The following is a 64885-nucleotide window of genomic DNA, read 5'->3' as shown; positions in this document are numbered from 1 at the left end:
AAAAGCAACAGAATTATATATATACAAATACAAAACTTTGAAAACTGCAGAAGAGTAAGAACCCAAAATCCTAGCTTCAGCAGAACCAAATTGGTTTTAGCCAAGTGCTTAAAAGGACTGGGAAAGAAAATAAAAAATATCTTACAGGCAAAAAAAAAAAAGACATAAGAGGAGAAGCCAGGCAAACCTTCATGGGGACAACCTTCCAAAGCCAAAACTAAAAAGGGACCCCTCCTCCCTAGCAGCCATCAACTTGACATCAAAGGACAGGGACAGCTAGAGAGGGGCCTGCAAAGATGATCCCAGTGTGCGGGCAGGTATGTGTAGAAAGAGCCAATCCCTTTGTTGCAAAGCATGCGAGAGCTTTGAAGGTACCATAGTAGCAGTTTGAACTGTGTTTGAAAATGAACCAGGAACCAGCGATAGGGCGGCCATGTGTCCTCTTTTACAGAGGACAGTCTTCTGTTTGATGGTATCCTCTGTTTGAAAGGGCTGGTCTAAGTTCCATTTTGAAGAAGAAAAGGGGGGAACCTTGCCACTGTGCTAGCAGAAGCCCCTTTGTGAGTTAGTATAACTCTGTCTTCAATCCAGAGTGTAGTTTAGAAAATCCCTTCATTTTTCTTAAACTTACTTCCCCCTGTTTCCATCACTCTTCCATATCCAGAGGGATTTATTATACACATCCCTAGGGTTGGGTTCCAAACCTGAGCAAGGGGGTAGAAAGAAATTTTATTTTCTCCTGCCTCCAAGGCAGCTCCCACCCACTTTCCCTGAAATGACCCATCTCGTCTCCACTTCAAATGAAGTGAGATTCAACTACCAGTCCAGTCGTCGTCTTTACAAAGAAGGAAGGGGAACATGTTGTCTTCTGACCTCAGGAAGCAAAATAGCTTTGGCTGGCCCGGTCCATATCCTTAAAAAATCTCAAATGGAAGCAAACATTGGTTAACCCGATAATAATGCTATCTCCACTGCTTGTAGTATGGGCCTCTGAATGCCTATTGATGGGATTCACAGATGGAGAGAATGATGCTGAGCTTAGGTCCTGCTTGCAGGCTTCTTGTGAGCCTCTGCTTGGCCACTTTGAAAAGAGGGTGCTAGACTAGACAACCCATTGGCCTGATCCCACAAGGCTCTTTTTATGATCTTGTTGTTGTTTAGTTGTTTAGTCGTGTCCGACTCTTTGTGACCCCATGGACCAGAGCACGCCAGGCATTCCTGTCTTCCACTGCCTCCTGCAGCTTGGTCAAACTCATGTTTGTAGCTTCGAGAACACTGTCCAACCATCTCTGTCATCCCCTTCTCCTCGTGCCCTCAATCTTCAGGGTCTTTTCCAGGGAGTCTTCTCTTCTCATGAGGTGGCCAAAGTATTGGAGCCTCGGCTTCAGGATCTGTCCTTCCAGTGATCACTCAGGGCCGATTTCCTTCAGAATGGATAGGTTTGATCTTCTTGCAGTCCATGGGACTCTCAAGAGTCTCCTCCAGCACCATAATTCAAAAGCATCAATTCTTCAGCGATCAGCCTCCTTTATGGTTCAGCTCTCACTTCCATACATCACTACTGGGAAAACCATAGCTTTAACTATACAGACTTTTGTCGGCAAGGTGATGTCTCTGCTTTTTAAGATGCTGTCTAGGTTTGTCATTGCTTTTCTCCCAAGAAGCAGGCGTCTTTTAATTTCGTGACTGCTGACACCATCTGCAGTGATCATGGAGCCCAAGAAATTAAAATTTTTATGATCTTATACTTTGCTTTTCTCAAAGTTGGCCACAAGGTGGAAGTATTGTTCAAGAATCAATTAAGCTTAAGGCACTAATTCAGTTTTTCACCAGCATCTTCTTCCCCATGGCAAAGAATTCTCTGGAAAACAACTGGTGGTCTTCTTCAGGGGGTAATACTCAAGACTGCATTTTTTCCCCCTATTACAAAGTATTTCCTGGCTTGCTCAGTGTTCTGAAACTATTTTTCATCTGGACTCACTATTCTGATGCGGTAAAAAGGAATGCGTGTTTGTGTGTGCGGTTGTTTTTGTTCTTTTGCTAAGAGGAATTCAAGGTATCATAATAAGTATTGTTCAAGAGTCATGTTGTGTTGGACAGTCAGCTCTAGCAGCTGTTTCAGTTTTCTCCTCACTGTTCCCTTGTTTTTTTCCTGCCAACTTTCTGTCATCTTCTCGTCAGCATTCTTGAATCTTCTCCCGCAACACCTTCCAGCAACAGCCTTCAACTTTGTCATGCAGAGAGACACTTCTCTTTAGAAGTAATGGGTCTTGGCCTTCTGCCTTCTTTTTAGGTCTCCGCTGCATCTACCACCATCTTATTTCACTTCCCCTTGAGTCACACCCGTTTTGAGAAATTCTCCCAACATGCAAAATCAGTGGCTCTTCTCTCACCACTGAGCCTTCTTCAGAAAGTGCATGCTCACCTCAACCTCACATTCGATCACACACCTTCAGACCTTTCAGATTCTCAGTTTAAATTGTAATACTTTTGCCAACTCGGTGCATTTGTTGGAGGGAAATCATGGCGGAGTTATACTACAACTCATTTATAAGCTGATTTCTTTCGTCAGGGAAACCCGGGGGTGGCAATTTACTGACGTGCTGGGAAAGGGATCGCAAGAGAAAACTATAACTGCTAGGGTTCTTTCAGAGAAGCCATGGCAGTTAAACTGGCGTGAAACTGATAGGAGCTTGTAAGATAAGTATGTTGTCCCCCCCTCCTGCCCCCTCCCAAAGCAAAAGTGACAATAGAGTCTGTGGCACCTTTAAATTCTAAGGCATTTATCATACTATGAGCTTTCACAGGCAACAACCTACTTCATCAGATGCATTTGATTAATGAGTGCAGTTCCCACCCTCATGCTGCTCTCCCGCAGCTCCAATTTGCTTGTGTTAGATATGGAGTTTTTGAAGCAGGAGACTCTGTTGATCGGTTTCATTTGGGTTTATCCTCAGAGCTGTCTGTAGTTTACCAAAACACTGCCGCTAATACTACTACCACCAATAATAATTCTTCCCTGAAATTCTACAAGTTTTGCAACTCAAACAAATTGACATGGTCTCTGCTGTTTCTGCAATTAATGAAGAACAACAACAATGAAGCAACGACACAAAAGCATCGCCCCCTTCCTACTAAATCCTGCACAAGCTGTCCACCTGACTTCTGAGATTTAGTTGGGACAGTTGACCAAAAGCTACCAGAAGGGCTAGAAACTGGATTTAAAAATGAAAACCTGAGATTCTGATAATGCAGAACTCTAGATCCCACACTTACGGAATGTGCACATCCCTGATATGGCTGGGATTTCCACCCGCAAGTTACATTTCAGAACTGGGAAGGGACTGCGTGACGGAGCTTTAAAGACTGGGATGGGCATCTCTTAATACCATATCCCTTTTAAAAAAAAAACTCCGCCCTATTGCATTTCAGTTCCATGGACATTAATCTCATATAGCATTCATTCATAAGTGTCCTTACTGGAAACGAACAGTTTGAAGAGCACAGACAATCTTCTTATATGTAACCTGACACAACTGCCAATAATTAATGGCCCTAATAGCAACATATTGTCCCTTGAGTGACAGAAAGAAGTGTGGTCACTGTGCTTGTGTCTTTCAATCAGAAAGAAAATTAATAATTAGAGATGCTGCAAAGCTGCTCTAGTGTCACAGGCCATTTGCCGGCTCTCAACGTGTATTTTAATATCTGTGTTCCTAAGCGTTTGAGAAAAAGCAAAGCATTTTAGTCCCAATCATTTTCCTGGCATGAAATGTCCAAGGCGGAGGTGATCGTACCTTAACAGGCCAATTCTAGGCTTGTCTATTCAGAAGCAAGTCCCACTGAGTTCATTGGTGCTGAAGGAATTTTTTTATTTTACTCCAAGGTAAGTGAGTAATGAATTTCAGCCTAAGTAGCCTTGGACTAGAATGCAAGTTGTGTCCTTGTAATGGTTCAGCCAAGGAATGGGTATAAGTACGAGGAATAATAAATAATAATAAATAATAATAATAATAATAATTAATAATAATAATTTATTATTTATATCCCGCCCATCTGGCTGGGTTTCCCCAGCCACTCTGGGCGGCTTCCAACAAAATATCAAAATACAATAGTCTATTAAACATTAAAAGCATCCCTAAACAGGGCTGCCTTCAGATGTCTTCTAAAAGTGTGGTGGTTGTTGTTCTCTTTGACATCTGGTGGGAGGGCGTTCCACAGGGCGGGTACCACTACCGAGAAAGCCCTCTGCCTGGTTCCCTGTAACTTTTCTTCTCGCAGCGAGGGAACCACCAGAAGGGCCTCGGCACTGGACCTCAGTATCCGGGCTGAACAATGGGGGTGGAGACGCTCCTTCAGGTATACTGGGCTGAGGCCATTTAGGGCTTTAAAGGTCCACACCAACACTTTGAATTGTGCTCGGAAACGTACATGGTCTTTATGCTGGGGTGAGGCAGAACCAAGTTATCTTCAAGGCAATTGCTCAGTTATTTTTATTGCTCAGGTATTTTTACATTGGTAGGGAAACAAAGGATTGCCACCGTAAGATTGCGTTCCTAAGCATGCTTCTTAGGGAGTAAGTCCTAATGAATTCAGTAAAGTCAGGATTTATTATGTGCTGTTCTTCAGCTAGGCAATTTGCGTGAGGAATAGGGCCTAATCTCCAACAGATTGCCAGAAAAACACTTTCTAACACAAAAAATTGCCGAGCAAGATGTGCTCTGTTTGCAAAGCTCCCTCTTGCGTGTTTAGACCTTTAACCCCCCCCCTTAAATAAATTCACACAAGACTCAAATTTTGGTTTGGTTTTTGGCAGAATTTAGGCCACAACTTTATTGATTACATCAGGTGAGTAGTTTGACTAGCTCCCTGCACTGTTGCAGGTAGCGCTGACCCAGGGCTCTACTATAGGTCAGCCAAGGGTGAACACCTGGAATGGCGGAAAGCTGGGGACATGCTATGTCCACCACCCAGATGTCCCTCTGGACTCAGGCACAAGCACAACACCTCACAGGGTTGACCAAACCATTGAGTCCCTGGATTCCTTTAATGGAATACCCTTCACACAGGGATGGCGAGAGCGTTCCCCCATCCCTATCTCCTGAACCAGAGCCTATCTGCAACCTTACAAGTTGTGACGATTTGCTACGTGGCAGTCGAAACCCAAGTGGCACCAGCCAATCAGCCAAGTGGGGAAAATTCCTGCCGTGCTCTTGTCCCAACAACAGACAACACACGACGGCACAGCAAGGTCAAGTGCAAGCCCTAAATATAGGGAGAGGTGGGCAGGTGTTCCGATGCACTGGCCCCAAAGAGGAAGCTCAGGGTCACATGTGTTGTGTATTGAGTCAAAGGATTTTATCTCTGTATTATTATTGTCTGTATTTGCATTAGGATAAAGTAACTGCCTTTTGGTTCCAGAGGGTACAGCTACTATTGGTTCATTTAAGCTGCTGTATTTGGATCCTCTGTCTTATTGGTTCCCTCCAAAAGGCAGCACTGTGATTGCCTGATATTGTTCCCTCCAAAATGTATCCCCTTCTAGCTAGTTCCCTGTCCCTATAAATGTAGCCTTCCTGCCCTCACAGTCAGTCTTGTTCACTTTAATAAAGAGCTGTTACTAGAGAACTGTCTCCAGCATGTTTTGTCAAGAGAGCTGAAATCACAAACCCCACGTCACAACAACTGGCGACGAGGATGGGATCCGGAATGCTGAGGAGCGGTTAAACACAACCCTGCCTCAGAGTCCGGATTGCAGCTGAGAACAAGACTCACTGGCCAGCTGAGAAGACGACCCTGCCCGCTAGGACAATGGAGAGTCCTAGGGTATTGGAGCCCTTCCAGCCATCAGAGCCCCACACCTGGGAAGACTACGTCGAACGCTTTGAGTTCTTCGCAGTGGCTCAAGGGATCACTGATGCCAGCAAAAGAAGGGCCACATTCCTGAGCTACTGTGGGCCCGAGACCTTCAAGCTAGCCAAGGCATTACTTGCTCCAGCGAAGCTGAGTGAGACATCTCTCCAAGATATTCTTGCCTGCCTAACAAGCCACTTGGCGCCTACTGAGACCAAGATGGCCCGGCGGATGGAGTTCCATAAGAGGCAGCAGCATGCTGGGGAGTCTGTATCCGCATTTCTGGCTGAACTCCGGAAGCTCGCTCAGCACTGCGGCTTCCAAAATCTGGAAGAGACTCTCCTGGATCGGTTTATTGGTGGTCTGAGCAGCAAGAAAGCCAGAAGACGCATCGTGGCTAAAGAAGAGGTTACCCTTGCTTCAGCCTTGAAAGAGGCCACCGCCACGGAGAATTATGAAAGAGAGGAGCTTGATGCCAGTCGCAAGGCCACTAAGCCACAGATAGAAGTTGCGCATGCCATGGACGAGCTAGAGGCTACTCCGAGCCAGAGCCCAGTCCGTGGGGTCGAGTTGGTGCGTCAGGCCTGCACAGTGCACAAAGATCACCGAGGCAGTTGCCCAGGTTGTGGCGGAAACCATGGGCGGAAGAGTTGTCGTTTCAGGGATGCTATGTGCCGGATGTGCGGGAAGACAGGTCACATCGCCAGGGTCTGTAGATCGGCGGCGTCAGGAGCAACAGGAGCACCTAGACTGGAGCATCGCAGACCGCCCACAGCAACTCATTTTCGAAAGGACTGCCACTACACAACGGAGATCAACGGGAGGGCCGTGCAGTTTCCAGCGCAAGGCAAGGCACACGTCAAGGTGAAGATTGAGGGTCAGCAGTGCGACATGGAGGTGGACTCTGGATCTGCATTCACCATCGTGTCGGACCAGACCGCGAAGACATTCTTCCCCAGGGGTAAGTTGCCCCCTCTGGAGCCCTTCCCGGCAACCTTGCAGTCGTACTCAGCAGGCCGCATCCATGTTATGGGAATGTGTGCTGTGAGAGTACAGTTCCGGGACAAACAGGCTGTACTCAAACTGGTGATTGCGAAGGGCAGTCGCCCCAGTCTCCTGGGCACTGACTGGTTCCCCGCCCTGGGACTGAGTATCTCAGGGCTTAATTCAATCCAAACCTGCCCTGAGATGAGCGAGGCATTATGCAAGGAATTTGCTGGTCTATTTAATGGAAAACTGGGTTGTTATAAAGGGCCCCCAGTTGACTTCGAGTTGGACCCCGGGGTGGCCCCAATCCGACTCAAACCAAGGCGAGTGCCATTTGCACTGCAACCCAAGATTGAGGCAGAGCTGGATAAATTGGTCAAGCAGGGAGTTCTCTCACCCGTGGACTCTGCTAAGTGGGAGACTCCAATCGTCACGCCCCTTAAAGCAAATGGGGAAGTCAGGATATGTGCAGATTACAAATGTACTATCAATAAGGCACTCAGGGGAAACTCATACCCCATTCCAGTCGTATCACATCTGTTGGCTAAACTGGCTGGGGGCAAGGTGTTCGCCAAAATTGACCTGGCACAAGCTTACCAACAGCTGCCAGTAACCCCACAATCAGCGGAAGCACAGACTATTGTCACACATAAAGGGGCGTTCAGAGTTAACAGATTACAGTTCGGAGTTTGTGTGGCCCCAGGGATTTTTCAAGGGCTCATGGAACGCCTGTTAAGGGGTCTGCCGGGGGTCTTGCCATTTTTTGATGACGTTTTGATTGCTGGAAAAGACCCACAGGAACTGGTTGCGCGTGTCCGTGCAGTGTTGCTCAAGTTCAAGGAGGTGGGGTTGCAACTGAAAAAAGAAAAATGCAGTTTTGGGGTGCCAACTGTGGATTTCTTGGGGTTTAAAATTGATGCATCAGGCATCCACCCCACAGATGCTAAGATTAAGGCCATCATCGAGGCACCACGACCACAGAACAAGACGGAGTTGCAGTCATTCCTGGGACTTATTAACTTTTATCATTTATTCTTACCCCAGAAAGCTTCGGTAGCTGAACCATTACATAGACTTTTGCAGAAAAAGAATGTGTGGCGATGGGGGCGGGAGCAGCAGAAGGCTTTTGACTCCTTGCGAGAAATGCTGAGTAGCAGGAGCGTCCTTGCTCATTATGATGAGTCGAAGCCGCTGGTCTTGGCATGTGATGCCTCTCAATACGGCCTGGGGGCTGTGCTGAGTCATAGGGAACCGGATGGGTCGGAAAAGCCCATCTCTTTCTATTCCCGTACGTTGTCACCCACGGAGCGCAACTATGCTCAAATTGATAAAGAGGCACTAGCAATTGTGTCAGGAATCAAAAGGTTCTATGATTATTTGTACGGTCGCCATTTCTCCATTGAAACGGACCACAAACCACTGTTAGGGTTGTTCAACCCAAACAAACAAACACCACAAATTCTCTCCCCCAGAATGTTGCGTTGGTCAATATTCCTGAATGGGTTCCAGTACACCTTGACCCATGTGCCGGGGAAACAGTTGTGCCACGCTGATGCGCTGAGTCGATTGCCCCTTCCTGGCGGGAGCAATGAGGATCCTGCTCCGGCGGAGCACATTATGATGCTAGAAACACTTCCGGGGGCTCCTGTAACAGCTACTGATATAGCTGAGAAAACGAGGAAAGATGCTGTTCTCTCCCGTGTGCTCACTTGGGTGGGGAGGGGGTGGCCAGGTGGTCCGCATGAAGAAAAATTCAGGCCTTATGCGACAAGGCAGCACGAATTGTCCATGCATAAGGGTTGTCTCCTATGGGGAGATAGGGTGATCATCCCAGCACCACTGAGAAACAGGGTTCTTGAGACGCTTCACATGGGACACCCGGGAATGGTCAGGATGAAGTCGCTAGCCCGATGTTATGTGTGGTGGCCTGGAATGGACCAGAACATAGAACAATGGGTACGAACATGCAAGGCATGCCAAGAGGTGCGGCCAGAAGTGGCCAGAGCACCAGTCCACTGGTGGGAGCAGTCCAGGACTCCCTGGAGCCGGCTGCACATAGATTTTGCTGGGCCATTCCAAGGGAAGGTCTTTTTGGTTATCGTTGATGCATATTCCAAATGGTTAGAAGTGGCGATGGTCCCTAGCATGGCATCAGCTGCCGTAATCAAGGTGTTGAGGCAGCTGTTTGCAACCCATGGGTTACCTGAGACCATTGTATCAGATAATGGGGCAGCTTTTGTATCCCAAGAATTCAGGGCATTCTTGGCTGATAACTTCATAAGAGGGGTCACATCCGCGCCCTTTCACCCATCTTCCAATGGGCAGGCTGAGCGCATGGTAAGAACAGCCAAAGAATCCATTGCACGCTTAATGGAGGGTAACTGGTCGGCTCGCATTGCGCGAATGTTATTTTTGCAGCATGCGACGCCGTGTACTGCGACGGGCAAGTCGCCAGCTGAGCTGCTCTTAGGTAGAAGACTGGTAACGGTGCTGGATTATGTCCACCCAGATAAAATGCCAAACCGTAATTCAAGAGCAACCCCCCAGGCTGAGACTGACACAACAAGGTATCTCGCCCCTGAAGATCTGGTCTGGGTGAGGAACTATTCACGAGGTCCGCGGTGGGTGGCCGGTGTGATCACCCGGGCTAGTGGACCTGTGTCCTATTATGTGACCTTGGAAAATGGGCAAGTTTGGAAGAGACATATAGATCAGCTGAGGCGCCGGGCGCTCAGCAGGGAGGAGTCAGATAATTCATCCCTGGCTAATGACGCACAGCTGCGAGACCAGAGTGAAGATGGCCCAGAGGTGCAGTCACCAGGGGCTTCCGCAAATGAACCAGGGCCTGCTAGTCCTCAGGATGACGAGGTACAGCTAGGGGACCCTGAGATGTCTGGGACTCCATCTGTTCCTGACGAAACCCCTATAGCAGCCCCTCCACCACAGGTAACACCCAATCCAGAACCTGCAACACCTGTTGTCAGGAGATCAAGTAGAAGTTGTAGGACCCCACAGTACCTGAGGGATTACGTCTGCTGTGCTCACTAGGGGGGGAGGGGTGTTGTGTATTGAGTCAAAGGATTTTATCTCTGTATTATTATTGTCTGTATTTGCATTAGGATAAAGTAACTGCCTTTTGGTTCCAGAGGGTACAGCTACTATTGGTTCATTTAAGCTGCTGTATTTGGATCCTCTGTCTTATTGGTTCCCTCCAAAAGGCAGCACTGTGATTGCCTGATATTGTTCCCTCCAAAATGTATCCCCTTCTAGCTAGTTCCCTGTCCCTATAAATGTAGCCTTCCTGCCCTCACAGTCAGTCTTGTTCACTTTAATAAAGAGCTGTTACTAGAGAACTGTCTCCAGCATGTTTTGTCAAGAGAGCTGAAATCACAAACCCCACGTCACAACAACATGCATAGGCATATATAGGTCCCTTGATCCAATTGGCTAGCGTACCATTGGTCAGATTAAACCCAGCATCAAGGGACCTACCTATAGGGTGTTGTAGCTATCCAATCGTACCCACCCACAACACGGGTTTGGTTGCCAGGTCTCACGTGCCCTCTTTGAGAAAGGACACCATTTATTCCCTTGACTACTTCCCAGCGTCTCAAAAGTCTCCCGGAAAGACACCCCGTGGAAAGCCCCCTCCCCATCCTTTTTTGTGAGTCATCCTGTTCTCCCACTTATGTTCTTATATTTAATAACATAAGGAGCCTTTCCTTTTTGGAAGGATTTGAAATTGGGATGATGTGGCATTACTTGAAAAGATGCTCCATTTAATATTAATTCAGAGGGAGTTTTATAGCATTTTTCCTGATGATTTATTGGTTTTATAACCCCACTGGGGCTATGCGTTTACAGAAAAAGGAGGAAGAAATATACTAAATTTATGCCTCCCATCTCCCCCTTTTCTCCTGAAAGATTCCTTGTACTCACAGAGGTAAGGAGAGAAAGTTGTATTATTCTTAGCCCTTTTTACCTGCATAAGCAACTGGAGAGCAGGATAAGAACTGTGGCATAGCATAGTGGGCCTTAATCCTTTGCCCATACCATCTTCTAAATAAGAATCACTCCATGCCTCCTATTTTCTGTGGGAGTAAAGCTCCGATTGCACCAATGGGAGCTTCCCCCCCCCCCCATTGACAGCAGTTGGCATTGGACAGGCCTGATTCCAGTCAGAACCACATTTGCAGTGGAAGGAAAGCCTCTCAAGTGTTGAAATGACGACAGCATATGTCCCTGATATTTTCCAAGTGGCCAACAATTTGGGACAAGAGAGAACAAAACACCTTAGCAAATTCTCTTATAAGAAACTTCAGTTCACTAAATACTGAATAAAACTATGTTGTTACCGTAGTTGAGACTAATGAAGGAAGGAAGCTAAGAAATAGCTAAAAGAGGAAGGTATGATTCCATTGATTGATTCCATCAACAATTATATTAAAATATGTTCTGCCGGATCCCCATCATGAGGCAGCCTCCTCAGGTGGCATTTACAGTGGGGCAAAGAGTAGACAGAGCTGTGTGTGTCGTACATCGCCTGCCCTGCATCCCCTAACATTCTGCTGCCCTCAGGAGTAGTGGAGGCTGCCGCCCCATCGCCTATGTTAAAATAAGATTCAACTGCTCGTCTGACTTGCTTTGGTACGTGGAATTTTGTACATCTTGCCTGTCGCCTCAGGCAGCAAAATGTCTTGAGCCAGCCCTGCTGTGATTCTTTCTGTCTCTCTGGGTTTTGGAAGGGCATTGCTTCTGAACTTGGCTGTTAATTACATGTATTGATCATGGATAATAGTCACTGGCAGATCACGATTCTCCCTGTATTTGTCTAATCCCCTTTTTTAGAGACATCGAAACCCATAGCCATCTTGTGGCAGGGAATCTCATAATTAATTGCATGCTATCTGAAGTATTTTCTTTTGTCTGTCCTGAATATGCTGCCAATCAGTTCCATTCAGTGCCGCCATATCAGAATACTCATACCAGAATATTTTTTTAAAAGCACTCATACGGTGTTTGTTTTTTGTGTGAAAAATCCCAACTGTTTTCTCCTGCACCATCTCCTCGTCCTCTTTCATAGCAGCTCTAGACGGCAATTCAGCTTTTGTAGAAGTATTTTGGATGAAAGCAGTTGCCACTCACTGCAGAATGTCTCACCACAGACCAAAGTGACCTCCTCAGGGACATCTGCTGTCCCTCAGACCAAACTTGATTCAATAGAGTGCAGCTTCTCCTCTTCCCTTGATGTTTGGCAGAGCCCTCAGCCTCTTCAAGACCATTTTGAAAAGGACAGTGGCCTACTGCTTACCTAGGCAGAAAGAGACAGGTGCCCTCTCTCCTAGAGGAGGCTGATTGATTGGGACAAGTGGGGCACTGCCCCACCAAGCTCAGTCTATCTTCAGATGGTCCCCACCTTTATCTTCTCTCATTACCTCCTTCCTTACAACTATGGACTGGGAGAAGCTTGATTCAGTTCATATTTAAAAGTGAACCTACCTAAATGGCATTTTCCAAAACAGTACAAAAACCAAAATACAGCCACTCTTCACAATTTGCACTTCTCCAAATTTTGCAATGCAGTTTGCCAACCAAGGGATGTATACCAAAAATGCATTTACTAGGGCAAAGCGGGCATTAAGAACATGTATGTTGGTGAAAATGCCGTACAAAAATGCATTGTATTAGGGGAAATCGCTTTGTTTTGAATAACAGCCAATAAACAAGCCTGGACACTAGGATCCAGTGATAAGCATCAGAAAAGGGGTTGTGTGTGTTTTAAGGAGAAAACCATTATTATCTAGAAGGGATAATAAAATTGTGTACCGCCTTCCCTCAACTCCGGAAGCAACCAAGCTAAGCTGCTCTTAGCTGGCTCCCGGGAAATATTTCCAGCTGATGCTCCCCCTCACAAATCAAATCCCATGAAGAGCTTCTTGGTTTGGTCCCCCCACCCAACCCTGTTTTAGATGGCAACAACTTGTCCTGATCAGATTGCTCAAATTGGGGCAAAGTGTCCATGTGGCTGGTCCTCATTCTTCTTCTCTACTGAGCTATTGCTGCTGATCTCTCGAAGCCTTGTTTACAATCATCACATTATTTGTCTTGCGTTCCAGTCAAACTGGAAGATAAGCTGGAAGAAACTAGTCGGACATGTTGTTGAAATCAAAGCCAAAGCAGCAGTCAGGCTTCTTTCTGGCTACACATTTGCAGCTCAGATATGTAGGGATGAGGAAGGCTCACTCAGTTGCAGATCTAACTGCGCCACAGCTACGGTATTGCAGACCTACCTGTTCTGCAGTTCAGTGGCAGAGCTTGTGCATGTGGAAAGACCCAGGTTCAATCCTGGGCATCTCCTTTGTCTGCCCCCACCCCCCATTTTTAAAATTGACTTTCATATAATTTAATAAATTCAATTCAGTTTCAATACAATATTCCCTTCACATTTTGATTTACCGTCCTTCCTACCATGACGTTTCTGTTCCAACCCTTTAAGAGCGGTAGACTCGTAATCTGGTGAACCGGGTTCACGTCTCTGCTCCTCCACATGCAGCTGCAGAGTGTTTGTTGTGGTGGAGGAAGGGAAAGGAGAATGTTAGCCGCTTTGAGACTCCTACGGGTAGTGATAATGTGGGATATCAAATCCAAACTCCCCCTCCTCCTCCTCATTATTATTATTATTACTATGACAGTACATTCCTTGATCATTCTCATTCCTTTGCTTATACTGTATGTCCAGTCCTGCCTGCAGTTTCATTTGACTATAATATTATCTCAGATTGTCTGAAAAGGATCTCCACTCTTCCACAAACATTTTGTCTTTTTGGTCTCTAATTCTTTTGCCATCATTTTCACCATCTCTATGTATAGTCCAATAATTTTAAAGTCCACTCCTCTTTCATTGGAATTTTTTCTTTCCATTTCTGCACATGCAAAATTCTGCCTGTGGTGGTAGCATACCAACCAATTTAACCAACTTTTTCAGGACCTCTGCACCTATTCCCCAAAGAAATGCTTCCGGCTTTTGGGGGATGACTATTTTAAACAGGCACACTATTACACACTCACACACACACTCACACCACCTTTGCTTTCCCCCAGAATGACCCTCACAAAACTACATGAAATAATTGGCTGCACCATTGCATCTCTGGGCTGTAAAGAGGGGTAATTTTATTTAAATGAGTTAGGAGAGAGGCTTGATAAGAGGGTGGTGCCTGGCACATCAGCTGTTCGGAACGAAAATGGGTTGCCAACACAAATAACAGTAGTGAAATGGACATCCTTTACCATCTGTCAGCTGTTCAACCTATGGGGAGTGAATCATTGTCTACATCCAATATTTTTAGAGCAGCCATCACTGTTGTTAGTGTGCAGATGTCTCAAAGTTGTTTTCACTTCCAGGTAGGTAGCATATCCCCATGTTCACCATCTCGGCGTTTACAGTGATGGGAATGAGTCTTTGTTTAGCGTCAAAGCATTCTGTTAATCCCAGTGTAGAGGCACAGCAGAGGTACCCCTCAGACGAGGTTGCCCATTGCAACTCTGCATGAGTATAGTATGGTGATTCACGCAGAACCATAGGCAAAGGCAGTGGTGATATCAGGGCCACACTTCAGAACTGAACTCCAGGACTCTGCTTAGCAGAATGAGCGGGGGGGACGGGACGCTCAGTGCAGCAAGGTTGGCTGATAACACTTTGAAGTGTAAGACTATTAAATCCAGAGTCTAAAATTACACAACTGCATCAGTGGGTGAAGACAAACGTAACTGTGAAGGCTGTGAACAGGAACAAGCAGATTTTCCCCTCCCAGCTGAGTATTGGGTTCTGTCCCTCTTCCACCACCTCTGATCCTATACAGTGGTACCTTGGTTTATGAACTTAATCCATTCCGGAAGTCAGTTCTTAAACCAAAGTGTTCTTAAACCAAGGCGTGCTTTCCCATAGCAGCAGGGGACTCAATTTACAAATGGAACACACTCAGCAGGAAGCGGAACATATTCTTATTCCAAGGCAAAGTTCACAAACCAAAACACCTACAGTACTTCCGGGTTTTCAGCATTCTTAATCCAAGTTCTTCATAAACTAAGCTGTTCTTAAACTAAGGTACCACTGTACATGGAAAGGCTGTGGGTCAAATCCTGATTGTCTTTGTATATACAGTACATACACAGTCATGCTTCTGTCAAGCGGTCTGCTTTGTTTGTTTGTTTGTTTGTTTGTTTGTTTGTTTGTTCTTTGAGTGTCTTGCATGTTTATGTGGTCAAATGTTTGCTCAGTGCTCCATTTCATTCTTTACAGATTTAAAAACTGTTCAAAGGAAAGAAGGTTTGGCATTGTGGTTGATGCAGGGCAATCCAAACTGTGCGCAGCCCAGCTCTAGGGCATCAATATGTCCTGCTTTACAGAGAGCAGATCTCTGTTTGAAGAGATGTCCAGTCCACAAGCATTTCAAAGATTAAAATACTGTAAACTCCTTAGGAGGGAGAACAGGGGCCTTGGAGTTGGCACGTGGACAGCAGACTGAGGAGGCACACAAATCACCCGATCACAGTCTTCCCAGCGAGATGTTCTGCATTTTGATTTAGATTATAATAATTATTTCTATATTTGCATCTGTACGTACAAACTGGCATATTCAAATTTGATGCAAATTGGTCCTCTTTCATCTTCTTTTTCATTGATGCCCTTCATCTTTTTTGGCGATGCAGAAGTGGCTACCCTCGTGAAACAAAAGACTTCAAGAGAAACAGTCCTGCCTCTTCTGTGCTTTCTTTTTTTGTGAGCTCAGCTGCATGTCCATGTGGCATTCAGACTGGCTCCAGTTCAGCCCAACAGAGGGTGAGCATCATAAAGCCTTGCCTGGGGGCCAATATCATGCCATGTGTGTTCAGTAAACAATCAGCAGAAATGTGAGCAAGTGCTGGGTGGGTGGTGAGGCTGGCTTTGGAATGGTGCAAAAAATTAAAAAAATGTCGCCACCTGCCCGCCATCTTGCCACTTGTTTAGTAAATAGACAGGGCTCGACAAGTTGCCCCAGGCAACTGCACCCATACAGAAAGGCAGGGGAAAAGTCATTTTAAAATAGTTTTTAAAATTAAAATAAAATTGAATGTAGGCCTCTAATGGAGTTGTGAAGACAAACTAAAAGGTTTCATTCTGTCATTATAGTTTGTGTGGGACTTCCACTGATCTCTTAAGTATTTAAAAGTGGGGTAGTACGAAAAGCTTTCTGTGTGTAGGTTTGCCTGGTGTCTTCATTATACGCCTTGTGCCAGGCAAAAATGTTCCTCTTTAACCAGGCCTTTGGCTGATTGACATCCAATTCCCTTTTAAAATGTGTTTTAAAGACATTTAAAAGGGGGTGGGTTTTTGGGTTGTTTTTGTTTTTATTATGTATTTTGTATTTTTTTATTGTGTTTTTATCCCGTGAACCACCCTGAAACCTGTGGGTATACAGCAGGTATACAAATTTCAACAACAACAATAATAATAATAACAATAACAATGAAAGTTTTTGATGATCACTGAAGTTATTTACAAGTAACTAACCTATCAACATGCGAAAGGCTGGACTAGATGAATCCCAAGCAGGAATTAAGATTGCCGGAAGAAATATCAACAACCTCAGATATGCAGATGACACAACCTTGATGGCAGAAAGTGAGGAGGAATTAAAGAACCTTTTAATGAGGGTGAAAGAGGAGAGTGCAAAATATGGTCTGAAGCTCAACATCAAAAAAACCAAGATCATGGCCACTGGTCCCATCACCTCCTGGCAAATAGAAGGGGAAGAAATGGAGGCAGTGAGAGATTTTACTTTCTTGGGCTCCTTGATCACTGCAGATGGTGACAGCAGTCACGAAATTAAAAGACGCCCGCTTCTTGGGAGAAAAGCAATGACAAACCTAGACAGCATCTTAAAAAGCAGAGACATCACCTTGCCGACAAAGGTCCGTATAGTTAAAGCTATGGTTTTCCCAGTAGTAATGTATGGAAGTGAGAGCTGGACCATAAAGAAGGCTGATCGCGGAAGAATTGATGCTTTTGAATTATGGTGCTGGAGGAGACTCTTGAGAGTCCCATGGACTGCAAGAAGATCAAACCTATCCATTCTGAAGGAAATCAGCCCTGAGTGCTCACTGGAAGGACAGATCGTGAAGTTGAGGCTCCAATACTTTGGCCACCTCATGAGAAGAGAAGACTCCCTGGAAAAGACCCTGATGTTGGGAAAGATGGAGGGCACTAGGAGAAGGGGACGACAGAGGACGAGATGGTTGGACAGTGTTCTCGAAGCTACGAACATGAGTTTGACCAAACTGCGGGAGGCAGTGGAAGACAGGAGTGCCTGGCGTGCTCTGTCCATGGGGTCACGAAGAATCGGACACGACTAAACGACTAAACAACAACAACCTATCATCATAATACTGATGATGAAGAATATTACCTACATACCACATCTCAGTGATCCTTGGAGCAGCATAAGAAGAGCTTTGCAGGATCAGACCCCCTGTTCTAGCACCCTCTCTCACACAGTGCCTCACTTGTACAGAAAAACATGTTAGCAATTATTCCCGTATTACAGAAAGGGGGCTGAGTAACAGCACAATGCCACAGGCAACAGGTATGTTTATGGCAGAAGCAAAATTTTAACTACGGTCTGTCTGCTGGCACAGTCTCCTAGCAGCCACACCAGATCTTTAAACGCCTTAAAACAAATTGATATGCTTGATCTCTTCTGGGGTCAGCAAAATAACATGCCAGCGGCTGGCAGGTGCACCTGAGGAGCTGAGGAAGCCCTGCTAAGGAGTTCTTAAGTGTAAAATGCCAACCAGCAAACTGCTTGTGGCTTCAGGTTATTTAAAATAGCAGAAACATGAAACAGAAATATGGAGTTGCAGTCATATTTATTAGTTATTTATTAGTTAAAGTTCTTGATGTTTAACCTTTCAACCAGAGGCCCACTTCTGTGTCCCAGGCTGCAGGTGCAATGATTCACTTGTCCTCAAAGCTGTTACGACACACGCAAGCCCTAAAAGTAGGGAGAGGTAGGTGGGTGTTCTGATGTACTGACCAAAAGAGGAAGCTCTGAGTCACATGCATGGGCATATATAGGTCCCTTGATCTAGTGTCCCATTGGCTAGTGTCCCATTGGCCTGATTCAACCCAGCATCAAGGGACCTACCAATAGGGTGTTGTGGCTATCCAATCGTACCCAGCCACAACACAGGGTTCTGTTGCTAGGTCGCACCGCAACACACGCCCTCTTTGAGGGAGGACACGATTTGCTCTTGAGGGCATAGCTGAAGTGGGTTCCTCCTGCACTATTTTCATGTTAAAGCTGGTCTGCCTTTGAAGACATGCTTTCCCCATTCCTCTTGGTTTCACTCTGAAACCATGTGACTGTCTAGTTAGCATCAATTTCCCCCATCCCCTTTCCCCTTCATCAAGTACAGGTTCGTTTCCAAAATGGAAAAAAAGGAGAGTAGAACCTCCCAAACCTATATATTTCTCTTAGATGCTCTCCAATATAGATTAGAACTGTCCACCGATGAAAGATTTTTGTGCTTGATTAACCTCCCCTTTAACCAATTAATTAGACAATGGGCCTTAAATAAACATAGATCTTACAAAAGTCGCAATCCTCTGTGAGATATCGACTGATGTGCGAGAGAACGTATAAGTTAATGGGGAGAAACTGCCACTCCTCGTTGGGGGGTGTGGAAAGCCAGCTTAAAAATATATATTTTAACAAGCATTACTTTAGTGTACGATAACCCAAACAACTTACAAATGTTGCCTGGATGTAGACTCCTAGGTAAACATATTGGAGCTTACAGAGGTTGGGGTGTGAGGTTGGGATCATAGAGGTGCGACCCTGATCCCTTTCACATGTTTTTACACATAATTGATATTTTGCAAATGCTCTGTTCTCTTGTTCTTGAAATCAGTGGAACAGATTAGTTTTGATTAACCTAAGTCCAATTGATTTCAACAGAGCCATGATTACCTATCTCTGGATTAGAGCCAAACCATATATTTCTTAAGATTTACGCTCAGCGAGCATTTATAGGACAATAGTGTGTGTCTCCCTCTATTAAAAATAGCACACCTTAGTTTTGCCAATTGGAGTTCTGCCACGTTTTAACCATAACCCATCCACATGATTTATAAGTTGAGTTGTTTCTCACATGTGCATATAAAATAAAATGGAAACTTCCCGATGGTCTTAAGTGAGTTACAAACAAGCTGAGGAAGTTTAGAATGTATTTTAAACACTATTCATCAAGTTTCCTTCTCACCCATTGCTGTAGCCTAACCATGGATTTAGTGTATGATTCAATATACTGTCATTCCATCTACCCCTCTCTTTCAAATCAGAACCAGTGAAGGCAGTGAAGGTCCTGTGTGAGTGCCTGGAGGCGATTGGAGGATGGATGGCGGCTAACAGATTGAGGTTGAATCCTGACAAGACAGAAGTACTGTTCGTGGGGGACAGGAGGCGGGCAGGTGTGGAGGACTCCCTGGTCCTGAATGGGGTAACTGTGCCCCTGAAGGACCAGGTGCGCAGCCTGGGAGTCATTTTGGACTCACAGCTGTCCATGGAGGCACAGGTCAATTCTGTGTCCAGGGTGGCTGTCTATCAGCTTCATCTGGTACGCAGGCTGAGACCCTACCTGCCTGCAGACTGTCTCGCCAGAGTGGTGCATGCTCTAGTTATCTCTCGCTTGGACTACTGCAATGTGCTCTATGTGGGGCTACCTTTGAAGGTGACTCGGAAACTACAACTAATCCAGAATGCGGCAGCTAGACTGGTGACTGGGAGCAGCCGTCGAGACCACATAACACCGGTCTTGAAAGATCTACATTGGCTCCCAGTATGTTTCCGAGCACAGTTCAAAGTGTTGGTGCTGACCTTTAAAGCCCCAAATGGCCTCGGTCCAGTATACCTGAAGGAGCGTCTCCACCTCCATCGTTCTGCCCGGACACTGAGGTCCAGCACCGAAGGCCTTCTGGCGGTTCCCTCATTGCGAGAAGCCAAGTTGCAGGGAACTAGACAGAGGGCCTTCTCGGTAGTGGCGCCCGCCCTGTGGAACGCCCTCCCAACAGATGTCAAAGAGGAAAACAACTACCAGACTTTTAGAAGACATCTGAAGGCAGCCCTGTTTAGGGAGGCTTTTAATGTTTAATAGATCACTGTGTTTTATTTTTCTGTTGGAAGCCGCCCAGAGTGACTGGGGAAACCCAGCATTTTTTTGGCAGAAATGTTCTGGTTATTCAGGATTAGATGCCTTGCTGGCATTTATTTATTCTTAATGAAAGCTTCAGCTCTCTCTCAAAAAAGAGCACCCCAGTACTCTATTTTGGAAGTGAAACATGTATGCCCCGGTTCAGAGATATAGGGAGTAGCTGCAACAAGAGCAAGTATATAGTACAACAAATGAGTAAGCTCAGGAGTCCCTAGTTTAAATGTCACATCAGCTATGTACGTCACTGAGGCAAACCACTCTCTTCACTTCAGATAGATATGGGTAGGAAGTGCTTTGCTTCCACATTGTGAGACGGATGGGGCTGTGCATTCAGATGTACATATTTATCCTGTCTGTGGTCAGGTGTAAAAGGTATTGGTTCCTGGGAGTTTGCTGCTGCTGCTGCACAGGATGGAGAAGCCCCTTTCCAGAGAATGTACATGAGATGGCATAGGGCTTGTGCTTGGCAGCCATTTCTGGCGTTTTTGATCACTGTGTATACCTGCCAAGTCTCCTGCTGAAAAATGCAGGATCAGCAGCGGCTTCCCATGTGTGGGCACCGGAAATTGGGTAGAGCAGCACCAGAAGTTGCTTTTACGCATGCCCGGTGGCCATCTTGGTGGTGGCCGCCGCCATGCGGGAAACGGATTAAAATCCGGGGGTTTCCCACGAAAAATGGGGTACTTGGCAGCTAAGTCACTGTGGCTTTGCATCTGCAAAATTAAGATGATGGGTCTCAGTCTCACCAGCACCACACATTTCACTACATCTCCTATAAGCAGGGGAGGAAACTTTTATCTGACTGAATACAGTCGTACCTTGGTTATTGAACAGCTTAGTTGCCGAACAAATCAGCTCCCAAATGCCGCTAACCCAGAAGTAGGTGTTCCAGTTTGCAAATGTTTTTCGGAAGCCGAACTTCCGATGTGGCTTCCGCTTGAGTGCAGGAAGCTCCTGCAGCCAAGCGGAAGCCACACCTTGGTTTTCAAACGGTTTCGGGAGTCGAACAGACTCCTGGAACCGATCAAGTTATATAACCAAGGTACAACTGTATCTGGCTTTAATAATTATTTTAACTGTGTAATGAATTTTATTCTGTTTTGTGTATTATTATTTTTTTGTAATGGCTTTGGCTACACAAATAAATAATATCCATGTTCATATACAGTGGAACCTCGGTTTACGAACGCAATCCATTCCACAGAGGCGTAAACAGAGGCATTCGCTCCCTGAAGGCACGCTTTTGCGCGTGCGCGAACCACCGATAGAGCGCTTCTGCGCACACACGTGCTGCAATCTGCGCATCTGACACCGCGGAACCCGGATGTAAACACTTCCAGGTCCACGGCATTCATAAATGGAGGCGTTCATAAACAGAGGTAGTTGTAAACCGAGGTTCCACTGTAAGTGTTTAAAAAACACACACCATAATTTAAATTTAAAAGGCAGAAGATCTGGAACCTTCCACAAAAGACCCCTAGGAATTACACCCATGCATCAGATTGTACTGTCCTTAATTTTTATTTTGTAGGGGGATACTGTCAGAATGCAGGTGAGATTGGGGTGCAAGCTGTGAACAATGTCTGTTCCCACTAAAATAAATTATATGTCAAAACTCCTATCTACATTGTAATGAAGAGCTAACGCAAAGTTCACTGGGCTTTCTTCAAATATCCATGTTGGACTAATTCAACCTGGGATTATGAAAAAGATGGTGGAAACATTATAAATATTCAAAAGAGCAGAGTGGTTGCAAGTTTGAAGTTTTACTTCCAATGCAAACCCATGCTCAGTGGTGGAGAAAGGGTGTTGCGGTGGGGGCCATCCGCCCCAGGTGTCATCCCTGAGGGGGTGCCAAACCCATGAGGGATCCGGCTTGTGCGCGGATAGCCATAGCTCCCCCCTGGGTGGATTGCCGAGGCACCCCGGGTGCGGATCGTTGTGGCACTCTCCGGGCACTGCCCCCAGGCACGGATTGCCCCGCTCATGTGCTGATCGCCCCACCCCCAACTGTCCCAGTGCCGCAGCAGCTAGCTACGCCCCTGCCCATGCTATTGACACGGGAAATCAGGGTTCTCAGAATGAATGTTAAAAGAGCCCTTATTACAGGCAAAACAAAGAAGCTCAAGGGAATGGCAAAGGGTGATTTCTACTGCTTTTGTATCATGCCTCCTGCTTTGCATGAGCGGCTGCCTTTTGTGTCCTTTAAGAGAAGAATTGCTCTCAGGGGAATACCGGTCTTTTGATTTTTGTCACAAGCTCCAACGGAAAACGTCCCCTATCTTTTTAGGAGACCCTTCCCCTGGGCGTTCATATCAGTTGAGGTAATCATTTCCAAATACAGCAAAGAGCATAAATCAAACCATAGATTAAAGGGGGGGGGGCGGGGAAGAGTTGTGGATTCGGTATCTCCAATGCAGAAAATTCAGTTCAGACTTCCTGTGAGATTATGAACTATCTCAAAGGATCAAATGTTATAGTAATCAATACAGGCCGAGTCTCTTTCCAGGCTTCCTGTGCTGCTTATCTGCTTTTCAAGTAGCAGTAACAAGTATAACTCAGTAGCTCAAGATCACAGGGCAATGAGCCACAGAAACAAAGCAGCCCTGTGGAGCAAGTGGCAGAAGATGTCATTAGGAAGTGAAAGGCTCGACACTACGAACTGTCAAGTCCTAGCCCTAGACCCTTGCTAAATGCAAGGCATGTACAGGGAACCTGTGGCCCTCTAGATATTGTTGGACTATGACTCCCATCATCTCTGACCATTGGCCATACAGACTGGGGCTGATGGAGTTTGGAGACCAGAAGCATCTGGAAGGCCACAGGTGGGAATGGTTGAATCGGTCCATTTTGGTTTCTCTCTGTTTCTCTTTTTTCCAGTTGTAAGTTCTGTTCTCTACATTTTCACACCAATTTGTGATTATATTTGTTTACTTTAAAGTCTACATGAAAAACCACCAGGATTTTAGGGCAAACGTCTAATCTACACATTTATGTGTACAATTTCCCCTAATATACACATTTTTTTCAAATCAGTTTTCTATAATTATTTTTGTATGTGATTTTGACTAAAGTGGGCATTCACCTGCACACTTTGGCGTAGTATATGCATCTTTGTACACATTATTTGCCGGGGGTGGGGGAGGGGACTAAGCTAAACAAGCAAAAACAAAACAAAGAGCCTTATAACTGGCAGGAGCACTAGACTGCCTCTCCTGGTGCATTTGCACCGCACCAACCAGTGATGGATCGTATGCTACTGCTTTCTGGGGAGGGTCACGGAGGAAGCCCACTGCAGTCGCACCATCCCAGCCCTCACCCGGAACCCAGAGAAGGGGAGGAGAGGCAACACTGCCGTCGACTCTCCTCTCCGCCCCCGGGTCAGGCCTGACCCGGGAGTAGAGCTATGCCTAGTTGGTGGAGTTGGGCCGTAACAAAGGAAGCTGCCTCCATAGCTCCCTTCTGGGCCTGAAGGCACGGCCTTCCTTCCCTGTGGGTCCAGCCTTGATGAGGGAGCCTGGTTGTGTCCCCTCAAAAAATGTGCCCAGGGCCACACACACCCAGCCCTTCCACACTATGCCCCATTCCTTGCCAGTAAGCAGCAGCAGCAACTCAACTGTCAGGAGATCAGGTGAGCGGGGCCACTTTATCATGCCATCCGCTACTGCACATAACCCCCTGTTTATCTTAGAGATAGCCTTGTATGTCTCTGGAATCCCCAATGTTGCCAGGGCAAAGTAAAAGCCCAATCCATTAATTTATCTGCCACTGTTGGGGACCCTCCATCCATCCTGCACAGGAATGGAGATCACATGACAGCTGAGTGTTACGGCGAACCTGAGCATTCTTATTGGGGATTATCTGTGCAGTGCAAGCACACATTCAGCCTGTGAAGATGGTGCAGTCTGAATGGGGGACATTTCACTCCATTTCACAATGGTGGTTAAGTTTCAATCACTTGCTTGACTAAGAGCGTCCACAGGATTAGCATCTAAAAATACATTAGATATAAAGCAGACTCCGTTATCTTAAATATACATCCTTTCCTGTTCTTTCTGTAAACTCAGGTCACACAATCTAGACACAAAACGGACTTCTTTCATTGCGGCTCTTCTGCTTAGCTTAAAGAAAAATACCCTCGATATTATATAGTTCCTCAAAGTGTCACCAAATAAACTGAACAAATCCATAGATTCCTATGTACACCCTGAGTCTAGTAATGTGTTTGATACAGTGCAGTTGTCATTTTCATATAAATATTTAAAGCTGGAAACTTTTCGCGTTGCTTCATTTTACATTAAAACATTGTTTCGGTGGATTGTTCCCAGGACAAAACCAACCCTTTTTTCACCCGTAGAAAAGAAATATCAAAACATCCTACATGAAGCCTTACATAATCAACTGTGTAATTGCCACAGCTATTTCGGTTTTTTTCCTCAAATAGCTAACAAATCCATAACAAAGCTTAATCTGGTTCAATGCCCACTGCCATATAGGACTTTGCCACTGTTGTTACGTTGACAGTTTATTGCTTGCTGGCGTCTGTATCACTAACAGCATAGCTACACCACAAAGTTGTTTAATGGACATTATATGGGAAAGGGCAGCAGGTCAGTGGTAGAGCATCTGCTTTGCATGCAGAAGTCCCACCCAGATTCAATCCCCCAAATCTCCAGGTTGGACTAGGAGAGACCGTTATCTGAAACCCTGGAGAGCCACTGTCATAAACAGTATTGATTGGAAAACGAACGAGGTCCCAACTAAAGAAGAATGCCAACTTAAACTGATGGAATATGCACAGCTTGCAGACTTAACATCTATATATATAAAAATGTAAACTGGGCATGTGGGTTATTATCCACTTTTCTCCAAAACTGCTTCACTGATTGCGTTCAAATTTGAACACAACGTCCAAAGCGAATGTCCGAAGGCTCTTATAAGGTTTTCAAAGACAGATGCCACACCTCCACCAGGTGAAACCCCAAAAAACCCTTGTTCCAGAATGCACCACTCAGCCGAAAGTGCATGCTGGGAAAAGAACCAGGTTGCAAACCAGTGCCCTCTAGCGGCGACTACACTGGTACTACATCTATAGAACCTTCCCTCTCAACAGCACCTCAGCTGCTGTTTACATACTAGGCCGAAGCCTTTACAGACTAGGCCGAATGGAGGTATTGACTTGCCTGGGTGGGGGCATAGCTGTCAACTTCTCCCTTTTTTTAAAAGGGAAATTCCCTTATGCTGAATAGGCTTCCTCGCGAGAAAAGGGAAAACATGACAGCTATGGGTGGGGGTTGGGGGGAGGAGGGGACGGGATAGGTCAGGACAAGGTGGGACCAGTCACAGGGATGACCCGGGGATGGGGGGAAGAGGGGGTGTGATATGTCATGGGATGGGACAGGTTGGGGGGAATCACAGGGAAAACCTAGGGGTGGGGGGAGGAGGGGGTGGGATACGTCATGGATCGACACAGGGTGGTGACACTCACAGGGATTAGCCACAGCAACGCGTGGCAGGGCCAGCTAGTATAGAATAAAAGAAGAAGAACATTTGTTTAAAGAAGATTGGAAAATGTTTATCGAATATATGGGGGGACATTGTGTACACTTGGAAAACGTTGGCAGCATTAAGATAAATTCAACAGTGATGTTTTACTGTGGTTTTATAATTTATTGGAAGCTGCCCAGAGTGGCTGGGGCAACCCAGTCAGATTGGCGGCAAACAAACAAAAACAAACAAACATTTACTTACTTACTTACTTATTTTGCTAGATGAGCCTCTAGTCTGCTCCATTAGGTTAATTATATTCTAATGATCTGGACTGGGATCCTGGTGGGACACCCAAAGATTAAAAACCCCAAATGTCTCTGCCAAAGTTTATTTATTTTTATTTTTTAAAAACTGATTATCGCAATCGCTAAATGATGCAGCAACCTTGCAGCAGCTAAACAAGGTCTGGTCATCTGCCTGGATGCGTGGCTACCTGAAAACTCTATGTGTGCCAATTTGCATCCCGTGGAAGAAAGGCAAGACTCATTGTAATAATAAGTCCTATATTTCTTTATTTCTTCACTATATTAGATTCAGGTGCAAACATCAAACACGCAATAAAACACAAAAGCAAAGATAAAGAAAAATAAAGCTTCATTCACTGAAGCTGTAACGATGGTTATAAATATTTGTAGGTAATGTAAAAAGGAAGCGATTCCTGCAGATTAAATACCATGGACATTGGTACAAACTCTTAAATGCATCTGAGAAACAGAGGGAGGTATTTTTGAATGGAGTCCAAAATTTATAAACTGCACAGCCTCTTAATTCTTGACACTTGGAATTAAAAATTAAATAGCAAAAGTTTAAGCAAGCAAGCTCTTCTTGTTTAACTAAGGCTTTGCATCATTTTAAATTGGCTTTTCTCTCTAGCATTGTTGGAGATTCCATGTGCATTAGCTTATTTGCTTTACAGCTTGTGGCTTTAGTGGTTTAGGCCTGTATTTTAAGATCATTGCCCTTTACAGGAAAGGGAAAGGTGTGGAATGAAAAAGATCAGTTTAATAGAAATAAATACCACCTAACAAAAGCCCAAATGATTTAGTGTTTGTGTGCAAAAAAAGACAAGCGCCTCACAATTTCAAAATACACACCAAACCATCTCAATTGCATTTCTTCTTCTTCCCTGGAGAATACATGGTATCAATATTGATTTGTGTTGCTTATCTACATAGTCTGCCTTTATGTAGCTGTCAGCAAACACTGAACTGCAGAAATTATACTTTTAATGTGAAGTTTCTGGTTTTAACTTGTCTCCAGCCCACAAACCACCCAATAAATTGACACAAGTCTATCCGGCAAACCAATCACAGCTGCAAGGAAGAACAGGGCAGAATTAGCAACACTTGTCAAATAAAATAAATATTTATGGTCTCCCTGCCTCAAGTCTCTTACCCACATGTTACTTGGCCCTGTGTGATGGAAATGTTTTTCTTGGAATGGATAATTTGCTAGAGGAACTTAGTGGGATGACATATATACACACAGCACATCCTTTCAACACAGTTCCCACAGTCTATACTCACAGAGGGGTCCTGTTGTGGCAATGGCTATTCATGTAGCAGGTCCCATTCTGGCCGTACACGGTAGGGCTTTTCTTCAGCTGGAGCTCAGTTCCGGCACCTCTCAGGCGGCCATCACTGCTATTATAAGAGAACAAGGGAGATGTTTATGGTGAGTTCCAGCACCTCTTATTCTAGAAAAATAGCACTGGGATGGGGAACTTGACGCCCTTCAGATGTTGTTGGACTCCAACTCCCATCATCATCATCATTATTTATTGAATTTATATACCGCCCTATACCCGGGGGTCTCAGGGTGGTTCACAGAATAAAATCAAGGTATAAAACTACAAAACACATAATAAAAATGGAAACAACAACCCAATACACCCCCCCCAAGGACATTTTAAAAGGGCATAGGATGTAAATCAGATCAACCAAAGGCCTCGTTAAAAAGGAACCTTTTTACCTGGCGCCTAAAGGTGTATAATGAAGGCGCCAGGTGAACTTCCCTGGGGAGAGCATTCCACAGATAGGGAGCCACTGCAAAGAAGGCCCGTTCTCATGTTGTCACCCTCCGGACCCATCGAGGAGGAGGCACATGAAGGAGGGCCTCAGAAGTCTCAGGGTCCGGGTCAAAGCTGTCAAGTTTTCCCTTTTCTTGCGAGGAAGCCTATTCAGATTCAGGGAATTTCCCTTTAAAAAAGGGAGAACTTGACAGCTGTGGTCCGGGTAGGTTCTGGAGGCGGTCCTGGAGGTCCTTCACCCATTGGTCCTCCTGGCTTGGGCTGATGGGAAGTGGAGTCCATCATTATCACGAAGCAACAGGTTCCTCACCCCAGCTTTAGGGTTTATTTGTTTATTTATTTTATTATGTGTTTATTAAATTTGTATAGCCCTGGCGGGACCATATTGCAGATATTAATACTGTATATAGTCCGTGGTAAATCTGGCAATGGAAAATTTCTGTGGTGCCCCCTATTCCCTTGATGCCCTAAGCATGGGCTCATTTTGCTCAGCAGTTAATCTAGCCCTGCCTAGAGGTGCCAGAGCAGAGGCTGGGCAGCCACCTGTCAGCAGCATGGTTATAGTTTCATCCCTATATGTGCCCATTCAATCACCTCAGTCTATGAAACTGGTTTGGCTCTGTTACAGGTGCCAAAGAATACTTGTTCCCATTTGTAAGATATCAGAATTTTTGTGTGGCAGCACCTAAACTTTGGAACTCCCTGCCTATTGACGTCAAGCAGGAGACTTTGCTGTCCTCTTTTTTTGGTGCCCACATTAAACACCACTGTTCATTTTAACCATCTCTTGAATGCTTTTATATACTTGTTTTTGACTGTTTCTCGCCTGAGAATTTTAATGTTTTATTTTATATTTTTTGTAAACCACTTATGGGTGAAGGTTTTTTTAAATACCCTCAATCAGTGTATGCATTATGAGAAACAAAATACATAAATAAAATCCTATGGTGAACAGCAGGTTAGACGAGGTGTCCTCTAAGGCCCTTTCCAACCTTATGATCCTATGTTCTTGCGCTGCTCCATTCAAGAAGGCTTGCTCAGAAAAAAATGTCACCAGAGGATTGTGCCTGATATAAATCAAGGTTTCCCTTAAGAACAACATGCTAGTGCAATCCTACAAAAATCTATATCCAATGGTACTGCTCATTCCAAGAATAAGATTACATGAACATTAGTTGGGCCATTTCCGGCAGAATGCCACCTGACCTTGGCATTCACCTTGTGAATGATCACCCCATGTGATTATACCTACCTGCAGAGCGATATACATTTTCATATAAGTTCCTCTGGGATGCCAGTTTGAATAATTAGGCTTGACATTTCACTGACCAGCAAAAGAGAGGTCTTTTATTTCCTAAAGGAAACCACGAGGATAGCAATAGCTTTATACCAATCTGTGCACTGCCGTCAAAATCATCTAATTTGCTTTTTTTCAGGCATTTGCAATGTCATTTGGCCATCAGGCATATCCTTTTTCACTAAAGGTGAAGTTCAAGGGAGCCCTCAGAATTGGCGTTTGCCTTTTAATACTTCTTTTTTAATAATGTAAATAATAGCATGCTGATTATGTAGATTCCTCGCCCGTTTTTTGGCCAGTATTTTATCACTTGAAACATCTAAGTCCTATATTCTAAGGCGCTCTCACTTTCCTTTTTTGTTCATGGTTCAAATGTAACTGTGGAGTTGGGGCACCTGTTTTGAAACTGAAGAAAGATAATTGCTGCTGTTCTGAAAGTTCATTTGCAACGTCCTGCAACCAGACATCGAGCTTTTAACAGTAAGAGTTGATGAGAACTGATAAATGTGCAGAATATGTGAGTGGAAAGAATAAGAGTTATGATAGCCCCATGTTATTAGGATTTAGCCCACCATGAATGTGCACACATTGTAAAAATGAAGACGGTGTATTTTTCCTGAAGAAACCAAAAACCCTAAGCAGAAGCAGCCTGGTCTGGAGATATTTGGATCCCTTTGGATCCAACCAAGGCAATGTGTGATGTCAGTTCAGACTTCCAAATAAAGTCAAATCTACTATCCAAGCCAATGAGCTGGGTTCTGAAACATTTTAAAGCACTCTAGGTATATATGCACTGAACAGTTCTAGAGGACGATGAATTGTGCCTTCTGATTCATCACGCCACATAGCCAACATTTAATTGTGAAAGAGGCTACACACGTCCAAATAGATGAATGAAGCCATTTGCTTCAGGCGATAGATCCAACCGCCACCATTGGGCTGCTGTCAGACCCATCAAGGCTTTGCCTGGACCATAAACACAGCCCCGCCATCCCTCACTGACGCGTCAGGCAGCAGTGCAGACATGACAGAGGGGGCAAGGTGGGGCCCCAGATCTGTAGGGGGGTCATGGGGGCAAAAGCAGTGTTGGGGGTGTTCTGCCTATAGTGGCAAAACATCTTGGGCCAGCCCTGGTCCAAATAATATGCATAATAATAATAATAATAATAATAATAATAATAAATTACTTATACCCCACCCATCTGGTCGGGCCTCCCCAGCCACTCTGGGGCGGCTTCCAACAGAATATTAAAAACACGATAAAACATCAAACATTAAAAACTTTCCTAAACAGGGCTGCCTTCAAATGTTTTCTAAAAGTCAGATAGTTGTTTATTTCCTTGACATCTGGTGGGAGGGTGTTCCACAGGGTGGGCACCACTACCGAGGAGGCCCTCTACCTGGTTCCCTGTAACTTCACTTCTCACAGTGAGGGAACCACCAGAAGGCCCTCGGAGCTGGACCTCCGTGTCCAGGCTGAACGATGGGGGTGGAGACGCTCCTTCAGGTATACTGGGCCGAAGCCGTTTAGGGCTTTACAGGTCAGCACCAACACTTTGTATTGTGTTCGGAAACGCACTGGTAAAGAGATGATAAGGCCAATGAACATGACTCCGCTTCCTTGCCATCTGTGTTCAGTGATGCATATAGTTGTCTTCTCTGCTATGGATTAGGATGAGACATTAGGGGTTCCCGGAACTTTCCTTCAGTGCAGAGCCCTGATTGAATAAGAAATGCTTTCTTTGAGCGATAATATTGAACAGCGTAAGATCATTTTGCAACTGATGAAAGAGATGAAGTATAAGTTCTCACACAGAGGCATCTTCATTAGTGTCTTATATTCTGAAGCAATGTTTTGAAGTGCTGGAGTATTGAGCCCTGTTAATGCATTATTACTCGTGTGTCGGGTTCAATACTCCTGTTGAAGATGGAGTGGGGTTTTGCTTTCGGCCACAACTCCTGCCTGCAACAGCCATCTTGCGTTCAAGATAATTGAGAGTTTGATTCTGTGGCTAGTGCAAGAATTCGGAAAGGAACAGAGGAGGTAGCCTGTCTCCACCCTCCAAGAGTGTTAGGGTGACCTTTATATGGCAAAAATCAATCACACTGACCAAGAAATCGGGAGAGAAGGACTGACACAACATCCTCAAATGAATGAGTAGTGGAGCATTGCTGGACTTTTGCCCTCATAGACCCCCTGCAATCCAGGAATATGCAACTGTCCCTTACGGGAACTATTGATTATTTACCTACTTGAAAATGTGTAGACCAGTTGTTTGTAGAAATATCCAAGCAGTGGACAAAATATCTAATTACATAACATACATACATAACATGTACATTTAAAATATCATTTAAAATACTAAACAATATGTATAATTCCTTCATATAACTGTATTAGCTGCAAACAAAACTATCAATAGTTCGGTTGACAAATCTCCTTTGCTTCAGCATGCAACATGTATTTTTAAAACATCCGCAGCTTCATATACACCATACTGTACATTTAAAGCACATCATCTCCATTCCAAAGAATCCTGAGAACTGTAGCTTGTTAAGGGTGCTGGGAATTGTAGCTCTGTAAGCAGCAAACTACAGTTCCCAGGATTCTTTGGGTGGGGTGTTCTTTAAATGTATGGTGTGTAAAAAAGTTAAAGGGACCCCTGACCATTAGGTCCAGTCGTGACCGACTCTGGGGTTACGGCGCTCATCTCGCGTTATTGGCCGAGGGAGCCGGCGTACAACTTCCAGGTCATGTGGCCAGCATGACAAAGCCGCTTCTGGCAAACCAGAGCAGCGCACCTTCCCGCTGTAATGGTACCTATTTATCTACTTGCACTTTGACGTGCTTTCAAGCTGCTAGGTGGGCAGGAGCAGGGACCGAGCAACGGGAGCTCACCCTGTCGCGCGGGGATTCGAACCGCCGACCTTCTGATCAGCAAGCCCTAGGCTCTGTGGTTTAACCCACAGCACCACCCGTGTCTCACATCCAAAAAAAAACACTTCCAAAAAAAAGTGGGAAATATGACAGTTGGAGCTGTACCATCTTAAGGCACCAAAACACAGCTGTCAGTAGACTCAGAAAGAACACTTCTATTTGTTCTCCAAAACACAGCCAGCCATTATCAACAGAATTTGTAACAGTTGTAACATGTTGGTAATACCTAAAAAGGACATGAAAAACTAGTGCACCCAACCATCTGCTGTGGTCATCATGACCAAAACCCTTTTATACAAACGGAGAAGATTTGGACGTTCAACTGCATATTCTACTTGCTGACACAGATAAGTAATCTTGGATAACCGTAACATTTTGTACATGGGTTTAATCTGCCCCTCCAGAATAATTCCCACAATATACTGAAACAAACAAGCCAGCCAGCCAATAAAAGGCCAGCATTAATGCAGTTGAATTCCTACAGCTTTCAGTTGTGTGATTCTAAGTTCCCACCGTGAAACCTGTGCATAAAAGCTTTGTCCCTCACCGGCAACCGTGTTTGCTTCCTGAACTCATTGTTCTTCCCATTTCTTTATTCTTGAAGTTGCTTATTTCCCCTGATCTTAGAGTATGGATGTGTGATTTACAGTGTCTTGAAACCGGATTCCACTAAAGGCCCTTCTGCTGTGCAAGATGGCAGCTGTTTTCTTTTTTTTAAGAAAGAAAATCTTTGAATGAGCTTCTCAGTCTCTTCCAGCACGCAGCCATCAAACGGAAAGTTCTTAGCCTGTCTATATGAAAGGGTGCTTGTATATTGAGCGTTGTTGCCTGCAGTTCTGTCCTTCACAGATGGGCCACTGGGAAATTGGTGAAACTGCCCCTGGAAACCAAGAAAATAGGGGCATTTAGCCAGGACTTTTTGTTTTCTCTCAATACACACAGCTGTAACATCGCTAGGTTGTTATTTCCTTCAGAACCCATACACTTACTGTCTGTGTTGGCTTTTTAGATGCAGGCCTCATTCAAAGTACAATCCACCCTTTCTTTCTGCAAAAGCAAACAAGAAACCTGCCATCAGTTTTTCATGGAAACTATGCGAAGATGCTTGCAGAGAAGCTTTTTAATTAAAAATATGAATTAAGCAGACATATGTTATTGTCTAATCTGACTGACTGCAAGGGCTCTTAACAATGTGTTGTTGTTTTTCAAGTTTGGATACCTGAGCTCTTTTGAATTGGAAAAGAAAGAGGCTGAACGTGCTGCAAACTTGTTGGGAACTTGTTGAGGGGTGTGGTAGACGCTTCTACATAACGACAAATCCCATTTGTTGTAACGTGACAATCAAACAGGCATACCTCTCAGAAGGGCATGGAGGGGGACACACACACACACCGAGAATCTTCCACTCCTCGCTGAAATGTCAAATGATGACTCCCAAAGATGACACTAAGAGGTATCAACATGCCATTTCTTGTGGCTGTTATTCCACTGAAGCCAATGCGAATATCAGGAGGAGGAAGTTTGCAAACTGCTAACCAAGCTTGGCTTGCAGCCGGTTCAGAATGCGGAAGACAGTATATGCAGATCGGCTTTCCTCCAACTGGTACCTTCCAGATGTTTTGGACCACAACTCCTATCAGCTTCGGCCAGGTTGGCCCAAGGTCAGGATGATGGGAATTGTAGTCCAAAATACCCGGAAGGCAGCATGTCAGGGAAGACTGATATCAATCATATTTTCTTCAAATGTACATTGGTGCGTCACTGGCCTGAATTTTCCTATACCAGTGCTTCCCACACTTTTGAGACAGAAGGGTGGTTTCTTTGGGGGTATTTGTTGTGCTGCTTCGTGTGGCAGTATAATGTAGCCAGCCTGGATATTATTTACCTTATTCTACTCAGGGATATGTGGAAGGAATCTCAGTTGTGGTTCCTTCTCAGGCACCAGAATGTTTTCAGCATCCAAGACATTGCCTTCCTTAAGCTGCTTTCAAGAGTTCTCCAAAGGTCAACACTCATGAAGACAATAAAACTGTCAATTAATTTGCAGCAAGCAGACTGAGTTATTTAAGGCAAGAGATTTTGTGCTGTTTGTCGAAGATAGCCTAATGCTCAGGCAGAATGATGTTGTATACAACCAAAAATACCGTTCAAGAAGCGAATATTGTGGAATAGTATGAAGGGAAGTATATAAGAGATTAATGATTATCTTGCAGTTTTATAATTATGGGGCATTTTGGATTCTGCTATTGGATGCATGTAAACCTAACAGGAAAGACACCTTGCAAGAATGCTGCAATCCTAATCCCAGTGATCTGGTAGTAAATCCTACTAAATTCAATAAGATTTCCGGCTGAGTAGACACATTTAGGATTGTGCTGTTCTGATTTTCAGAGAAGGTGACGTGCTGCTGGTGGAATCAGCTTTGGGCCAGGAATCGCTGCATCGGGATGTTGCCCAGACGTGGCCCAGGGGGTTTGGTGGCTGCTAGGACAATTTCCCCAGAGTGCAAAAGTGACTACAAAGAAACGGGAAATTCATGCACAGATCTGCTTCAACTCAAAACTTTTCTCTGGCTCACAAGGCCAGATTGTAGCAGCACCTAACTCTTTACTATCGTTCTTTGATTCTTTCCTACCTAAAACGCTACCCGTTCTAAACGGGAGATGTACCATGGTGATGACAGGCCTTGCGCTGAACTGGACAATAAACAAGAAGTCCTTGTTTGACAGGAAACACTCTTTCTATGCAGAGATATGCTGTGAATGGGAATTTGTCGTACATTCTGTGCACAGGGGAAAAAACAGAATGAAATGGTAACCAGAAATGTGAAGATCGAGCAGATTTTCAAGGGATTGATAATAGTCCCTTTCCCACAAAATTACACAAACCCGCTGCATATAGAAAACTAGCATGTCAGAGATCTAGATTAGAACTTGGGCAGCCCAAAAAGTTTTATCATGTGATGAGTTGTATGGTGAATTGGGCTGAAATCAGCTATATTAGCTGCCATTTGGTTATGCCATGTCATTAAATGTTGCAAGAAAAGTGCCTGAATATTGAGACAGACATTTGTCGTAGAAGTATTTATTCCACACCAACCTCACTTGATGTGAAAGTTGAATCTTTGTCTTCTTTCATTTATTTGTGGGTTTAATATTTGATTTCATCATTTGATGTGTTTAAGAGGTGAATAATGATAATAATGTGGGTTTTGCTGTTTTGTTTTTAATCATTTACTTGTTTTTATCCTGTATTTTATTCTGTGAACCACTCTGAGATCTTATGATGGACAGTATATAAATCTAATAAATAATAATAATTTTATTAGGTGAGGTGTGTAGATCAGCAAGAATAAGCCAGTCATAAAGTGAAGCAAAGAGACAGCATTTGTTCTATTTATTCATAGTTTAAATTCAAATTAAAATCTTCACAATGTTGTATATATTTTATACATTAAGTTGCTGCGCATCTTTGCATGCAGGATTTGGGGAAAGGCAGTAAGCCTTGACAGACAGCACAATGAGCATTTAAGACAGATTGCTCTTCCCACATGAAGATTTGTGAAGGAGTCTTTTCAATGTGCTTAATCCTATTTACAACCCCTAATTGGAGTAATCTGTTTGTTAAAAACACCAGTCTTCAGTCTTCAGGCAGGCTTATCAGTTTCAGAGGAAATAGAAGTGCTTTTAGTTTTTATCATCCATCAAACCCAATCCCAAAAGAACATCATAACGATGTCAATTTTAATGATGATCTATTTCATCTTAAATTAGAATAAAGCTAGCCTGTGCTTGGCAAAACTACAATGGCAGACTCCGTTAAGAGACCTTGTAAACACAACCTAGCAAAGTGATTTTGAATCCTTAGTCCCTTTCTTCAGATGGCAAAAAGAGCAGATTACACACTTCTCCTGATTTTCCAATTCAGTTTCAGTGCATGGAAAGCACACATAAAAATAGTGCTTTACAAAACACATATAATTTAAATGTGGACCTTTTGCGCATGTTTTCAAAAAATCTGCATGAAACAGGATGGAACAGTACAGTGCACACAGCTCTAGGATAGCTCAGATGGTAGAGCATGAGACTCTTAATCTCAGGGTTGTGGGTTCAAGCCCCATGTTGGGCAAAATATTCCTGCATTGCAGAAGGTTGGACTAGATGATTCTAGTACTCCCTTCAAACTCTACAATTGTATGATTCTATGACAGATCTATGACTGAGCACCACCAAGATTGAAATGGGAGAGAATCAGCTGCTCAGTCCGTCCGTACCTACATTTGAACTGGGCCAAAGTATTTTTCGGCCGCTTCTATCTATTAGAGTAGTTTCAATGTGCAGAGCATACTTAGCAATCCTCCTTAGCAATTCAATTTTCTCCAGCATTTCCAGAAATGATTGATTAGCATAATAGCACCTCTATCTACACCATTCTGTATGATTAAAAAAGCACACATTTTGAATCTCTCTCTCTCTGAATAAGTATATACATGAATATATGAGCCCTAGGGTTCCTGTAGCATGCCTGGAGCTTATTCAGAGAAGTGTGTAGATTGTCCATTGAATTGTAAGGATTTGGCCATTTCCTTCTGTTCCCTTTGGAACCACAATGCAACTCTAAGGATTCTAGGAATATCACCTATCCCCACTCCAGGCAACAGAGGAGCTGAAGAGTTTTTCAATAAGGGATATGTCCTTAAAACTACATATGTATCCTCATTTACCGCGTGTAATGTGCTGAAAGAAAATGTGATAAAGATGATGTATAGGTGGTCTCTCACACTGGTAAAGTTAGCTAAGATTTATCATAAACAGGATAATAAATGTTGGAAATGTAAGAATGTGGAAGGAACCTTTTACCATATGTGGTGGACATGCCCCCAAGTAAAGAGCTTCTGGGCTAAGAATTATAATGAATTGAAGAAAGTGTTGAAAAACACATTTGTTAAGAAACTGGAAGCTTTTTTACTTGGGATAATTAGAGAGGAATTACCCAAGAAAGATATTACGTTGTGTGTGGTTTTTTTTTTTTGTATGCCACAACAGCAGCTAGAATTGTATTAGCAAGGAATTGGAAAACTGAAGATATACCTACGGTGGATGACTAGCAGATGAAGCTGATAGAATTCATGGAACTGTCCGAGCTGATTGGGAGACTCCGGGACCAGGGGGAAGAATCGGTGGAAGAAGATTGGAAGAAATTTAAAGTTTATTTAGAGAAGAATTGTAAGATGAGTAGTATTTAGCTACAGATTTGGAAGTAAAAGGAGGTTGTAGAAGAGTGTTAGTTAAGTGTGTTGTGTATTAAGATTTAGTTAAGTGTTACTATGGTATTGAATTTTTAAGATTTAATTAGAATAGATTTATATTTTAATATAAGTATAAGAGATTTATTGTATTGATAAGGTATTAAGAGTGTTAACAGGTTTAAATAATTATTAAAAAGATTGGAATCAAGATCTGGAAAGTATTAAGGAAGTGATATATAGAAATGGAGTTGGGAGGGAATGGAGGAAGTCGACAAAGATATGTGATATAAGATTGATTGGGAATATTTTTGTTTTTGTTGTAATGTTGATATTTTGTTACGTTGTGTATGTATTGTGTTTTTCTTGTTCTTTTTTATGTTGTACTGTTGAAAAAAATCAATAAATATATTTAAAAATAAATAAATAAAACTACATATGTATCCTGCTATCCCATGTTACCTGTGCAAAAATCCTGTGAAGTAAGGAAGGCTGGGAGTTTTGCCCAAGACTATCCAGTGACTTTCAGAAGACCTTCAAAAATTTGAACCCCCAACAGATTCTTGGCCAATCTTTCAAACAAAGAACAGCCCCTTATACCACAAGAAGAAGAAAAAGGATATATATATATATATATATATATATATATATATATATATATATATAATTAAATTTGTTTCCTGCTGGGTCAAGTATTATGTCACTTCTATTCTTTCTAATATTTCTGAAACAAATGTGATATATGAAAAGAAATCACTCTCTGAAATGGTTTCATCATGGTGACAATACTTATGGTTGAGCTTCTAAAAGTGAAAATGCTAGACTGTCCATGAATCCCGGGGAAGAAATGGAACCACGCATTGAAGTGCAAGTTGAACTTGAGGTTAAGCATGAGGTTTAAGTGCATTGTTGGAAAATCTTTTGTTGAACTTAAGTGCCTTGAAACAGGCTTATTGTATCTCGATGTGTCTTGCCTGTTGCCTGGGAGCTTTGGGGTGCACAATACATTTTCTCCACCTACGGTAATTCTAGGATGAATGAGAGATCGAGAGATCTGGCAATTCTCTCCATCTCTGTGAGCTCCTAAAGTGGGGGGGGGGTTATAATTAAAATTGCAACTGAACAGCCCAGAAGGGAATGAAGTGCTTGGGATACCCTCCAATCAAACTCCTCCTGAAATGGGACTCAGCTGGTGTTACACTTCTTCCAGGCCAGAGGTGACTTCTTAGTAGCCTTGCTGGTAAATAAAGAATGAGGCTGTACTGCATGAGTCTGATGTGCTATGTAATTGGCTGTGCACAAGTCAGCTGTAATATGTAAATGTTCTCCTGACTCAGTGCTGTTTTGTATAAGGAAAGGAGAAATCCTTGCATGTCCTATTGCAGTGGTTGGGACTTATTAGTCTGTGACAGGCGTCTTCTAAGTAGACTGACGCAGGCCAGTCTGGCTGTAGAATACCTCTTGCTTTCTTGCTTCTTGGAAAAGTGTGTTTTAAGGGAAATTAACCGACTCAATTCATGTGGTTCCTTCTTCCTCTCCCCTCCTTCTCCAATGCTCATTCCTTCATCTACTTGTGGTTTTGAGTTGTTTTGTGAGGACATTTGAACCGGCAAACTATGGTTTGGGCTAATTTTTGATCGTGCTTCAAAGCATGGTTTCAATTTGCAGTTAGGAGGCAAAGCACTTAACTTTTGCAGCTGAAGAATGGGATAATAATGCTTTAAATAAACAAATACCATAGTTCTAGTTACATGAAGAAGTGTGCATGCACACGAAAGCTCATACCAAAATATAAACTTAGTTGGTCTTTAAGGTGCTACTGAAGGAATTTTTTTATTTTGCAAATACCATAGTTTGCCAGTTCAAACAATACAGCAAATGATGCTTAGTGGAAACCAGGAGGGGGAGAGGGGAACCAGTTCATGTGAGGGTAGGTGACTGGGGACAGTGGGAGGGAGCTGTGCTTTGCCATTACATCTGAATTAGCCTTCATTGCCAACATGAAGCATGCATCTACTTTTGCTGGCAAATAAGAGATGATATCCAATTTAAGTCATACTTAGAGTGGACCTATTGAAACCAATGGATTTAATTCATGATGAACACTGGATATCATTCATAGAATTTAGATAACAAGCAGGAAGTTGTTAGAGTGTATAATACCAAAAGAGTAGGCGGAATTAGTGACGGGTGAAAAGTTCAGTTTCAATTGGCTCAGAATCAGCTTTGTCATCCCTCTGGCAAAAAGCTTGCTTATTCTGATCCAATCGGAATCAAAATTTGCTCTGTTGTAGGGTTGGCAGACTGTTCAGGATATGAACAGTTGTAGGTTTAGGGGGTTAATCTGGATGATGCCCCTTGCCCCTTCCCGTTCTTGGGGTCCTTTACCCAGCAAGGTCAGAAGCTGACAAGAGGAGTTCCCAGAACACCAATACAGTAATTGTGGGTGCCATGAAGCCTGATCCCTTCTCTATTTCCCTGTGAGTCACCAATCCCCTCCCACTTAACCACCTCCAAATCCCTACCCACCTTCCTGCAAATCTCTAAGCCTCTTCCACCCATATGTTTACCTGGCTGTGAGGATAGTTGGAGGTCTATCTCTCTTCTCTGGCTTCTGTTTCCCTGAAGCAATGTAACAGAGCACATCAAGCACAACCCTCTCAGGGATACAAATGCCTGCAGCGGTTGTGGAAAAATTAAATTTCCCAGTATTAATCTGCGCCGGAAGGAGTAAGACCAAAACAGAAGTAGCCAGGTGTCAGCGAGAGGGTAGTGGATTTCGAGGGGGAAGGAGTTGTGTTCTTATTTGGTTCCGATTAAAATCTAAGCTGAAGAAGAACTGGGTGTGCTTCATGCTTTCCATAATTATGGCTAGAAGCAGATGAGCATAAAACAAATGTACTGGTGACAAGTAATAAAACTCCCTTTATCACAGATAGGAAACAAAGTGAGCAAGTATGGGAAGCATAATAAATGAAGACAGAAGATCCAGAAAAGATAAATAATTTCATAAGAAGAAGCAGCACATGCTAGCCTGAGGAATATTTTTCAGTGCTGAAAAATAAATATACCCACACACATACATATGGAGAAAAGGCTCATACGGATGTTTAGCAAAATGGAAGAAAGGATACTTGAGGCTTTTGTGATGAGGGTCTGCAGAAAAACACATAAACTTTATTAGATGTAAAGGAAAACTAATAAAGAAATATTGGACAGGACTGGAGAGGGACAAAGGCTGCTGCAAAATGTGAAGAGGTGAGGTGATCAAATAGGATAAAGGCCTCCCACCAAGACACAGGCTGAGGGAAGGTTGCCATCTCACAGGGAAGCGGGCAAATCCAGCTGCAATCCACACTTGGACACCCCCCGCCTCCATGCCACGGTCACCCTACCTTCCTGCCTTCATTTGCTAGACCCTGGCAATTTTCTTGGCTACATGGCACCCATTCTGGACAGTCAGCTGTCAATAAGAACCCACCTGTGTGACAGCAACAGTAGTGTAGGGCTTGTGGTGTTGTTTGGTTTCAGTTTAGTTTGCTAGGACACAGAGATGGCTTCTCAGGTGTGCCACAACTTTTATGCCGACTGTGAAGCTACCTTGAACCAGCTAGTGAATTTGGAGCTGTGCGCTAGCTTTTTAAAAATCTGTCCATGTCCTACCACTTTGACCGTGATTATGCTGCCTTGTGTCACACTGCCAAGTTCCAGAAGGAGCAGTCCCAAGAAAAGTGGGAGCATGCAGATAAGTTCCTGAAATATCAGAACAAGAGAGGAGAGTGCATCTTGCTGAAGGACCTCAAGAAGCCAGAGAAGGATGAGTGCCCTGCAGGTGGAGAAAAAGGTGAGCCAGACCTTGCTGGATCTGCACAAGCTCGCAACAGAGAAGGGAGACCCTCATCTGTGTGACTTCCTGGAGTCTGAGTACCTGGAGGAAGAGGTGAAGGTCATTAAGCAGCTGGGAGACCACTTCACAAACCTGAGGCGCCTGGGACTGCCGCAGAATGGCCTTGGGGAGTACCTGTTTGACAAGCTCACTTTGAAGAAGAGCAGCTGCATCCTCTCATCATGTTCGAAAAAGAGTAAAATTTATAGTCAAGTTTGTGTAGTATTTGTTCAAGAATAAGAAAGAAAAGAAAGAAAGAAAGAAAGAAAGAAAGAAAGAAAGAAAGAAAGAAAGAAAGAAAGAATCCACCTGGGTAAAGAGGCCTTTAAATTGTTTGATTTCATATTTGCTTCTCGCCTTTCCAACAATAATGTCGACCGCAAAGCAGCTCATAATAACACCATTAAAAATTAACAAATATTACAGTCACTATAATCATAAACAAAGCAGCATATAAATAAGGCAGAGAACAAACAAATTCAGCCAGCGATATACAATTCAATGCAAACTCATAGTGACTCAGAATACAGTGGTGCCTCGCTAGACGAATTTAATTCGTTCCACAGGTCTTTTCTTATAACGAAAAATTCGTCTAGCGAATCCCATAGGAATGCATTGAAGTTTTTTTTAAGTTTTTTTTGCCCATAGGAATGCATTAATTGAATTTCAATGCATTCCTATGGGAAACCGCGATTGGCTAGACGAATTTTTCGTAAAACGCATTCGTCTAGCGAGGCAACCTCCGCTAGAAAAAACCTTTCATTAAGCGGAAATTTCGTTAAGCAGGGCATTCGTTAAGTGAGGCACCACTGTATCAGAATGCATCTCCAGTCTCCATCCAGGCAAGCAAAAGTCATTATTAACAGAGTCTAAGACACATCCCAGCCAGGCCAAAGCACTCAAGGCAGGTACAAAACATGGCTGGTGAGTGGTGTGGCCTGGAAAAATGGTGCAATTAGGGTTGCTACCTGTCCTGTATAAAGGTAAATGTAAAGGGACCCCTGACCATTAGGTCAAGTCGTGACCGACTCTGGGGTTGCGTGCTCATCTCGCATTATTGGCTGAGGGAGCCGGCGTATAGCTTCCAGGTCATGTGGCCAGCATGACAAAGCCGCTTCTGGCAAACCAGAGCAGCACATGGAAACGCCGTTTACCTTCCCGCTGGAGCGGTTCCTATTTATCTACTTGCATTTTGACGTGCTTTCGAACTGCTAGGTTGGCAGGAGCTGGGACCAAGCAACGGGAGCTCACCCCGTCACAGGGATTCGAACCACTGATACAGTTTTGTCCTGTATTTCAGGTCTTCTCTCTGTCTCTCCTGTCCCCCCACCATGCCAAGTTGGGGGGTCCTCTCTGTTGTGACACGGGGTTTGTGATTTCAGCTCTCTTGACATAATATGCTGGAGACAGTTCTCTAGTAACACTTCTTTATTAAAGCAAACAAGACTAAGCTCAGAGGAGAGGAAAGCTACATTTATAGGAACGGGGGACAAGCTAGAAAGGGATACATTTTGGAGGGAACAATATCAGGCAATGACATTGCTGCCTTTTGGAGGAAACCACTAAGACAGAGGATCCAAATACAGCAGCTTAAATGAACCAATAGTAGCTGTACCTTCTGGAACCAAAAAGCAGTTACTTTACCCTAATGCAAATACATACAATAGAATTACTGATATAAAATCCTTTGACTCAATACACAACACTCTCCAAATGCATGTGTTTGAAAAGGTGTGTGAAAGGTCATGTATTTAAGTTCTGGACAGCCAAGTACAGACAGATCTACAAATTCATGTAAATCAGTCAGATGGGTGGGGTACAAATAATAAAATTATTATTAGTAGTAGTAGTATTAGTATTTTGTGTGTGTGTTTGTGTGCATGGCAAATTCTGTAGGGGCCATCCGGTTAGGCTGCCATGGATTGTAATGGATTGCTTTGAAGTCACTTTGGCAGCAGAAGGGGGGGAATCTCCTGCCCTGTCTGGTATTTTGCCAGAACAAAGGTGGCAATGCTAGGTCCAACGGTTGGGGGGGGGGGCTTGGAAGAAGCCTAAGAGAGGGATGCATTTGGCTTCTGGGTCTATGGTTCCCCACCCCTCCTCCAGATGCTTTTAGGCCAGGCGCTGCAAGCTAACAGCAAATCGACACAGCTTCAGTTCACTATTAACTCATAATAAAGTTTCCAGTTGTATTTAAACTGATTTTACAAAGGCAACGGCAAAAATCCCCTTTAGCTAAATAATTATGTGTCATACTTCTTGATTTTTTTTTTATTAAAAAAAAGTCATGGGGTTAGTTTTTGTTGGGTGTTTTTAAACCACAGGCAGATCAAAACCATTGCAGTGTAAGTTACCATGGCAAACCACTTGCTGTTATACTACTGAACTAGATAATGAATTAACCACAGCACCATCCATATCTCTTAAACTAAGAACAGACATTGTCTGCATTATATCGTTTACTGGCTGGCCACATAATACAACTGTGATCGGCAAGAAAATACGTTATCTTGCGCTGATAGGACATTAATATCTATTTTTATGCCGTTTCTTCGACAGAGGCCCCCTTTCTTAACGATAAGAAATAATTATCTCCCTTGAAAGTAAGTCTTTGTGTTCATGTGGAGCACATACATGTGGTTTCTCAAACAGAGTTTCCCCGTATTGAATGGTGCTTGGTGCCCCAATGAGGCCAGGAAGAGGGATATATGGTTCGGTCACAAGGGGGCACTCGACGTTAGTTGTATCTGGGAGAAGTCTGGAGTTTCCTGTATGTGTTCTGGTTTAAGAAAGAATCAATAAAGTTATTGCCTCAAATCCCTGCAGGGTATGTGTGTTGTGTGGCTCTTGCCAGCCATTTCTGCTTTGGTGTGAGGCAGATTCCCAGGCAATGGCTGTGTACACACCCTATATTTCAATCACATCCACCAAAGATTCCCAAGAACTGTAGTTTACCTCTCACAGAGCTATAATTCCCAGCACCCTTAACAAAGGAAAAGGTGACGAAGCTCCACTACCTGCATCTGTTAACTGCTCCTTAGCTGCTGCAGCCTCTGTCTTCCTCTGATCTCAAGGAGGGAAGTTGAATCGTGCTTCTTTGGAACCCAGTTTTCATCATGCCTATAAGAAAGGTTGTTCTTGTCCTGTAAGCAGAGGTTTAGTTGACAGAAATCAGCCGGGAGAGGATGTCTTCTCTCCCTTTCCCCCTATGGAGGTAACACTGATTTCCTGCTAAAACTTGCAGGGCATGTACAGGCAGAGGAGCAGCGGGCAATTGAAAAGTTGGCAACACTTTTAATATGCATGAGGGTCTTCTTCTGTAGAAAAAGTGCAGGAGGCTCAGAGGGATGGTCCTCATCTGACCATCAAGATGCCAATTCGAGCAACTACTCCTCCACTTGCATTTGCGCATAGGAATAAATATATGTGAATCTTTTGCATACTCTATTCTTTAATAACATGTAAGTGACCACTCTAACCCTATGCTTACTTTGCTTTCAAGGAAAATGTCAGAGAGAGAGAGCTGGATTGATATATCCCCCGCATTCCCTAGGAGAGGATTGAGAGCTTTCCGATCCTCAGCAGACACTAGGGCTGAAACACTGTTGTAAAGTGGCTGGTGTGGGTATATGAAGTGGCAGGTATTAAAAATAATAATAATTTATTATTTCCCCAGCCACTCTGGGCGGCTTCCAACAGAAAAATAAAACACAGTAATCTATTAAACATTAAAAGCCTCCCTGAACAGGGCTGCCTTCAGATGTCTTCTAAAAGTCTGGTAGTTGTTTTCCTCTTTGACATCTGTTGGGAGGGCATTCCACAGGGCAGGCGCCACCACCGAGAAGGCCCTCTGCCTAGTTCCCTGCAACTTGGCTTCTCGCGATGAGGGAACCGCCAGAAGGCCCTCAGTGCTGGACCTCAGTGTCCGGGCAGAATGATGGAGGTGGAGACGCTCCTTCAGGTATACTGGACCGAGGCCATTTAGGGCTTTAAAGGTCAGCACCAACACTTTGAATTGTGCTCGGAAACGTATAAAAATAAAACTGTATCCCGGTCAACTCTTTATTGTTGAATGTGCTATTGTTACGCTGCTCATCATGATTATAACACAAGATTGGGAGACAGAACATTTACATGACTTTGGCAACAAAATACCTGGGTCCAGATCTGGCCTATATAATTATAATAAAGCAAGGCTAGACTGTTGCACAGGGACCTCACGGTAGAACAAATTGCAGAACAGTTTATCTAGTGGTGGTTCTAGGCTAAATTATTTCACAGCAAAGTAAATCTGTGTTTTGCAGAGTTGTAAGGTAAAAAGGTAAAGGACCCCTGGACGGTTAAGTCCAGTTAAAGGCGACTATGGGGTTGTGGTACTCATCTCACTTTCGGACCGAGGGTGTCGGTGTTTGTCCACAGACAGCTTCCTGGGTCATGTGGCCAGCATGACTAAACCGCTTCCAGTGCAATGGAAAACCGTGATGGAAACCAGACCGCACCAAAATGCTATTTACCTTCCCGCCGCAGCAGTATCTATCTACTTGCACTGGCGTGATTTCGAACTGCTTGGTTGGCAGGAGCTGGGACAGAGCAACGGGAGCTCACCCCATCGCAGGGATTTGAACCACCGACCCTCTGATTGGCAAGCCCAAGAGGCTCAGTGGTTTAGATCACAGCACCATCCAGAGTTGTATGCTAATAGAAAATATGGAAGGCCAGGGAACCTTCTCTCCAGTTTAACTTCTGGGCCATCTTAATGCAGCCTAGTTTAAAAATAGTGGGGTGACTTGAAAAAGGATTTACTGAGTATCCAAGCTCAAGGAATTTGACTGCGGACTTACTCTAGTCATGTTAAAAGTGTTCAAATGGGTAGTGTAGTCTGTGGTTTTTTTTGTAGGACATCCCAAAAGTATGTTGAGGGACACAGAACCTGCACTTGGTACCAGGCGTCTATATTTTGACTGTGTGTGTGACTTTTCGCCTTATGATTTTCACTCCAATACTCTCATCCCATTCTAAATTTAAATAATTAGCAGTTTCCCCCCTCATGTTTAGTGTTTTTGAATCAGCTTCCTTTTATCCTTATAAAATGGTTGATGCCTCTGACTCCGGCACTGGAGACATAAAACGCGAAAGAGCATTTGAAAGACTCGGTGGGCATAAATGCTTCGCTTTAATCCTCCCAGGCCCTTTGGCAACCAATAATGTCACAAGGGCAAGTGGACAATGAAGGCTTTTAAACTTTCTTGTTTCCGCCGTCTGTTTAAGCGAAGTGAGAACCTACAAGGCTGTCCATAAATATAAGTCAGACTCATGCAAGGAAAAAAACACAAAGGAAGTTTGTATGCAAACTCTGTCTATAACCACAACAGGCACTCTTAAAATACTTTAGGTTGTATCTAGACAAAGTTGCACATAGGTTCTGCAGAAATAAACCAGAACAGTTGGCCATGGTTAGCACTGTAGCCTTCGCCTGGATCAAGCCCATTACTTTTTAAAACAGCATTCCTTTGAACTGGCCTTTGATCATAGACTCATAGAACTGTAGAATTGGAAGGGACTCCAAGTGTCATCTAGTCCAACCCCCTAATGCAGGAATACTGCCACAGCCAGCCTTCTGGTTAACAGCCAGACACACTGTTGAAAATGAATCTTGCCCCCATCCTGTCCTGACATCTCTTCCCCACAGAGAAACTAGGAATGTTACCTTTGTTAAGCAGTGAAGTGTGGCACTATAAATATTTGGAAAGTAATGCCAAAAAGGTGCCAGGTATTGAAAATTGCTGTTAGTAGATTCAAATGCAGAAAGGTAACATTTGGGCGTTAAGAAACTCTACAAGTGTGCATATTTAACTTGTATGCAGAATTCATCATGCGAAAGGCTGGACTGTATGAATCCCAAACCGGAATTAAGATTGCCGGAAGAAATATCAACAACCTCAGATATGCAGATGACACAACCTTGGTGGCAGAAAGTGAGGAGGAATTAAAGAACCTTTTAATGAGGGTGAAAGAGGAGAGCGCAAAATATGGTCTGAAGCTCAACATCAGAAAAACTAAGATCATGGCCACTGGTCTCGTCACCTCCTGGCAAATAGAAGGGGAAGAAATGGAGGCAGTGAGAGATTTTACTTTCTTGGGCTCCAAGATCACTGCAGATGGTGACAGCAGTCACAAAATTAAAAGATGCCTGCTTCTTGGGAGAAAAGCAATGACAAACCTAGACAGCATCTTAAAAAGCAGAGACACCACATTGCCTACAAAGGTCTGTATAGTTAAAGCTATGGTTTTCCCAGTAGTGATGTATGGAAGTGAGAGCTGGACCACAAAGAAGGCTGATCGCCGAAGAATTGATGAAGCTGAGGCTCCAATACTTTGAAGAAGCTGAGGCTCCAATACTTTGGCCACCTCATGAGAAGAGAAGACTCCCTGGAAAAGAACCTGATGCTGGGTTCTTTTCCAGGGAGTCTTCTCTTCTCATGAGGTGGCCAAAGTATTGGAGCCTCAGCTTCAGGATCTGTCCTTCCAGTGAGCACTCAGGGCTGATTTCCTTCAGAATGGATAGGTTTGATCTTCTTGCAGTCCATGGGACTCTCAAGAGTCTCCCCCAGCACCATAATTCATAGAATCATAGAATCATATAGGAGTATAGCATCTAGATCTAGGGAAGTAATAGTACCACTGTATTCTGCTCTGGTCAGACCTCACCTGGAGTACTGTGTCCAGTTCTGGGCACCACAGTTCAAGAAGGATACTGACAAGCTGGAACGTGTCCAGAAGAGGGCAACCAAAATGGTCAAAGGCCTGGAAACGATGCCTTATGAGGAACGGCTTAGGGAGCTGGGTATGTTTAGCCTAGAGAAGAGAAGGTTAAGGGGTGATATGATAGCCATGTTCAAATATATGAAAGGATGTCATATGGAGGAGGGAGAAATATTGTTTTCTGCTTCTCCAGAGAAGCGGACACGGAGCAATGGATTCAAACTTCAAGAAAGAAGATTCCACCTAAACATTAGGAAGAACTTCCTGACAGTAAGAGCTGTTCGGCAGTGGAATTTGCTACCAAGGAGTGTGGGGGAGTCTCATTCTTTGGAGGTCTTTAAGCAGAGGCTTGACAGCCATATGTCAAGAATGCTTTGATGGTGTTTCCTGCTTGGCAGGGGGTTGGACTGGATGACCCTTGTGGTCTCTTCCAACTCTATGATTCTATGATTCTATGAATTATGGTGCTGGGGGAGACTCTTGAGAGTCCCATGGACTGCAAGAAGATCAAACCTATCCATTCTGAAGGAAATCAGCCCTGAGTGCTCACTGGAAGGACAGATCCTGAAGCTGAGGCTCCAATACTTTGGCCACCTCATGAGAAGAGAAGACTCCCTGGAAATTGCCTGATGCTGGGAAAGATTGAGGGCACTAGGAGAAGGGGCAACAGAGGACAAGATAGCTGGACAGTGTTCTCGAAGCTACCAATATGAGTTTGACCAAACTGCGGGAGGCAGTGGAAGACAGGAGTGCCTGGCGTGCTCTGGTCCATGGGGTCACGAAGAGTCGGACACAACTAAATGACTAAACAATGACAAGTGTGAGAACCAGCAAAACACTGCAGTGTAGATTGCTGTTCAAGATTCTAGCTGTCTCCTTTCATTCGTTCTCCCAACTCTATGCTCCATGCTCATTTTCCTACGTTTCTTTGTAGTTCTGCAGAACTTGGAGCCTGTTGATACCTGCCGTTGGTGAGTTGTGCCATTTTGTCTACCTAGACAACAACACTCAGGACCTGAACATCAGAAACCCATCTTACGTACCAGAATAGGGCAAGGAAACCCCGTTTTTTGAAACCCAGAAATTGACCCCAGATAGCCAAATAAATGGTTTTATTTAGTTTCAAAGATAATAAAGATGTTGATGGAGGAAATAAGACCTGCGTAGCCATGTGGGTGAGTTAGGGTCACCCATAATCCCCAAGATGTGACAGCATGGAGTCAGGATCCCCCTCCTGATTGGCAGATTGGGCAATATCACACTTTAGAAAGGGCCAGACAGAAGCCCATCACACTCACAAGATAGTGTATGCAATTCACCAGGCATAGCAAGAACAGATAGTGCCAACTGATTCAAGATAATAAAGGGGAATGTAGATACTTTCTTTAAAAGGTGAAAAACAGATGTATAATCACTGCCTTGAGTGACAGATGTATGTCTGGGACTCAGATTTATGCCTGTCACCACCCCTCTGTCCAGACATTTTCGGACATGTTAATAATGGTTTTTTAAATGCATTATGGGAAACTTTAAGAACTTCTAAAAGTAGATGTTCTGGGTGCTTCTTCTTTGCTTTGCTTAGGAGCTGTTGCAGCAAATAAAATGATCAGGCTTATTAGCCAATGTTTTGCCACTTTAACTTGGCTCTCTCTCTTGAACCTGACTGGTTTTGAAGCCGCAGACCATGACAAAGTTGGGAAACCTTTTAAGTAGGGTACCCCAAGTTTTGATACTTCCTTAGCAGCAGCATCCTTCAGTCCGAAGTTTTTGTACCTTGTACCAACAGAGGAGGTAGGACAGATAGGATACCTGAGGCACACACAGCTCCTGTGGCATTGAATCACGCATCTTAAGCTACTCCACAGTAGTGGGCTGCTGAACCAGTTTACCGACCTACATAAAGATCAGTTTTCTGTACCTCGTGTTTCTCTGCATTCACACTGTTATAGGATATACAGTCCTGGTTGCACAGAGCAGAGGGACGACCTTCTCTCCACATTTTGCAAAGTGAGGTAGCTGGAGGTGCTTGCTTAAGAAGGTGTCAGGTCGCTTGAGCCAAAAATGCAAGTCACTCTCAGCTTCTACCTGGGTGTGTGCATGTGGCAAGGAACACGGGGTTAAGGGCTGAAAGACGTTGACCTCTAGCAGGAGCCTTTTATAGTTGGCTAGCAAGAGGTGCAGTGCTGTGATAATAAAATAAGAATAAGACCTCCAAGCAGTAGCAACTGGCTGCTTGGGTGGGGCTGCACCGCTCCTCAGCCTTCCAAAACACCATTTACCAAGAGGGGAGGGGCACAAGGCAGTGGGGCTCAGCATGATGTGGGTGCAGCATGGTCACAGCAGCAGGATCACTGGGTTTTCTCTGCCACGATGCCCCCCCCCACTGCAGTCCTCCTCCACTGCCTTGCCTCTCAGTAAGCAGCAGCACCATGACACAGCAACATAGCCCCACTGTCTGCTACAGCCGCCAAGTGTCATGTGACACATAGCTTCTGGGCAAAGGGCCTTCTTGGTGGTGGCACCCTAAGTTATGGAAATCCACCCCCAGAGAGGTTCTCCTGGCACCTTGGTGGTCTTTCCAGTGCCACTTGAAGACCTGTGAACATTTCAGTCCACAGATTGCAATGGCTTGCTCTTTGGCACTGAAACTTTTATGGTGATTCCTGTCTGCTGGAATTTGAATGCCATTTGCATTATTCTGTGATTTATTTATTTTAAATGGTATTTTAAAATTGTATTCCTATTGCTCACAAGCGGTCCGAAAAAAATTGAGCAGCATGTACCGTACATGCTGAAAATAAATCTATAAAATAAAGGCCAGCCCTACCTCTCCAAGTTCCTTCCTGCTAACCTTTATACTGTATTTGTAATTAGCCATATATTATATTATATACTATAGAACATACACTTTCCAATGGGGTCTCCTCGCAAGGACATGGATGCTTTTCATGACTGCCTCTGAAAACTTCTTACAAGCCAGATAAATGGAGGATAGGAGGCAACATTGTGTAAGACCAGAAACTGTGCACATTTGGCTTATTTTCCCTATTTATTTCACTGATTAATCGACCTTCTTCACTTGGAAGAGACCAATATTGTCTGGATCGGAGATTATCAAGTTTTCCGGCTATTTTATCCCAGCCATGGGTGACTCTGCCGAATTTTAATCAAGAGACACAAAAAGAAAAGTAATCTGTCAAGAAGGCCAGGACATAGACTTGGGTCCTAAGAACAGTTAACTAACGGAAGTGCTCTCATCCCTACATCTGCCTATGATCCCCGAAAAGGGTATTTATCTTAGTATCTAAGACATAGTACACATTTCCACATATTACTATATGAATTTTCTACACACTTCCCCAGTCCATAAAGACTAAGATGCCAGTTGTGTGGCAAAATGTATCTATGACCCTCCAAAACCAGTGTCTGGAGAACAGTGGGCACCCCTAGCCTAGACAGCAGCACTCATCTGCAGCATGTCCTGCCATTAATTGAAAACATAATGTTCTCTCAGCTGTGCCGATGTTTATTGTCAAGTGCTGTATAGCACAGCAGTTAAGCTAAACCCACCCCTTCTGTAATTTTTAATATGCCTCTGTAATTAATAACTGCCAGCCTCTTATCTTGTGTTGCAGTTGAGAAACATTTTGATTATAACTAACAGCAAACTGAAAAATTGGTTGTTCTGCTTGTATGCTGCTACAATTCCTGTGGCTGCAAAATATACAAACAGGAGACTAAGGGCCTGTCTAAAAACATAAATGCCGTTGGAGCATCCTACAGGTTATACAAGCTAGCCAGTGAAAAATGGAAAGTAGTTTGGGAATCCGTTAATTTCAGGGAATAAGGAAAACAAGAAGAAGAAGAAGAAGAAGAAGAAGAAGAAGAAGAAGAAGAAGAAGAAGAAGAAGAAGAAGAAGAAGAAGAAGAAGAAGAAGAATTTGTACCCTGCCCTCCCCGACCGGAGCTCGGCTCAGGGCGGCTAACATCATAAAACTAACACAGTATACAAAGAGTAATAGTAGTATTTTTTCAGAATTATACTAATACTATTTGGAAAAGTATTTACAGTACTTGACTATTGTTACGGAAAGGCATACCAAATCCTGCTTTAGCTGCAGTTTTTTCCAGTCACTCTTGAACAAAACAGCCCCCCCCCCCCGTTATGCTTCTTGTGTAGCATACCCTCCAAGTGCCCCTATTTTCCAAGGCCCTCCATAATTTAGAGACGCCGTCCCAGTTTCTGATTTGATCCCGGACTGTCCGCTTTTCCTTAGATGTCCGATTTTCATTGGAGAAATGTTGGAGTGTATGGAGTTATCCGATCACCAAGCCATCTGAAGGCAATCCTTTATAGGCAAGGTTTTTAAAAAAATGTTTAATGTTTTTGTTAATGTTTTTATATACCGTATGTTGAAAGCTGCCCAGAGTGGCTGGGGCAACCCAGTAAGATGTGTGGGGTAGTAAAATTATCATTATGGAATGAGACGTCCCTATTTTCACCAGAGAAATGTTGAAGGGTATGTTGTATGCTAGTAAGAATCTCCTTCCAGGGTAGTCAATGCCCTCCATATACGATCGCCAAATGCTTACTGTACATACAACAGTCGTCTCTTTGAAGGAGCCCAGTCCAAGTCCACTTGAAAGATAAATAACCAGAAGAAGGGAGAGTAGAGGCCTCAGAGATGGCACACCCATGAAGTTGGGTGAGGTGGTCACATCAAGAAGCACCTCCCAAGGGGTGGCACACCAGTTCCACCACCCAGCTCTGGGGCAGAGAGGGACCAGTGGCAAAGCTCCACAAAAATGCCTTTCCTCCTGCTGAGTTGGCAAGAGGGGAGGCATTCCACCATCCAGTGGTATGGTGATGCCATGGGCTTTTCCTGCTGAAAACAGCCTAAAGGTGGAGAAGGAGGAGTGACTCCACCTGCAGCTGATCAGTCTTCAAGGACATGGAGGAGAAGGCCTTCTTGAACAGAGTTCTCAGCAGCAGTCAGATGCTGGAAACAACACTTGTCGTTCCTGGCCTGACCTTGCTTCTTTTTGCTCCTCTTGACCTTTGATCACCACATTCCCTGACCCCTAGCCATGTGATGTTCACATAACCCTACGGCTGGACCTGACTTGGGATACGGACTCTGGCTACAGGCAAGTACACTTGTTGGTTGGCTGGCCTCCCACTCCACTGAGCTGACTCGTTGTTGCTCACCATGAGATGACGACAGGCAGGGCTTAGAATCAGCTTCTTCTGGAGGACGGAACCAGTGCAGAGCTTCACTGGTGGTCTGGAGCAGCGTTTCTCAACCGCTGTTCCGCGGCACACTAGTGTGCCGCAAGACGCTGGCTGGTGTGCCGCGACGTGCTGACCCGCTGGAAAGCAATATTTCTCCTCCTCTTTCCCAAAGCTCAGTGCAAACGAGCCTGGCGGCCGCCAATTCACAGCACTGACCCGCCGGAAGGCAATATTTGGCAAGTGTTTCTTACAGTCATAATTATAATATAGGGCGGCACAGAGTTAAATTTTTTAACTTTTTTAATGATGGTGTGCCTTGTGATTTTTTTCACGGAACAAGTGTGCCGTGGCCCAAAAAAGGTTGAGAAACACTGGTCTGGAGGGTGGTGGTGGTCTGGAACGAATCCCACTCCCATCCTGCAGGAGAAACTGCTTGCGGAGTTTGTACCCCCATCATGGGGTAGCAGGTGCTGAGGTGCCTTGGGCTGCCCCTCAGAGGTCTTGAAGTTGGCCATCAGCAGTTACGATTTGGACAGCAGACTTAGGCACACAGGTCACCTGATTATAGCATTCCCCCCATGTATTGTTTTTCTGTTTTAAGTATAGTAATTAGTTCCATAATGATTTGGTATGGTAATTGCTTAGCTATCCATACAAATCAGCACATTTTATGCAGATCTGTGTCCTCTTTTTAAAATGATATGCTAAATGTCCATCCTACCTGCATATGTTTCAGGAATCAATGTATCCCATAGTTGGGGAGGGTGTAAACTACTGTATTCTTTTGAGTTTCCCATTTGGAATACGAGGTTTTCACCCTATTCAGTAATGAAGCTCGGCATGAATAGCAATTTTAACATACCCTCTTCAAGTAGCTGGTGCATATCACTGAAATGCAACAGACAAACACGACCTATTTATTTTGGAGCAGAATGCCACAGGCTGACATCTTAATAGAAACTGTGTGAGAAAGAACAGATTAAACAAAGATTGCCCGTTACTGGCCTTTATTCATCTGTTGACAGGATCTGGGTATATTTGCATAGCCGGTATTGCCAGCCACCAATATCCAGCAGGATCCTGTTGTCATTAAGCCCTACCTGACTTATGCAAATATTCTTTCATGCTAAATAATCTCAAGGCAGCCTTACCAACCGTACTATTGTTGTGTCTCTTGTGTCTTAAAACAAAAGCACAAGGTGTGATATAAAATTATCTGGGGAGGAAGAAATTTGCAATATTGTTCAACAGATGCACAATAAGGCCTGATTTGTTTTTGTCAGTGTTAAAAGGTGTCTTTCCATTTTGACCATTCGGGGAGAATTTCTACAAAATGGGGGGAAAGTGTTGTCCTAGTGCACTCTGAATAAGCCTTGTTGCTTTCAGGACATCAGTATGTGCTCAAATCTTGGTTACAGAATACAGTAGTGTAAAATATTTTCCCTGTCATGCTAAGCCAAGAGCAGGTCTCTGCTGTCTCTCTTCCGATACAGTGAGGAACCACTTCAAAAAACAAGTTTCATATATTTGGGGTGCACTTTTTCCTCTTCAGAAAATATTTCTGCCTCCTTGTGTTTACTGCTTTTAGCTTTAAGCGGATAAGCATCTGACGTAGCCTTAATTACAGTATAAGCGTGCAATATTTATGTATGGAAATGTTATACTGAAATCTCAAGGGCAAAACAAGGATCGGTTTACTACTATTGTAATATGCACAATATTATTAGAATAATTATGCAAAACAGCCACTGCTTTTTCCTTTTATCAGCTGGAGAACAAAGGCTGTGAGAGAATGGCTTTCCCACTCAGGGTTAGCCAGTGAGGCTGCAGCTAAAATGGAGGCCAGGCTCAGATATGTAGGTGGAAACCCAACAAATTAGACCATAACTGATTCTCATTGGTGTTGTGACAACTACACAACTGAGTTCTAATAGCAGTGATACCCAATCCAATAAAAATGTTTTGGAGCCCAAAATAATTTCTTTCATGTCATTCTTTCAGGTGCATCATCTCAGGGTGTGGTTTGAAGGCACGTAAGACCACCACATTGCTGAAGCTAAGTAGGTCTGAGTGTGGTCAGTGTCTGCATGGGAGTCCTCCTGGAAACTGCACATTTGCCACTTTGGGTTCCATGATGGAAGGACACTGGCATATAAACGTAAGTAAATTAGTTTCCCACATGTATAATTTGAATGAAAAATCTGCCTTGACTATGAGAACTCCTTCTCCAGCTTCCTATCAAACTTGCAAAGGATTTCATACCTGCACCTAAAGAATGTGAGAGAAATTCAGAGGCAGGTTCAAATCACGTGTGGAACTATTTACTTCATTATTTTCTTTTTCTGATGAGGGGGCATCATAGAACCATGGAATTGTAGAGTTGGAGATGCAACAATTTCACCATCCGTTTTAAAATGTATATTGCTAACCAATAATAATAATAATAACTCTGGGCGGCTTCCAACAAAACATCAAAACACAGTAATCTATTAAACATTAAAAGCTTCCCTAAACAGGGCTGCCTTAAGATGTCTTCTAAAGGCCTGGTAATTGTTGTTCTCTTTGACCTCTGGTGGGAGGGCATTCCACAGGGTGGGTGCCACTACCGAGAAGGCCCTCTGCCTGGTTCCCTGTAACTTAGCTTCTCGTAGCGAGGGAACCGCCAGAAGGCCCTCGGAGCTGGACCTCAGTGTCCAGGCAGAATGATGGGGGAGGAGACGCTCCTTCAGTATACTGGACCAAGGCCGTTTAGGGCTTTAAAGGTCAGCACCAACACTTTGAATTGTGCTCGGAAACGTACTGGGAGCCAATGTAGTTCTTTCAGGACCGGTGTTATGTGGTCTCGGCGGCCGCTCCCAATGTTGTATTTATTATTATTTTATTGAAGATTACATTTATATCCCACTTTTCTTCCAAAGAGCTGGGGGTGGTATGCACATTTTTCCTCTCAAGAACCCTAAGCAGCTTAGGTTGAGAGATGACTGACCTAAGATCACCTCAGTGAGCTTCATAGCCCAGTGGGGATCTGAACCCTGGTCTCCTACCGTAGGTTCCTAGACCATCGCCCTAAGCACTACATCACAAATTTAGGGTGGGCAAATAGCTAAAGTGAGACATAATCAGCTAGGCCCCTAGTCCGTTGGCCCCATGTTTGTGAGAACCACTGAGAATCAAGCTTCCTTTTAGACAGAGCCAATGAAGAGAACTGTGGGTAGGGAAACATTAACAGATGATTTCACATCAGACATATTTTTTGCAATGTGTTACTAGCAAGGAACAGGGGAGACACCATTGCTAGTCCCTGTAACATGTGAGTGTTCTTTCATAATTTTTTATTTATTTATTAAACCTAGTGCAATATCACATTATAAATGGTCAATATAAAGAACCTAGGACCCTCCGGATTAGGACTGGGCGATATATTGATATATCGTCTAAAACTGGTTTGAGGTCCATATTGTGATATCGGTAAGTTTTGACTTAGCAATATGGCGTGAATTGTGTACTATGCAAAAATCACAATGTGGGGAAAACCATAAAGCCAGCCAATGTTCTTCTCGATTCCTGCCACCCGTTTTAACTCTGCCGGCTCAGCTCTTCCTTGCTTCCTGCAGAGGGCAGGAAGTCACAAGAGCAGGCGCCGGCGTAAATCACGATGCAGGAAAAACCATGAAACCAGCCCATCCTTTATCGGACATTGTGATATATTTAGCTGGTGGTATATGGCAATGTTGAAAACCAGCTGGAGGGCCACAGGATTCCCATCCCTGGCATACGGATTCATATCAGTTATTCATTTTGTTGAAGCTTGTCAGTCATTGTTAGCAGCTGGCGACAAACACTCTTGCACCACAGGGCGAAATCCTTCTCAGCTGCAAGACTCCCTCAAGTGAAGTTTCTGGGGAATGCAGAACAAGGGTCTGAGCACTAGGATGCAGCCTGCCCTGTGAATTTGAATTGTTGCATTTGTAACCCAACAAAGAGATTATTTAAAGAAAGGGCAAGTGTATGCTTTTCTCTGTCATAGGTTATATCTACATTTTACCAGGGTTGATTATGCCACAGAGATCCAGCCTGACCATCTGTTCCTATGAGGCCTTTGATGAACTTTTCGTTCATATGCAAATGCCCATAATTCCCAAGTGTTTGCAATTATATAAATAGAGCCCTAAGGACACATATCATTTGTCAGGTCTCAGGATAACATGCGTTGCTGAAATACATTTTTCTTCACCCATATGCTTATATTTCCATTTTGCAGTCATTCAGTATTGCAGAAGGTAGCCTAAAGGCAGAAAAATAATGAGACTCACTCCAATATAACATGAGGTTGGCTTTCAATTCATTAGATTTCTCCCACCACTATCTTAGTTTAAAAAAAAAAAGAAACCACACAGATTTTGGTACTCACGAATTATTTACAATTATGAGATTGAGAACTAGAGGAGGGTTGGACTGGTGATCCTGCAATTTATACCTTCATTCTGTTCAGTGATGTAATCCCCGAGAGAGTTCTTTGTGATCTGTATTGTTAGCAAACTTGACATGACTTTGTAGACTGGCAACGTGGGTAGTTCTCAAGGTTCAAGACAGATCATCCAGGACTGCTGGAAAATCTTACATCACTATGGCTTGCTGAAAAATAAGTTGGGGTAAAATGAAAATTAAAAAAACCCTTCTGGGAGGGATCAGATATCAGATATGGTTTCTCGTGCAAGCTTAATCTTCAGTGCAAGTTCCACATTCTAATTCTAGAAAATAATGTACATGCCACCGCAATCTCAGAGCAGTGAGAGATTCCAGGCACTTAGCCAGGGTTTGCATTTCCTTTGGAAATGAAACACAGTGGAGACTGTGGTGTCTTTATGATATACGGTTTATTTACACATATATACAACCTGAGCCTATGATGGAGGGGTTCAAAGCATTAAACGGCCATCACAGATCAGACACCACAGACACATCAAGGGCAACAGGTCACGTCCAACTCTGAACTAGGGTCTGTATCTACTAGAATATTTTCCTAAGAAAATAGAGGATCATGTTGCCATCAAGGCTCTAGGCTAGTTTTGTTAGTAACCTTTCTCTACATTTCAGTTTTTAATAACAATATCATTTTTTTAATAAAAAATGTTGCAATTTATGATGTTTGTAAACCACTTGGAGGTTTGGATTGGAATGGACTGTATCTAGTAAGCAACTGCTGCTTTAAAAGAAAGAAATAGGCATGGCTAAGATTCAGTCATATGATCCACTGCTGAGCATCCAAAGATAATGAAAATTAGGCTATGTCTCCTTGTCTAATGTGTTCTTTGGAAGGCAGTGTTGAGGACACAACGTGAAGTTATGATCCTTTTAAGTAATCATGTTTTTGCCATGCTTCATGCTTGGTCTATTCTGCTGGTATATTAGTCAGGAAGCCACATTCCAAACAAATACAGTGGTACCTCTACTTACGAATTTAATGTGTTCCAAATGCACATTTGTAAGTCGAAAAAAATTGTAAGTCGAATCCCATAGGAATGCATTGGGAGAAAAAATTCGTAAGTAGAAAAAATCCTATCTAAACCGCATCCAAGATGGCGGACGGAGCTCCATTCATAAGTAGAAACATTCATAAGTAGAAACATTCATAAGTAGAGGTACCACTGTATGGGGATTTATGTATTGCAACTGCTCAGGAACTGCTTGAAGGTATAGCAGCAAGCAAAAGAATCCTTTCCACCAGGTTACAAGACATGGTGTGCCTGATGAGGGAAAATGTTATTAATGGTTGATAACCTGTTCATTTGAACTCCAGGGGACTTTCATGTCATTTCCTTCCAGATAGCCCTTTCAAAAATTCTCTTTTTACTTCCAGTCACTTATTCTAGGGCTCACCCAGACTTGCACTTGCCCCACTGCTTTCTGCCAAGGAAACTCGATCTTCACTGCTGAATCAGAGTCAACATCAGTCAGGTTTCCTCCATATTGACCTTTGCTCCCATTTATCACTAAATAGTGGGTTTTCCCAAGGAAAGGAGCAAAAGCACTCAGACCCATGTCTAGAAAGCCTGGGGCAGGTGGGAAACTGCTAGGACCTGTGCACAGGATAAGTGGAAGTGTGGGTGGACCCCTAATTTAGTTGCATACTGGACTAGACTACTGGTGCTACCAAAACTCAAAATTGGTTGGCTCTTAAGTCAAATCTTGAATGTATCTTGAGTCTTGACCCATGACTTCAGTCCAACCAAGTTTGTTCCATAATTCAAACCGAGATCGATTACAAGTTGATTTCTGTTTCCTGTACCTGAACAGTAGGCAAAGGTTAGCTTGACTTATCAGCCAAACTGTCGTATTTGCACATGCTCAGTTGTTTGTTGCCATAACTTTATGCTAACTTTCCTGAGGAAATGAAAAGGGCACATTTGTGATGCAGATGTGCTCCTGCCTCCAACTGTTGCTCCAGGTCCAGGTCTACTTTCTATTGTAGACAAATCACACGTGATATCAGAGAAAAATACATCATGACACAAGAAGAACATTATATTATTTACAACATGTTCCCAGTATGCACTTTGGTGACATGCCGGCGCAAGGATTAATTGAAATCTTGTAGTAATAGTGTGCCATTGTCTCCTCAGTAAAAAAAAACAAATTATTCTCCTCACATCTGTGGGCAGCAGAAGAGGTTCCATGTAAGAGGTGCCACATATGATTTGTAAGCCATGCCTCTTATTCAGAAATTAAGTCACACCACAGGACATAAGTTTTTGAATGAGTGTATTTGAAATATACTCGGAGTCGACAGCTCAGTACATAACAGTATTGATTACACCTTTGTCTCCAAACTAACCCACCCACCCACCCACACACCCACACACACAAATTTAAAAGGTGAGGAACATTTGCTTCCGGTTGCATGCAGTATTCATCCCAACAATAAACAAGTTAACTTTTCGTTATGCAAACCACTTTTTTCTATCTAAATCGAAAGAGCAAAGGATTTCAAGCAACAGACCAAAAAAAATCAATTGTTTCATTTGAGCCAGAGCATATTTGCAATGCATGGCTCAGCCCTGAAAATGTGAAATAAACTGCTCTTGTGCAGAGTACATCACATCTATGAGAAATCACCAGTCCCTTGAGTGTGAGATTATGGAGAATGCCTTCCAAAGTTTGGAGAAGGATATGGAGTCGGACAGGCATTGAGCCCAAACTTTTCATTGAATAAACTCATTGACAAATTTACAAAAGAGCAAGTTTGTTGTCGTGATCGTTCTTGTCCAACTCAGTGTTATTATAGTCCAGCTTTGGGAAGTAGAAGGGGACGGCAGAGGACGAGATGGTTGGACAGTGTTCTCGAAGCCACCAACATGAGTCTCACCAAACTGCGGGAGGCAGTGGAAGACAGGAGTGCCTGGCGTGCTATGGTCCATGGGGTCACGAAGAGTCGGACACGACTAAACGACTAAACAATACCAGAATCTCATGCAAACACTACATAGGTAGTGGCACTGGAGATATGGGATGCTTCGTGAGTATTATCTGAGCCTAGAACAAACTAGTTTAAGACCCATGAAACATAAGCTAAGTAACCTCACTCACTTAAGTGGCTTTGGGAACTACATTTCCCTTTTACTGCTTCAAAGCAGGAAGATGTAAAGATAATCTGTGAGGTATTGTATGCTCTCCTCGGGAAGCATAGCTGCCAAGTTTTCCCTTTTCTCACGAGGAAGCCTATTCAGCATAAGGGAATTTCCCTTAAAAAAGGGAGAACTTGGCAGCTATGTCGGGAAGAACAGAATATGATGAATGGAGAGAGTATGAGATATATTAGAGTCTCAGACCTCTCCCCCCAAGTTTCCCTATTTTTGATGGACAGTCCCAGATTTACAGAAGCCGTCCCGGTTTCTGATTTGATCTCAGAATGTCCTGCTTTTCCTTAGGATGTCCCTATTTTCATCAGAGAAATGTTGTTGGAAAGTATGGAGTAATGCGACCTGCAAGCCAAGGAGATAAGTATCCATACAACTTTTAGAAGACGTCTGAAGACAGCCCTGTATAGGGAAGTTTTTTTTAATGTTTAATGTTTTATTATATTTTTATATATGTTGGAAGCTGCCTAGAGTGGCTGGGGCAACCCAGTCAGATGGGTGGGGTATTAATAATAATAGAATAGGATGTCCCTATATTCATCAGAGAAATCTTGGAGGGAATGGAGTCTCCTCTAGTCGGAGAACAGCATCACTCTGGTCAGCTGCTGTTTTTTTTATAAAAAAATAAAAATGTCAGAACTGTATGATGATTCACCACTCTCACTGATACTTGTTGGAAAGTTTAGTTAAAAGTTATTTTAAACTTGAAACAATTTAGAGCAACAACAACTCAATGGCCGTTGCCGATCCTGCATCTCTTTTATAAATGACTTCATAAAGCGTCTCTTTACAATATTTGTTGATGTTTTTGAGATGAAGGCTAAGATTCTAATGGGCAACAATGAGAAATTATTAAAGGTGTAGAAGTAATGAAAAGTTGCAGCTAAAATGTTTGTTAAAAACAACAGGGTAAAAATGTTTTGTTTTTGTTTTTTGCAAAATCTGTTTATCGTAACTAATAGCTGATCCCTCAGGAAGCAAGCTTGGATCCTACTGTATCAATTCACTTAACGGATCTGAGCATCCCCCAGGCCAGATTTTTTAAATAACAAACAAAATTGACAAAAATGTGGTCCTTAAATTGATCTCCCTTTTAGGTTACTGCCAGGCTTTCCAAAATGCATCAGTAGAAGAATCCCCTAGTTCACGGGTGTCAAACACAAGGCCCGGGGGCTGAATCTGGCCCGCCAGACCTCGTCATGTGGCCCGCCGAGCGCCCCAGCCAGCGGGACCCAGCAGCAGCACCTTGCTGCTGAAGCGCCGCGCCGACAAAGCGCCAACAAACAGCTGGGGCCTGGGGGGGGGTAGAAAGGCGGCCGGAGCAGCGCTGCGTGGACACCCCGAGCCACAGCAGGAGAAGGAGGCAGCTTGCCGGGTCAGCGCCCAGCAGCGCCGCACGGAGAGTCCCAAGCCTCTGCGACGCAGCAGTGCTCTGTAGCACTTTGAATCCTCCTCCTGCTGCCATGGCTCGGCGCCTGGAAACGGCTGCTGCTGAAGCACAGATAAAGCACCCAGCAGCGCCGCGTGGAGGAGGAGGAGGAGGATTCAAAGTGCTACAGAGCACTGCTGCGTCCCAGAGGCTCGGGACTCTCCGTACGGCGCTGCTGGGCACCGACCCGGCAAGCCGCCGCCTTCTCCTCCTCTTGCCTCACCTCCTCCTCCTCCTGCCGTGGCTCAGCCTCATGAACGTGAGCTCAGCAGCGGCTCAGCCTCACGAACGTGCAACTCTGAGGCTTTACGCACTTCTCCTAAAACGGACACCCGCTGCCTCACGCTGCACGGGAAATGCTTTTTGCCTCTGGGTCCTTTCGTGCTCTTTTCTGGCGCTGAATCAAGGCGGCGACCCCCCCCTTCCCTTTCTTTCTTCCTCTCTCTCGTTCTGATTCTTTCTTTCCCTCTCCTTCCTTCCTTCTTTATCTCTGTCTTCTCTCCCTCTTTCTTTTTCTTTCCTTCTTTATTCCCTTCCTTATTTCCTACTTTTCTTTTTCTCCCCTCTTTCCTTCCTCTCGCCCTCCTGCTCCCTCTTTTCTTTCTTTCTTTCTTTCTTTCTTTCTTTCTTTCTTTCTTACTTCCTTCCTTTCTTCCTTCCGTCCTTCCCATCTTTCTTCCTCTCCCTCATTCTTATTCTTTCTTTCCCTCTCCTTCCTTCCTTCTTCACCTCTGTCTTCTCTCCCTCTTTCTTTTTCTTTCCTTCTTTATTCCCTTCCTTATTTCCTACTCTTCTCTCTCTCCCCTCTTTTCTTTCTTCCTCTCTCCCTCCCACTCCCTCTTTTCTTCCTTCCTTCCTCCCTCCCTCTCCCTCTCCTCAGAAACATAGGATGCTGCTTTATACTTCTGGCCCTTAAACCCTGGAACCAGGAGAACAGCTCCAGTGAGTCAACCTCAGCCAGTCCCTTTGGTGAAGGGTGGTGGCTCACTGGCAGAACATCTGTCCTGCATGCAGAAGGACCCCAGCATCTCCAGGTACCAGTAGCTCTGCAAAGCTCCTGCATGAAACCCTAGCGAGCCTCCACCACCCAGTGCAGTTACCAAAAATCATTTTTCAATAAATTGTACAAGAATTGTACATTTGAATATCTACTTGCCATTATTCTGACTATGTTAGTTATTACTTACATTATTACAAAAAACAGTAATAATTGAATGCAGTGACAATAATTTATGATAATAAAGAGTGGACACATAGTCCTACAGATACAACCGGCCCTTTGAGGGTGACCAAACTGCTGATGCGGCCCCCGATGAATTTGAGTTTGACACCCCTGCCCTAGTTAGATAATTTATGCCTAAACCTGCTTAATACCATTCCCCCTCTGGGGCATGATTTACACATATCCAGTTTCAGATGTGTGTTGTCTTATTTATTTATATGCAACTTAATCTTTAGCACATTTTCTGTAAGATTTAGAACACAATGCGTGCTCTTTTAATTTGGGTTATTGTTTCGGTGACATTTATATTTACTTCCTTGCTGCCTTACGCTGATCAGTTTAAAATGGCCTCCAGCAATTTGCTGTGTGTTTGTATGTGTTGTCATTCCTCTGTGTGCCTTTCCTTCCAAGAACTTATTTTTTGGGGGGTAGTTCAGGGAAATAACTCACCCCTAGAATGTTAAGCTTATATGTCCAATAATAACATTTGTATAGCATTTTCGAGTGCTCAGCACACTTGATATGTGTTATCTAGTTATAGTTCTTACAACAACCCTGCAGGGCAGCAAGGAACCATAATTGTTCACTGTATATGCTGTTGTGTTTGGTATTATAGTGACTGAAATGTTTGTTGCTGTTTAATGCTAATGCGATTATTAGCAGCCGCTTTGAGCTCAACATGTGTTGTTGGAAAAGTTTACTTATCTCTGTGGCTCAGGGGTCGAATAACTCCACACCTTCTAACATTTCTCTGATGACAATAGGGACATCCTAAGGAAAAGCAGGACATTCCAGGATCAAATCAGAAACCGGGACAGCTTGTGTAAATCTGGGACTGTTTGTTGAAAATAGGGACACTTGGAGGCAATTTGGAGGCAAATTGCTGGAGGCCATTTTAAACTGATCAGCGTAAGACAGCAAGGAATTAAATGTAAATGTCACCGAAACATCTGTAAAGCTTGCTGGGATCAGTATAAAAAGGAAGTGCTTCCTTGGTTAGCACATTGTGAAATCAAACCACATGGGCAAAGGGACTGTTGTCCTTTGCAGACTGGTTCATGGCAATGCTTCATAGTGACATTGGATGATTGTCAAGTGGCTCAGTAGCTTGATTCAGGTCCCCACCCCTGCTGTAAGACAAGTCACTACTATTATGAAGCTAAATCCTTCGAAGACAGAGGTCCTCTGGCTGGGTCGGGACGACATGGGGTTGGGGGGCCAACTGCCATCTCTTGCAGGGGCTCAATTAGTGCCAGCGCCTTCTGTCAAGAGTTTGGGTGTAACCTTTGACGCCTCCCTCTCCATGGAGGCACAGGTTGCAGCCACAGCAAAGGTGGCATTTTTCCATCTCCGCCGTATCAAGCAGTTGGTCCCTTACCTCTCTTGCCCTGATCTGGCCACAGTGATCCATGTGACGGTCACCTCCAGGCTTGATTATTGTAACTCACTCTACGCGGGGCTGCCCTTGAAGCTGACCCAGAAGCTCCAGCGGGTGCAGAATGCTGCGGCGAGGCTCCTTACGGGGTCCCGGCCGCGGGATCACATTCATCCAGTGCTTTACCAGCT

General features: G+C 43.9%; 1 pseudogene; it reads left to right on the top strand.

Moving 5' to 3' along the window:
- Positions 1–40703: 40703 nt before the first annotated feature.
- LOC148687300 (ferritin heavy chain A pseudogene) lies at positions 40704–41276 on the top strand (annotated as a pseudogene).
- The last annotated feature ends 23609 nt before the right edge of the window (positions 41277–64885 follow it).

The sequence above is a fragment of the Zootoca vivipara genome, chromosome Z1 (assembly GCF_965207765.1).
Source record: "Zootoca vivipara chromosome Z1, rZooViv2.hap1.1, whole genome shotgun sequence".
Lineage (NCBI taxonomy): Eukaryota > Metazoa > Chordata > Lepidosauria > Squamata > Lacertidae > Zootoca > Zootoca vivipara.
Note: the sequence above shows the minus strand (reverse complement) of the source record. Positions and strands in the feature narration are given on the sequence as shown.